The 72,089-nt window shown below is 38.4% G+C and overlaps 2 protein-coding genes, 1 non-coding gene and 1 pseudogene across 3 annotated transcripts; 2 read left to right on the top strand and 2 right to left on the bottom strand.

Moving 5' to 3' along the window:
- Positions 1-22,976: 22,976 nt before the first annotated feature.
- On the bottom strand, positions 22,977-25,427 carry LOC113113039 (hydroxycarboxylic acid receptor 2). Its single transcript, XM_026279150.1, has 2 exons — positions 25,310-25,427; positions 22,977-24,242 (listed from the first exon to the last, which is right to left on the bottom strand). Exon 2 carries the CDS (start codon positions 24,208-24,210, stop codon positions 23,233-23,235), a length of 978 nt encoding a protein of 325 aa, XP_026134935.1. The 5' UTR covers positions 24,211-24,242; positions 25,310-25,427; the 3' UTR covers positions 22,977-23,232.
- A 20,781-nt stretch (positions 25,428-46,208) lies between these two features.
- Positions 46,209-51,047, top strand: LOC113113038 (transmembrane protein 229B-like). The gene is made up of 2 exons (XM_026279149.1): positions 46,209-46,347; positions 49,617-51,047. The coding sequence occupies exons 1-2, from the start codon at positions 46,299-46,301 to the stop codon at positions 50,081-50,083; spliced, it is 516 nt and encodes a 171-aa protein (XP_026134934.1). The 5' UTR covers positions 46,209-46,298; the 3' UTR covers positions 50,084-51,047.
- A 1,833-nt stretch (positions 51,048-52,880) lies between these two features.
- LOC113113198 (3-hydroxyanthranilate 3,4-dioxygenase-like) lies at positions 52,881-57,539 on the bottom strand (annotated as a pseudogene).
- A 3,638-nt stretch (positions 57,540-61,177) lies between these two features.
- On the top strand, positions 61,178-61,271 carry trnai-uau (transfer RNA isoleucine (anticodon UAU)). Its single transcript has 2 exons — positions 61,178-61,215; positions 61,236-61,271. It is a non-coding gene; the product is annotated as a tRNA-Ile (tRNA).
- Positions 61,272-72,089: the final 10,818 nt, after the last annotated feature.

The raw sequence follows: 72,089 nt of genomic DNA, 5'->3' as shown, positions 1-72,089 counted from the left end.
CTTTTTATTTTTCACAAATGATATGTAAGTGGGTAATATTTCCATGTTCTTATTATGCTTTGTTTCTTTTGTATAGTATTCCCACTGCCGTATTGTACCGTGTAATACCGCATGTGAATTTAGTGTGGTAGTTTCTCTGTAGCATTTCACATTTTGTTGTTGTGGAATTCCTTTTGTATTTCATTATTTTGTATTTTTGTGTGGCGGCTGTTTACGACATTTTGTTTGTTGGGCCGTGTTTTTGATGGTTAAGAGTTTGTTTCTGCTTATAGCAGTTGGACTGTGAAACAATCTGTAGAACATTAGGAATAATTATACACTGAGAAATATAGAGCTGTGAGATTTAAATTTTATTCCCAGCTCTTTGTATCCTTCTCTGTTTTTTTTTTTTTTTTTTTCGTTGTTTCGCCTATTTTCAAAAATAGATATTTAACTCTTTTTCTTTGTTTCAGGTCTATTTTGTGGAAGCGGTGAGCCGGAACGGTTTCTTGTACACCCTTGTTAAACATTTCAGAACATATAATTCTTTTGAAAATACTAAATGAATAAACTACAAAGTAAGTGAACCCGCTAAAAGTGTTTCTGGTGGTCAATCAAATTCCCCGGTCACACTAGGCCTGAGGCGTCAGGACATTATAACAAAGGCTATCCAGTGAAAATGACTTCCACTAGAAGCCTTCAGCCTGGGAGTGCCATTCTGACTCTAGCGTCTGTGGAGTACAAAAGTGACACCCCAGGCACGAGGGGCTGGAACACGGTTGGGACTGCTCTGCCCAGCAGCCCCTGACCGCCTCAATCTCTTCAGAGGAAGAGAGGTGAACACGTGTTCTCACACAAGAAATTACATCCCAGGAGCCCCTTTACATCTAACTTCACATAGTCAGATAAATATGTCATTTTATTCCTCAGAATTAAATGTAGTCAACAACCAGATGACTCAACACGTTTTGGTGTAGAAAAACTCACATTAAAATGAAACAATGTAATAGACGCGTTGCCTCGGCAGCACGTATGTTTATTTTTATTTTTTTCTCCTCAGAGAAAGATGGACACTACAGCGAGCTGTCTCAGAGGGTGAAGAAACCGCAGCGCGGGTTTCCAAGCCTCGAGAATGAGCTCTAGATCTAGTGAACATGGGTGGAGATAGGACGAGACGTCTCCAACCCGTGCACCAGATCATGTGCGATTCCTGCTATCGCGGTTGCCGCTGTGCCTCAGCAGCAGCATGACCGCAATCACAAGATCGCATGCACGGACACACTCCTCTGAGCGTGGTTAGACTAGCAGTACATTGTCATTTTCTGTGAGACTTGTATTTGCAGTAACCACATTTCTGCAAGGACGTTCAGCATGTTTTCTACAAACACTGTCTGGTGTGTCTCCATTTTGTGGCATGAGGAAAAAAAAGCTTCACAAAATCTAGGGATGTAAAGATTAAATTTGAGAACTCATGATTTGATTCACGATTTTGATTTCACAATTCGATTTTCTCATAATTTTCTCAATTTTCTCAAGATTAAAACAAAGTACCACATTAACTTTTCTAAAGATAGTCAGTTCCCCTCAGAGATACACTCATATAAACTCCTACTCCAATTGTATCGCGATTTGTTTAGCGTCTCAACCAATTTGAATCATCACATATTTTAAACGATTTTAGACTGGCTCTCAGTTAATCATTACATCCCTAACAAAATCTGATCTGAGCAGTCAGACTGAAATAAATTTCCAGAAATTCAATTTGAATAGGATTTCAAACCACATATGAATGTAGCTCACAGCGCATTTGCAAAAATCTGATTTCATGTAGTTCATTGCCATTCTTTAATGAATACACACAGGAAATGAGTATTTTAATGGGGTAATCCAAAATCTAAATCCTAAAAACAGGCAAGAGGTCATAACCACAGAATCAGTCCAAAACAAGAAAAGCATAAGGGAACACGAGAAAGCTGGGTGACGGAAAACAAGGACTCCATCAAACAGATAGAAGCAGACTGATTTATACTGACAGGTGAAAACGATGAAAGTGGAGACAGCTGAGTGCAATTAACAGGTGTGCAATTAACAGTAATGAAGGGACAAGGCTTTGTGGGAAATGTAGTGCCTGCAGTGGGCTGACTATGAGGAAGTGAGACCACTAGTGGAGACCCTGGGAAACACAGACCAGACACTGTGACACATTCAGAATAACTAAATAAGATCAGATTTAAGTCTGATTTGCACAAAAATTGTATTTGGGCTGAAAGCATGAGCAAGGCTATATGCTCTGCATCTTGAGTTCAGTACTGTACTAGGTGAGCTACCAAGCAACTTTACCATTTCAGAAAATCCATACATATGGAGCTGGATGTATTAGTTTGCAAATAACAACATAGTATTACATAATGAACCACATGTAGGTTGTTGATGTTTTACTGCCAACAGTGTTTCAACATATATATAGGTAGGTTTTAAAAAGTTTTAAATAAATAAATAAATAAATAAATAAATGTAGGGGCATGTTTTTCCAATGAGCCTGGGTTGCTGTTCCCCTTGAATTGTGGGGTTTTTATGATGTCACCCATCACTCACATACTATTTAACATATATAAATGTAGGTGGTCCATTAGTTTTTATGCATGTTACCTAAATCTAAACAGAAAAAGAAATGTGCACATAGAAATGTCAGATCTAGTCTGTTTTTCCTTTCTTTGAAATATGCACAACTATATTATCTGTGTCTATATCATCTCTTGCATTCAGGGGTTTAGACTTCCACTCAACCCATCTTCACCTGCCTGGAGGTCTGCATGTGTTCAGGAGTCAGAGAGACAGATATAATAAAAGAGAGGGTCTGACCTCAGTTGCACTCTAATGGCATAACAAAGAACAATCTTTCTTTTTCTTTCTCTCTCTGCTCCACTGATCTAAAAGGAAATGTAATATAAAATCTAAAATGAAATCTCCTTCTGGCTGTTCTATTTTAATATTTAATCTTCAGCCCATATCTGTGTTAAAGGTTTTACACTGGATTTTTAAGCAATCTCATATCCATTTATTTTTTTATTTTATTTTTTTTGCATCATTGTGGGACATAATCTGGATGTACCCTTACAAAAATACAGCGGTGATACTACAGTGGTGTTTTAGATAGTAATACCATGGTTCTTAATGACTGCCATATTCTTACATCATGGTATTTACAGCAATCCCTAAACTACCTCATTCAATAACATGGTATTGTCATTATGTGTGCCTCTTTATTACTTAAAGGGATACTCCAACCCAAAATAAAATCTTTGTCATTAATCACTTACCCCCATGTTGTTCCAAATCCGTAAAAGCTTAGTTTGTCTTTGGAACACAATTTAAGATGTTTTGGATGAAAACTGGGAGGCTTGAGACTGTCCCATAGACTGCCAAGTAAATAACAGTGTCAAGGTCCAGAAAAGTATGAAAAACATCGTCAGAATAGTCCATCTGCCATCAGCGGTTCAATAATAATGTTATGAAGCGATGATAATACTTTTTGTAAGCAAATAAAACATAAATAATGAATTTATTCACCAATTCCTTTGTCAACAGTCTCCTCTGTGTCTCTCCATATCACTGTATTCTGTGTATGCTCTTCTGTATCAGCCATGCCACAAAGAAGGACCTTGACAGTGTTATTTATTTGGCAGTGGGACAGTCTCAAGCCTCCCAGTTTTCATCCAAAATATCTTAATTTGTGTTCTGAATACAAACTAAGCTTTTATGGGTTTGGAACAACATGAGGGTAAGTGATTAATTATTAAATGTTTATAAATGTTTAAAAAAAATAAATGTTTAGAACCTAAATCAGTATTACAATTGTCTTACAGCAGATGATCCAAAAAAAAAAAAAAAAAAGACCAGAAATTGCCCAGTATACATTGCACGACTGTAGGCTATCCCAGACAAAAGATGAGCAACGTGAAACAATCGTGCCGATTTCTGTGGTTGTGGCTACTAAAAGGTTGTCCTACTTCATACTGTGAAAGAAGTTCAAGGCGTTTGTATACCAGTATGTAGAACCCACAATTGCCAAAACGTGATTCATTTAGCTCTATTTGTTTACCACTAGTGCAGGCTGATGATGTTTTTTGTACTATACTAATTTACCTTGTAGCCTACGATGCAAAAGGTGTCTTCATCGTACAGTCTACATAAATGATGTACCCGAGTTTATGAGATTCATGTAACAGTGTGATTTGTAATAATCAGGGGTTTTCCAAAAGCATCGTTAGCCAACTATGGTCCCAAGTACCATAGTTACCCACATAGTTCAGCGTTTCTGTGTTTCCTGAAACAATAGTTCAAAAAAACATTCGCAAACAGCAACACAAATTTACATCGTTGGGACTACAGCTCTTGAGCTGTGGTTAGAAGCATAGTTTATTGTTAGCAAGGGATATATGCTTAAATAAATATGCTCTTGGGCACAATAAGGGAGAAAGCATGTAGTGCAATCTATATATTACATTATATCTTAATAAAAATACATTAATTCTAGGTATTTTTGAGCGTCAGCTAAAAGCACAGTTTTTGTAGAGTGCGCATGTGCACAAATAACTAAGGGAACTCCGGAGTTTGACATAAGAGTGAACCCGCGATGAATCAAACATCAAATAAAGCAAAATGTCAGGGAACAAAACATAGTAAATTATTCATCAGGTGCCATGTTCAATACAGCAACATATTTTGAGATGTGGGTTAATAATCGGTTAAATAGCAAAAGTTATTCCTCCTTCACATGCATGTGACATGGTTCAAACGACGGAGATGCAGCCATGGTCGGGAAACAGTTGTAACTAGCTAGTTTGTTTCAACAACAATGCATTGTACTATGGTGGTTAATCAGCGAGTTAGGTCATTGTATGGGAAATGCACCCCTGATTGTTTAAATTGCACAGTCTGTGAAAACATCAACGAAAACACTGACCGCATACAGTCATGGTCAAAAATATCAGCACCCTTGGTAAATGTAATCAAAGAAGGCTGTGAAATTAATCTGCATTGTTAATCCTTTTGATCTTTTGTTTAAAATTTCACAAAAATCTAACCTTTCATTGGATAATAATAATTTAAAATTGGGAGAAATATATTAGATAAATGTTTTTTTTTTTTTCTCTAAAACACATTGGCCACAATTAACAGCACTCTTTTATTCAATACTTTTTGAAACCTCAATTTGCCAGTTTAACGGGTCTAAATTTTCTCCTTTAAATTTCCTGATGAGGTTAGAGAACACCTGACATGAGATCAGAGACCATTCCTTCATCCAGAATCACTCCAGACCCTTCGGATTCCCAGCTCCATGTTGGTTATATTCCTATTCAGTTCACCACACTCATTTTCTGTAGGGTTCAGGTAAGAGGACTGGAATGGCCACAGCAGAAGCTTGGTTTTGTGCCCAGTGATCCATTTTTGTTGTTTTTTTAGGTTTGTGTTTGGATTATTGTATGGTTGGAAGATCTAAACATAGGCCATTATTAGATTTCTAAGAGTCAGGCACTTTTCGATTTTTTATCTGTTGGTATTTGATAGAATCAAATATGTCATTTGTCTGACGTCCAGGACCTCCAGCAGAAATATGGGCCCATGCATTTTACATGACATTTTTGTTTTCTTAGTGCGATATAATCTAAGTGCATAACTGCAGTGGTGTATTTAAATAAATTAGAGCATGTATGTTTGTTTAGAATTTTTTTTTTTTTAGTGTTTTATTGATTTTTAAAGGCAGTGAGGGCAGATCTGCTTAGGAGCTCATACTGCCACTTCTTTCTCTCAGAAGCGGATGATTTCTAAACCAAAGGCCATTAGCTAGGCCTCCCAATGCTGTTCCTGTCATGAGACATCACTGAGATTCCTCGCCGAGAACAGATAACAAAAGCTCTTTCACAGCTCATACTTCTCGTAACATTATCTAGAGATGGTGTCCTGAAGAAAAGGATATCAGGAGTTTGATGACATTCATGCTTTGTCTGGTTAATGCAGGATGCCAGCGTACACAAGAGTTTAGAAACAGCACTGGCAGGTATCTATGTGTGTGCGACAGATGATTTACTTTATTCTTCTGATATGCATGCTTATGCAATAGGTCTCTATTTATATCTCTGCTTCTGTCATTTAACTTGACAAACCATAAACAGACATTGTATCATGGCCCTGGTGTTCAGGTTCAGAGCTGCTCTGACAGTTTCATATGCCTCAGTGTTTTTGTTGCCAGTCCTGGCTGTGTCCCAAGTTGTGAACTGACAAGATTCTACTGGCTCCTTCTGAGTCTGATAGTGGGACAATGCATCACATATTGGAGAGTGTATGGATTTGATCTTGAGGTTATTTTTACACTGGTGCTGTGGCCACAACCAGAGGAGAGAATTGAGTGTAGCAATTCTGATTAATCTGCTGTGTCCAGAGCAAGGGGGAGATGTCGCCCCTAGGCAAATCCCTGTTAACACACGTCAATGAGGAACCACAAAAATGCACTTTCGTATTCCCAATTATCACTTCCCAAACTATCTGGGAGAGCATGGCAAATTAGACAGTCAAAATATCTGTTATTAACAAGCAAACACTGACATTGTGGTGACGACACAAACAGAATTGCCTGTTTCTGGCATGTTCACTTTCACATACATTCAGCAGAAAACAAACGCTTATGCTAAAAATGGCAGAGCAATTACCAATACAGCCTTTAAAGTCTTCAAAACTTCACTTCATGACCCTATTACCTGGACCTTAAAATGAACATGCACAAAAGTTATATATCAGCATTTATTAGTCTGACCTAGTGTGAGCCTGACATCTGTGTCAGCTTTTATTATCAAATCAGACATATGCTAAAGAGACGGGAATAAGGTTCTGTCTGGATTCATTTACATAAGCCCTTGTGAGATTAAATGCTGTCTGAATCTAGTAAAACTATGTTATAATGTAACTGACTAGTCTTTAAAGGTTTATTTATTTTTACCTGAGATGTGGTTAATCGAACAGTGCACATGAAGTGAAATGTTATTATACAGGCAACCTGAGTTTACAGGGTGTGCTTAGTTATGAACATATTTTCCCTTGCACATTGTACCTGTTCCAAACCACATAAATCTTAATAACTGTTGTTGATTTTGTATATTATCTCTTATAAGATGATATTTAATTGTTAATGAGGGCTGAATCACAAGCTGAAGTAGCCTATTGTGAAATACATGAAGACTGATTTAACCTTCTGGTTGTGTTCAGATTCATGTAACACCGGGGGTGTTCCCAGTCAAAACTGACCTGCCTCCAAAAAAAATTCTCTCTCAAAATTTTATATTATCACCAGATATTGGATTCAATATTTTTGTCAACTTTGGACCTGGTCTTAGACCTGTGCATGTGTGTGCACATGAGAGAGTTATAATGTCAGACTGATTAAATGATAAGATGCCATTTTGGGTCGGATGAAAATAGAGAGCATGTACGTAATACTCGCAATAGTGGGAATACATGAATGTGTGTGTGTGGTAGTGTGAGTATGCATAAACACATGCACAGGTCCAAGGCCTTTATGTTTGCAACGCACATGTATGTACAAATGTGAGCATAATCAACATTCTCCTGAACACTAGTTGTTTTTACTTTCATTCTTCCCCATTCACTTTCAATGGCTGTGGAACACCACAAGTGTGACTTTGTTTTTTTTTTTTTTTTTTTTTTTTTTATAAAAGCATTTTCAAGCAAACTTCCAGATTAAACATTAAAGCACACTAGTGTGATAAATAATGCAAATTTTCTTTCTTTCTTTTTTTTATCTCATATTGTGTAAATTATTCATAAATAATGCTTTTTTTTTTCACTCAAAAAAATTAGGTCTACGTTAAACCAGATCCAAATAGAAACATAAAACCAGTCTTAAATTAAAGAAAACAAGTTGACTAAAATATTGAATCCAATATTTGGTGATAATATAACATATATTATTTTTATAATATATATTATATTATATATTATATTATATTATTCGCAATTGATTGACACCACAAGGTGAAATAAGACCCACAAAAAAATTATGAAAATTCATCCAAAATTTCTGTGTTTGAAAAAGTGCTTATACCCTATGTAAACATGGTCAGTAAATTTGGTTCCAATGCGATACCATTAACTTGTATTTTCGGGAGAAAGAAAATCTTCTCCAGGTCAAATTGACCCGAACATAACCAGAGGGTTAAAAAAAAAAGTTTTATGGACGGAGAGTAACTCTTGAGGTACCAGCACCAGTTCAAGTCAGACAAAAGCAAGGTGACGAGGTCATCATAGTGTGAGCTGTTATACTTACAATGAGCTAGACAAACCTTTCAGGGTAGGAGAAGGACACAAAATGAGCTCCCAGAACTTCCTGCCAGGTTCTGGAAGATGAATACTTCAAACAGCGGTACAAGAGAATGTAGTGCTGGTCTCTCAAAAGACACTCTCAACCTATCGATCCATTCATGAATTTTACATCACTTCAGCATGTGTTTCTTACGAAATGTGGTCATGTTTTAGGATCCCTTGCCTTAGGCAATTTCTGAGAATATCTGAACTGGAGACTAAAGGGTTTCCTTATGGTTTAATTCTTGGTTTAATACATTCTTATTCACCTTACCTTCTGAGGTCTTTTTTCTGCTTCCCCAATGAGCATTTCTTGTCCAGTGGCCTTAATTTTGCCATATGCAGTAATGCATCGTGCTGCATGGGCATTTAACATTTTTTATATACAGTATTGTTCAAAATAATAGCAGTACAATGTGACTAACCAGAATAATCAAGGTTTTTAGTATATTTTTTATTGCTACGTGGCAAACAAGTTTCCAGTAGGTTCAGTAGATTCTCAGAAAACAAACAAGACCCAGCATTCATGATATGCACGCTCTTAAGGCTGTGCAATTGGGCAATTAGTTGAAAGGGGTGTGTTCAAAAAAATAGCAGTGTCTACCTTTGACTGTACAAACTCAAAACTATTTTGTACAAACATTTTTTTTTTCTGGGATTTAGCAATCCTGTGAATCACTAAACTAATATTTAGTTGTATGACCACAGTTTTTTTAAAACTGCTTGACATCTGTGTGGCATGGAGTCAACCAACTTGTGGCACCTCTCAGCTGTTATTCCACTCCATGATTCTTTAACAACATTCCACAATTCATTCACATTTCTTGGTTTTGCTTCAGAAACAGCATTTTTGATATCACCCCACAAGTTCTCAATTGGATTAAGGTCTGGAGATTGGGCTGGCCACTCCATAACATTAATTTTGTTGGTTTGGAACCAAGACTTTGCCCGTTTACTAGTGTGTTTTGGGTCATTGTCTTGTTGAAACAACCATTTCAAGGGCATGTCCTCTTCAGCATAGGGCAACATGACCTCTTCAAGTATTTTAACATATGCAAACTGATCCATGATCCCTGGTATGCGATAAATAGGCCCAACACCATAGTAGGAGAAACATGCCCATATCATGATGCTTGCACCTCCATGCTTCACTGTCTTCACTGTGTACTGTGGCTTGAATTCAGAGTTTGGGGGTCGTCTCACAAACTGCCTGTGGCCCTTGGACCCAAAAAGAACAATTTTACTCTCATCAGTCCACAAAATGTTCCTCCATTTCTCTTTAGGCCAGTTGATGTGTTCTTTGGCAAATTGTAACCTCTTCTGCACATGCCTTTTTTTTAACAGAGGGACTTTGCAGGGGATTCTTGAAAATAGATTAGCTTCACACAGACGTCTTCTAACTGTCACAGTACTTACAGGTAACTCCAGACTGTCTTTGATCATCCTGGAGGTGATCATTGGCTGAGCCTTTGCCATTCTGGTTATTCTTCTATCCATTTTGATGGTTGTCTTCCGTTTTCTTCCACGTCTCTCTGGTTTTGCTCTCCATTTTAAGGCATTGGAGATCATTTTAGCTGAACAGCCTATCATTTTTTGCACCTCTTTATAGGTTTTCCCCTCTCTAATCAACTTTTTAATCAAAGTACGCTGTTCTTCTGAACAATGTCTTGAACGACCCATTTTCCTCAGCTTTCAAATGCATGTTCAACAAGTGTTGGCTTCATCCTTAAATAGGGGCCACCTGATTCACACCTGTTTCTTCACAAAATTGATGACCTCAGTGATTGAATGCCACACTGCTATTTTTTTGAACACACCCCTTTCAACTAATTCAACTAATTGCCCAATTGCACAGCCTTAAGAGCGTGCATATCATGAATGCTGGGTCTCATTTGTTTTCTGAGAATCTACTGAACCTACTGGTAACTTGTTTGCCACGTAGCAATAAAAAAATATACGAAAAACATTGATTATTCTGGTTAGTCACATTGTACTGCTATTATTTTGAACAATACTGTATATATTTTTTCAATGTGTTATGTATTTTTATTTGTATATTTTATTTGTTATCCTTATAAGTATGCACATCTGAATCACTTATAGATGATTACATATAAAATTAAAAATTGTTATTAAGATTTATGTGGTTTGGAATTGGTAAAATGTAGTTTATGAATTCCCATTCTGGTCCAGAATGATTATGCTGGTTAGTGCTGGTTTGGTGCTTGTCTTGCTGGCGGACCAGGATAGATTTGCTTTTCTGCAGCAAAACTTAGCTAATTATGCTAGTTAACCAAGAAAATCTTGCTGGTTAAGCCAGTCCAGAATGTTCATTGTGGCACCATATATATATATATATATATATATATATATATATATATATACATATATATATATATATATATATATATTTATTTTTATTATTTTTTTTATTTTTTTTTATTTTTTCTCGAATTTTTATGTTACAAAGATCATAAGCATTTGCCACTTGAATTATGTTTTAGGTCAAACTCCTGTTTACAAACGTATTACATTAGTTTACTAATCATCAAAGTTCTATAAGGAAACTGAATAGGATTTTATTTTTATTTTATTTAATTTTTTAGCATTTTCATAAAGCTAGCTGCATGCAAATTAATTGTTTATATGGGTTTGTTGACACTAAAACATTCTGTGTCTGTGGAATGGTCATAGAAAATGTGTTATTATAGTATGCCTGGATTTTTAGATATTTACTCTTTGATGTTAATCATCTGAAACTGAGGCAAAGTGTAAATAAATGCTTTCTCATTTAAGGGAGCCTGCATTTGGCACAGTTTTATTCAAAGCAACTGCATTACATTGCATTCAAGGTATACATTTTTTCAGTTTATGCATTCCCTTTGAATCGAGCCCATGACATTGGTGTTGGTTGTGCCACTTGCTTCACTATTGCATAAATCACAAGTGCAATGACACATATAAGTAGATGTCAAATCCAAAATAGGAAACCCACTACAAGTGCAAATATATTGAATAAATAGAATAAATATACTTCTAACATTGTTGGCACTAAACTTATGAGCAGGGAATTACTGTAGAAATAATGACATTACATCATTGTTGTCATACAACTGTAATGTTGCCACTAGCAATATACTTTCTAAACCATCACAAGCAGTTACAGACTGATAACTTGGAAATGGTCAATAATTTTACCAGAAGTCTGCAAACATTATTAACCTTAACTTTAAAATGGAAGTACATATACTTTACAGAAAGGTGGAAGTTAAATGGCGTCATTAGCCGCGTTTCCACTGTTAGGCCAAAAGTGGGCATGCTAGTGCGTGCCAGGACCAGTCGCGTTTTACACTGTCACTTCCGTGCCTTTTCAGTGCTTCCCCGGGGCCTACAGCCAGGGTTTTTTGGCCTGATGAAATTCTTGGGCCAAAGCGGGCCAGCTAAGGCTAGAAAAGTGATTATGAACAAAGACAGAGTTTCTCCGCGTCTGTAGAGCGTCAGCACCGCGGATCATTTCATAAAGCTAACTGCTACAACACCAGCATTAAAAACTTTTAAAAAATAAGTTAAGCTCAAAACTCATTTTCAGTCATCAGCGAGTGTTTTGAAATAACTTGATCCGATGTGGATTATAATCACCATACAAGGCAGAAATATTTATAAGCGATGCAAAAGACTATGCACACTAGGCACTAACATTACCATAGTAAACATGGTAAATATGACTACTGGATAAATCAGACGTCAGCTTCTTATTTTCTATAACAATCGTGTATTTATTTAGCAACATTTTATCTCACATAATTATGGTATCAAAAGTTTAGCTTCGCGTAGCCTATGTTATAAAAATATAATAATGGTTCCTCTTCAGGAACTTGAGCTGCGTCAAAAATGCTACGGGAATGCATTTAGCATGAGCGACTGAATATTATGTGTAAATCTGTCTCATGGAAGATTTGTGTGTTCATGGTATTCTGTCTTGTCGGTCTTATTGTTGTTTGTCACTATAAACTCATCAAAGAGTAAGCAATAGTCAAAGCAAAGCTAAGACGAGATCTCTGGGTTCAGAAGTCCAAACTGCGGTTCCTTCCCCCTCTGACGGTGAACTCGCAGCTGCAGCTATTTATCTTCGAAGAGATTAATACTGTTTGTGTGACTTAAGCGGCTCGAGCGCTGTCGAGGCATGTTTTACATCATTTTCAGTTTTGATGTGAATCTTACCAAACCAGACCATGTTTGCTTGTCTGATGGTTAGCTGCATTTAATTCTGAGCAATTAAATTCAGTATTTATGTGACTATGAGAAGTTATATATGGATTGTATCACAAGCCAGACCGTGTTTATTGTCTGCTTGTTTGGCTCCATTTAATTCTGGGGAACTAAATTTAGTGTTTACCTGACTGTGAGATGTCAGATATATCACTTTCTATATGAATTGTATCACAAGCCAGACCGTGTTTACTCATCTGATTGTTTGATTGCATTAAATTCTGAGGAATAAAATGACATTTTAACTCACTTTGAGAAGTTATATATACTGTAGGGGCTGCTGGGCGGGAGAAGCCCTCTCGGTGTACCTGCTCCTCATATAAGGAGGCACAGAATCAGAGCAGCTCTGGACCAGGGTTTTCCAGAATAAGCCGGATCTGAGGGCTGTTCTTCAGGCTGGGAGGTCCTTGGCTAAGAAGTCCTGACTCATGTCGGTCACAACTGCAGAGGGCGGCCCCTACTGCGGTAGAGTGGGGTTTACACGCATTACATGGTGCCCATCTCTCCTTAGTGCCCTCAGTAAATCGATCTGCCAACCCTGCCAGAACTCCAGGTTGCAGCAGTTTCCACCGAGCGCTGCTCTCAGTTTCTTCTGCCAGTGAACGTAGCGGTGCTGAGAGGCTCGCTACTCCTTCGGGGGTTTCTAAAACAGTTCAACTGCTGGGAATGGTGTTCTACTTCAAGCACCGATGTAGCTGTCTCAGAGAGACTGATTCCCTTAGTACATTATTTAGCAGCATTGGAACGACTGCCAAATGTATCTCAATGAGTCCTGCATATGGCAATATGGCTATCGCATTCAGTTCGGCTCTTACCGCCGAAATTCAACGGGGTTATTCAGAGGCTTTGGTTATAGAACAAGAAGTGAATACCCTATTAAGCCCCTTTCACACTGCCATTCCGGCAAATACAGGGGTAAAGTGTTCCTGCAATTGTTCCCGGGTCACTAGATTTTGCACTTTCACACAGCCAGTGATGACCCGGTATATGTGCGTGCTTTCACACACAACCCTTGAAGATCCCATAAGACACGTGACATCAGCACGTGACGTGTAATGTATGAGTCGAAAACGCTAGGCACGTTATACTTTCACTGAAGCAAGCAAACGATCTCTGCATCAGTGAGGAACTAACTGATCTCTGCTTCATTACAGTTTGCACATATGTTTTCGCCGCGAACGTTGATCTTCCTTCAAAACACCCGGTAAAAGAGTTGCGCGATAACACGCGTCATCACTTCGACACGGAATTATATCTGGCTTTTGTTCACACAGCGCTCCTCCCGGGTCGAACCCCGCAATGTAACTAGGTCCCCGACCCAGGTTCAATGCGGTAATTGATCCTGGGACGTGGTTGCTTTCACACAGAAGGCGACCCGGCATTGTTCTGGAAATATTGCGGGTCCGACGTGCAGTGTGAAAGGGGCTTTATGGAAGGAGGCCACTGAGGTGGTCCCTCCTCAAGACAGGGATCCAGTTCTTAACAGCCGGTATTTCACAAGTTCCAAAGAAGGATGGGGGGGTTGCATCCGATCATAGATCTACATCATTTAAATCACTCAGTTATGAGACTGAAGTTCAAAATGCTCATTATAAAGCATGTTGTATCACAAATCAGGTCCGAGGACTGGTTTGTCACGACAGATCTCTTAGACGCATACTTCTATGTCTCCATCCTTCCACAACACCGGAAGTTTCTGAGGTTCGCTTTCAGGGGTGAAGCGTACCGATATCGAGTACTTCCTTTTGGCCTTGCACTCTCACCCCGCATACTAAATTATATCAATGATTGTTTGATTCTAGCTCAATCAGAGCACATGGCGGTTCACCATCGAGATGTTGTTCTCGCTCACCGCCTATCTAGGAATAGTGTGGGATTCGACCACGATGCAGGCAAGTCGGTTTCCTGCTCATATTGAGTCGATCCTCACATCAGTCAAGAGAGTCAAAGAAGGCCAGTCACTTACTGTCAAACAGTTTCAGAGACTGCAGGGTCTGATGGCAGCTGTGTCCAACGTGATAACGTTTGGCCTGCTGTACATAAGACCCCTACAGTGATGGCTCAAGGCCAAGGGATTTTACCCGAAGGGTAACCCACTTAGAAATATCAAGGTCACATGGTGATGCCTCCGTGCCTTAGACACGTGGAAGAAATCTTGGTTCTTGAATCAGGGCCCTGTTCTGGGAGCTCCTTGTCGCAGTGTAATACTAGTAATGCCAGCATGGCCAAAGCAATTCTATACCCTCAAGCGGGTTGTGTTGCTAAAGTTCCCTCCGTCACACCACAACTGATAGTACTGCAGGCCTTTTGTGCTCCTCCCTTCCGGGAGTCCGACCAGAAAGAGGTAATTGTATGTATCCAGCTCCAGCGCTGGACACATACGTCCACAGATCTGCCCTGTGGAGAAAATCGGACCAATTGCTAATGTGCTACGGTCCCCCCAAAAGAGGCATTCCTGCATTTAAGCAGATTTTTAGCCATTGGATAGTCGAGCCATTGGATTTTTGTAGTCTGGCAGCGTGGGCAGCTCGAGTTCCTGAAGAGGAATGTCTCTAGGCTATGCATGTAACCATGGTTCCTCGAGGGAACGAAACGCTGCATCTAGGCCCCCCTACTGGCACTTGCTGGTACTCGAAGCTGATGCCAGCTGCATGGCATGTGCTTTTATAGCTTCCTGGTCACTTACATCACCCTGCCTGTGACGTCACACTCTTCCATGAGACAGATTACACATGATATTCAGATGTGTTTAGCGTATAACTCATGCTAAACGCGTTCCCTGTAGCGTTTTCGATGCAGCGTCTCGTTCCCTCGAGGAACCATGGTTACATGTGTAACCTAGATATGTTTTTGTTCGGGAGATTTTATCAAAATATATAAATGATCATTCTTTCTGAATGTGATGTAGCTATATAGGCGATTGTGACTTCAAATAAACAGAAACAGACTTGACTGAATAGCAGACTTTTCATAACATTTTATTTCTGTTTTACTTATTTTGTATCCTGATAAATTAGTTCATTATGGTCAATGTATTACTTATAGTAAAACATTGATGATATTGGATTTAAATATTTAACAAATCATGCAAACAATGTTCATATTCTGATTGTGCTAGTTCCAGTGACTTATTTAGTTTTAGTTTTTTGATAACTTCTCTTTGTTTGTGAAATGATGGGGTTGTGTGACGTCGTTCCTGAGAGTCGTGTAAAGGGCAGGTTTTAGTGAAGCACAGCAGAGCTTCTGGCCTGATGGTGGAAACACAGTGTTTTTTTGGCCTTATGCTATAGGTCTGAGGCTATTAGGCCCGGCCGACCCTGGCTCGCACTGGCCTGACAGTGGAAGAGCGGCTATTGTGAAAAGGGCCTGGAATAGCAAACCTCCGTTAGAAAGTAAACCACTCTAAATCAACATGGGCCAGTGCAAAGCTGGAATTTTCAGTAGGTAAGCTAGTTTTTTTAAGAGTCAGGAGATAGTAAGGCCAACATTGGGTACTCACCCTTCGTGGGTCCCAATGGCCCAATATAGCAATGGATGCACCTCACTGTGAGAACACAGTGAGAAGTTGCCCGTTATGCTCCTAATAATTTCCATCTTTTAATTGACTAAATAACTCACTTTCCACTCCACATGTGCTAGGTATTATGGCTGTTGTCACATCTTCCAGGTGGATGATGCACACTATTGGCAGTTGAGAAGGTTCCCCCACTGGATTAAATATAATTATAATTTAAAAATACAATTTGCATTATATGTAAATGTTGCAAACATGTGTCTTGAGGATGTGGAGAGTTCATTCCAGTGTATGGTCTAGACCTTGTCAAGTGGAAATCCTTCAGGAAGGGTTGTGGTCGACTTAGTTCAAGACTGAAGGTATAACAAGAAGCCATTTGGCAGCATTTTAAGCCAAGAATAAACATTTTGGTTTGAGGAACTTTGTTTGAGGAACAAATACAGGAAGCTAAAGGATGCTATTCTGTTTCACCAAGATGTTATCACAATATATGTTTGTAAGATATTGCGCCTTTGTAATTTCATTTAAACCACATCCAAGAGCTAAATAAGAGGAAGTAGTTAAAGGATTGAACTCAAATATGAACATTTGGTTATAATTTAATCACCCTCATGTTGTTCCAGCACTTTTTTCCATATACTGATTTTTTTCTGGTTAACCTAAAAGAAGATATGGGACATCATTTTGTTTTTCTCCATAAAATGGAAGTTAGTGGTCTCCAAAACAGTTTGTTTACCAACATTATTTAAAATATCCATGGAAGAAAGGTTTGGAATTACATGAGGATGATATAAGATTACAAAGATATTAAAACAAATACTATTTAATCACAGTAGTCATAAAATCATGCTTTCAATATACATATAACAATATGTTCCTTTTCGGGAACTCGAGCTGCGTCGTAAAACGCTTTGGGGAACGTCCCTGACGAGACCGACTCTGAATATCGTGTGCAATCTGTCCAATGGACGAGCGTGACGTCACGGAGCGGGGTGACGTAGCGACCAGGAAGCTATATAAGCACGTGCCGTGCAGCTGGCTTCAGCTTCGCTCTGTCAGCAAGCGCTCTGTGTGTGCATGTTAAACAGTCTGTCCCGTTGGTCCTATTTATTGTTGTCTGTCTCTTAGCCATAAAAAGATCGCTAATACAGCTCAATAATGCCTAAATCTAAGCAAAAGACCAAGTATATGAAGGGCGATTCCAAGCCGCGTTACAGATTGTGTGTTCCTCCCTGCCCTCGCTATATCACGGGTGGGGATACACACAATTTGTGCGTGGCTTGCCTGGGATCGAAGCACGCTGAGTCGGCTCTCGAGGGGGCCGACTGCCCGCATTGCGAGCGATTGCCAATGCGGGCGCTTCGATCCCGGAGGGCTCTCTTCGAGGAGGGAGCCTTCACCAGCGTTCCTCGCGGTGCTGGCCCCGCTTCTGCCGAGGCAGAGCGGCTGCTGCACTCGTGGGGTTCGCAGGTGGATCTGTCAGAGGGAATGGAGACGGGCCAGTCCTTATCTCCTTCCTCATCTGCCAGATCAGGCGCCCAAACCCTGGGTTCGGAAGCACGCTCGTCGGTTTCTTCCCCCCAGGGCGAGGGATCAGCTCTTCGCCTCTCTTCCTCCGAGGAGGTTGACGTGGAGACTGTTGCTGGGGATTCGCCACCCCTGTCGCCCCAGTATGAGGAGCTGTTGGAGGTGGTTACGCGTGCAGTTGATAAATTAAAAATCGAGTGGCCTGCAGAAAAACACACTGAGCCGCAGAAAAGCAAGCTAGATGAACGCTTTCTGCGGCCGAGGCAACCACCTCCACGCCGGAGTCTACCATTTTTTCCCGATCTCCATGATGAGTTATCGAGATCGTGGAAACACCCGTATTCGACCCGCCTCTTTGGCCCCGATTCACTATATTATGGCAACGTGATGGGGCTGGGAGAGCGGGGTTATAGGACGTTGCCACGGGTTGAACAGACGCTCGCGGGCTATCTGTCACCCGGCTCGGCATCGTCCCTAAAGGCTCCGGCATTGCCCACTAAGCCGCTGCGAGTTACATCATCGCTTGTGGGCAAAGGTTATGTGGCAGCAGGTCAGGCTGGGGCTTGCCTTCACACCATGGCAGTCCTTCAAGCTTATCAGGCCGACCTGCTGAGAGATATCGATGAGGGGGAGGGGATTAAGTCTGAAGATATCGATGAACTCAGAAAGACCGCTGATCTCTCCCTCCGCGCCACTAAAGAGACCGCTCGCGCAATTGGGCGGTCTATGGCAGCCTTAGTGGCCGCGGAGAGGCATTTGTGGCTGACCCTGTCAGAAATAAAAGAACGAGACAGGGTCTGCCTTCTGGACGCCCCGCTCCAAGCCTCGGGCCTGTTTGGCGACACAGTCAATACTGTCGTCGACAGGTTCCAGGAGGCACACAAGCAGGCGGCGGCGTTCCAGAATTTCCTCCCTCGTCGCTCTCGTGGTGCATCTGGGCGGGAGATCACCACGCCACATACCGGCTCCTCATACCGGGAAGCGCAAAAACAGAGTGTCGCCGCTCGTGTTCCCCCACGTCGGGACCGAGGACCCCAGCGACGCTCTGAGTCAGGGACTTCCAGAGTTAAAAAGCCCGATTTGAGAACAGTTATCGAGGCCCGGAAGTCCTCGACGAAAAGGTCCTGACATCAGGGTCCAGAGGGTAGCCCCTACTGGGGTAGAGCGCGGTCCACCTCAGTATACGGTGCCCGCCTCACCTCAGTGCCCTCAGGAGGTCGGCCTGCCAACCCTGCCAGAGTTTCAGGGCGCAGCGGCCTCCAGCGAGTACTACTCCCAGCTATTTCCGCCCGTGAGCGCAGCGGAGCTGGGATGCTCGCCGCCCCTTCGGGGGCCTCTTACACCAGAGGTCAGTCTCGAGAGACTGATTCCCTTAGTAGATTATTTAGCAGCGTGGAAGCTACTGCCAAATGTATCTCATTGGGTCCTGCATACAATAGAAAAAGGCTATTGCATTCAGTTCGGTCATCCACCACCGAAATTCAACGGGGTTACACCGACTGTGGTCGGCCCCCGGCAGGCTCTGGTTATGGAACAAGAAGTGAAAGCCCTATTAAGGAAGGAGGCCATCGAGGTGGTCCCTCCTCTAGACAGGGAATCCGGATTTTACAGCCGGTATTTCATAGTTCCAAAGAAGGATGGGGGGTTGCGTCCGATCTTAGACTTACGTCTCCTGAACCGCTCAGTTATGTCACTGAAGTTCAAAATGCTCACTGTCAAGCAGGTTGTAGCTCAAATCAGATCCGAGGACTGGTTTGTCACCATAGATCTCAAAGACGCATACTTCCACATATCCATCCTTCCACAACACAGGAAGTTTCTGAGGTTCGCTTTCGGGGGCAAAGCTTATCAATATCGAGTACTTCCCTTCGGCCTTGCACTCTCACCCCGCACGTTCACGAAGTGTGTAGATGCGGCTCTGGTATCCCTCCGTATGCAGGGCATCCGCATTCTAAATTATATCGACGATTGGTTGATCCTAGCTCAATCAGAGCAGATGGCGGTTCGACATCGAGATGTCGTTCTCGCACATATGGGGGAGCTGGGTTTGAGACTAAATGCCAAGAAGAGTGTACTTTCTCCAGTTCAGAGAACCACCTATCTAGGCGTAGTGTGGGATTCGACCACGATGCAGGCACGTATGTCTCCTGCTCGGATCGAGTCGATCCTCACATCAGTCGAGAGAGTCAAAGAAGGCCAGTCACTCACTGTCAAACAATTCCAGAGATTGTTAGGGCTGATGGCAGCTGCGTCCAACGTGATACCTTTTGGCCTGCTGCACATGAGACCCCTACAGTGGTGGCTCAAGTCCAAGGGCTTTTCCCCGAGGGGAAATCCACTTCGATTTATCAAGGTCACGCGGCGATGCCTTCGTGCCTTAGACATGTGGAAGAAACCTTGGTTCTTGAATCAGGGCCCGGTGCTGGGAGCTCTTCGTCGCCGTGTAACGCTAGCGACAGACGCGTCCCTCACCGGTTGGGGTGCGGTCATGAGTGGCCACCCTGCCCGCGGTCTGTGGAGTGGTCGCCACCTGACGTGGCACATCAATTGCCTAGAGATGTTAGCAGTCTATCGAGCATTAAAATATTTCCTCCCAGACCTGAGAGGTCACCATGTGTTGGTGCGCACCGACAACACATCAGTGGTCTCTTATATCAATCACCAGGGGGGTCTGCGCTCACGCCCCTTGTACAAGCTGGCATACCAGATCCTTCTCTGGTCCCAGGGCAAACTCCTCTCGATCAGAGCAGTGTATATTCCTGTGAGATTGAATGTGGGAGCAGACATACTGTCGAGGCAGGGGCCGAGGCCCGGGGAATGGATGCTTCACCCCGAGGTGGTGAAGCAGATATGGAGAGTGTATGGCAAAGCTCAGGTGGACCTCTTCGCGACTCGAGAGACATCGCAATGTCCCCTCTGGTTCTCTCTAGTTCATCCAGCTCCTCTGGGACTGGACGCTATGGTACAGACCTGGCCGAGGCTTCGTCTGTACGCTTTTCCCCCTATCGCTCTGCTCCCGGGAGTTCTGGCGAGAGTACGCCAGGACGGGGTCCGTCTTCTATTAGTAGCCCCGTTCTGGCCGGGCCAAGTATGGTTCTCAGATCTAGTCTCGCTCCTCGACGGCTCTCCGTGGGAGATACCGATCAGGACAGACCTACTCTCACAGGCGCAGGGCACGATAATTCACCCTCGCCCGGAGTCGTTCAAGCTGTGGGTGTGGCCCCTGAGGGGGCACATCTGTTAGCAGCTGGTCTCTCAACTGAGGTTGTTGAGACCCTACTCCAATCCAGAGCTCCCTCTACGAGGAAACTGTACGCCCTGAAGTGGTCATTCTTTACTTCATGGTGCAGAGATCGCCTCCTTGACCCTGTTAACTGCCCAGTTGGTACAGTTCTGGAGTTCTTACAAGCTAGGCTCTCTGCGGGGTTATCCCACTCCACCTTAAAGGTGTACGTGGCGGCCATAGCTGCTTTCCATGTCCCTTTCAATGATCAGTCAGTGGGTAGACACCCCCTAGTTACACGTTTCCTCCGAGGTGCACTGAGGCTGAGACCTCCAGTACGGTCCCGTATTCCCCCATGGGATTTGGTTGTGGTTCTAGAGGCTCTTTGTAAAGCTCCATTCGAGCCAATACAAGATATCTCAGATAGACATCTGACACTTAAAACTGCCCTGTTACTGGCAATCACCTCACTAAAAAGAGTTGGAGATCTCCAGGCCCTCTCGGTGGCCCCTACTTATTTAGACTTTGCCCCTGGTATGGCCAAAGCATTCTTATACCCTCGAGCGGGTTATGTTCCAAAGGTTCCCTCTGTTACACCACAGCCTATCGTACTGCAGGCCTTCTGTCCTCCTCCCTTTCGGGAGCCAGACCAAGAGAAGCTAAATTGTATGTGTCCAGTGCGAGCACTGAACGCATACGTCCACAGAGCTGCCCTGTGGAGAAAGTCCGACCAATTGCTTGTATGCTACGGTCCTTCTAATAGGGGTTCTCCTGCCACCAAGCAGACCCTTAGTCGTTGGATAGTCGAGGCTATCAACATCTCTTATGAGTCCTCTGGTATTCCCCCCCCTTTGGGGGCCAAGGCTCACTCTACTCGGAGTATGGCGGCCTCCAAGGCCTTCTCAGCAGGTGTGTCCCTCTTGGACATCTGCAACGCTGCGGGGTGGTCCACGCCCTCTACATTTGTCAGATTCTACGATCTTGATATGCGAGCCACTCCGGGCTCTTCTGTTCTCTCGTCCTAAGCTGTGCTCTTCGGATACACACTAGGCAGGGCTTTGGTAGTCTGGCAGCGTTGGCATATCGTTCCCCAAAGCGTTTTACGACGCAGCTCGAGTTCCCGAAAAGGAACGTCCCAAGGTTACGCATGTAACCCTAGTTCCTTGAGGGAACGAGACGCTGCGTCTCGGAGCCATACTCCCGGCACCCCTGCCGGCGCTTGCTTCCCTACTCGAAGCTGAAGCCAGCTGCACGGCACGTGCTTATATAGCTTCCTGGTCGCTACGTCACCCCGCTCCGTGACGTCACGCTCGTCCATTGGACAGATTGCACACGATATTCAGAGTCGGTCTCGTCAGGGACGTTCCCCAAAGCGTTTTACGACGCAGCGTCTCGTTCCCTCAAGGAACTAGGGTTACATGCGTAACCTTGGGACGTTTTTTTTGATCCAATATTGAGAGAAAGTCAGTTTCTGTAGGCATGAATATTACTGATATTTTCCAAAAATAACTCAACCCTTGTGGTTTTCACAAAACCAAGTAGCTTTTCAGGGTTATAACTGGGGATAGAAGTGCAACCTGCCTGCTTGAGAATGCGTGGGAGCCTTTGAAGTGCAATCTTCCCCACTGACAGTTAAGAGACTCTCTTCTGCTTCCACTCTAGCTTTCTGTTCCAGTTATGTCAAGATGATTGTAGCCAAATTCCATCTGCATTTGTGTGAATGCAGCAATACAGCTATTAACAACAGATTATTGCTGTTGCAGCTCCAGCTGTTATGTAACCATCAGTAAACACACTTACAGAATCTGAATTATGCATAAACAACAAGAAAATGTCAGTTGTTGTTAGTATGCTACTTGATATTGATATGTCTAATTAATATAATTAATAACAAGGTAACATCTCTGTTTGTTTAGATTGCAAAGCTCTAGGGACATAATTAAGGGGAAATAGCCATGAGGTTTATTGTTACACCTTGAGCTTCTCCAATATTCAGCCAGTAATCCAACATATGTGAATTTGTCCAGCTAGAATTCATTCATTCATTCATTCAGTCAGTCAGTCAGTCAGTCAACTCTATATTTAGATGAAAATCAAATTTTTTGACATTTATTTTGCATTTGTCATTAATAATTACATTAATTACATTTAGACAAATAGTGTATATTACATTATTATATAAGGTCTATACGTTATGCATCAGTATAAACATATATGTACAAAAAATACAATATTATGCATATGTAGCGAAAAGAAAGCTTGACAAGTAAAACTGTAATGGTCTATATATATATATATAAGCAGTATGTACACACGCCAATGCTTATCAATCCCCAATCCACCCTCAGTCACATCCGCTGTGCGTACTGCCTCGTCGGCTCACCGTTAGCTCAATGATTCCAATTCGGTTAACAACGCTTTTCAGATAATTGCGGAAGACAGAGCTGGAGAAGCAGTAGATGAGTGGGTCCAGAGCACTGTTTAGGTAAGTGAAGGCTATGGACGTAGAAAACAACTGACTGGTGAACATGTAAGCCTTACAGTACTCAGTTCCAAGGATTTTCAAATAGAGTGCTGTCAATCCTGTGGCGATGCCAGGAAAGAAGCAGAAGACAAAAATCCCAACGATCACCCGGACAGTCCGAATAGCCCTTTTCCCTTTCTTTTTCTTGTCCATCTGACGTGTACGTAGGATACATGCAATTCTCACAGAGCAAAAGCTCAGGAGTAATAGTGGCAGAAAAAACTCTAACACAAACACAACATAGTGCAAGCGGAGACCTGGTGATGCTTTCTGATAGTTACTGAAGCTCCTACACAGATAGGTGTTGTTTTCTATGGTCAGAAGTTTCTCGGCCAGCAAAGGGATCTTCAGAGATATCACAGCAGCCCAGATGAAGCAGGCAACCCCGGCTGCTTGTTTTGAGCTTATGTAATTAATTTTGTGATGCGGATGGGCCACTTTCAAGTAGCGGTCTACAGCCACGGCAGTCATGAAGGCAATGCTAGCCGAACGATTGACTGACAGCATGAATAAGTTGATACGACACCAGGCGTCTCCAAATATCCAACTCTCCCTACGCACGAAGTTGTCGATGCGGAAAGGTAGGCTCACAAGAAGCAGAAAGTCAGACAAAACCAGGTTGAAGAGGAACATGACGTTGGCCCTCCAAGTCCTAAGGGTTCTGCTGAAGACTAACAGTGCCACGACATTGCCAGGCACGCCGAGTAACAGCTCAATGATGAGTATAGGAGGAAGGACGGATGCCACCAGGTCCTGAATTGAAGTACCACAGTGATGTGTAGTGTCATTGAGTGTCATGGTAGTCCAAAGTCAGAGCTACTGCGTTGTTTCTGAAAATGGAGTTCAAAGTTTTGCATTAACACAGCTCTACAACAGAAATACCACTGTGATGTCACTTCCGGAAGGTGGTCTTCATGTATAGCATAGATTTAACATCGGTGACATAATTTCTAATTGGATTAACAGAAATTAACTCATGTAGCAACACTCCCCACACCACTATAAGTTGGAAGAAGTAAAAATTTGTTGCAACAGTGTTTGCGGTATACAATGAAGCCTGTCTTCCTGTGTAGTGTAAAATGCTAAAGCAACAGTTTTTAGAGGAACAACGGTTTCATAAGCTAGTAGAAGCTGAAGTGCTGTCGCATGAGCATCTGCAAGTGTGAATAATTCTACACCAAAACAAGCAGGCATTTTAACCCTCTGAATCAACTAGAGGTCGAGTCAATTCTGACCATATTAGGAACATTTATAGTTTTGTTTATTATTTATATTTTCCTTTCCTATTTTATACGTTCAGAATTGATACATTAAAGGATAAGATCCAGTGGTAATCTGATAAATATTTACTAATACTGACCCATATCGGAATGATTCATGGGGTTCGAGAGTAATGAAACTTAAAATGTGGATACCCCAGTATAGTACGCAAATATTTACAGAAACCAAATCAGAAACTTATTTCTACTGAGAATTTTGAAATTGAAATCATGCTGTGTAAAGGTGTAATAGTGTTTAAACAATCAGATTCCTTGACATCTGAATGCTTAATTAAATTAATCTGAAATTAGCACTTTTATTAAAAACATTTCCGGTCACAAATAAATATGGTTTTTAGTCTATCATGCTGCAATTAAAGGGAATGTTTTGTCCTTTTTAAATCCAAACAATGCATGGGTTGTGTCTCCTTGCAGTTTAACAGTGAGTGATTTTGCTGTTTAACATAACTGTCTCATAGTCACCCAACCTGAAGCATTAACTTGCAAGACCAACTTCACAGTGGTTATTTAGCACTTGCAAATACAGTCCTGTTATCATGAGCTACAGCTTACAATTAAATAGTGTAGCTCTAAATTTAAATAAAATATTTCTGTAAGAAAAGTTTCTCATGACTTACCAGAGTTGGCAACTCACTATTTTGATGATTCTTTCTTGAGTGAAAGTGTGAAACAAGGTCTGGTCTGAGCAAAACTACCACTCATGCGTTGTCTCAAAGCAAGCTTCCTCTGTAAAAATGAGTCAGAATACATGATGTGAAGTCTTACTCAATTGTGGCACATCCTCAGATGTCTTCACATTGTCCTGTTTAAGCAAGCACCCATGCTGCTATGCAACAATGTTTTAAAGGACAAACTTTTGCAACCGTTTCACAAACTGGTTGCATGCAAATATGGCACTTGGCATAAATCTTTCTAATTTAAAAGGCATGTTCTAATCATAAGATCCATACGTTTTATTCCAACTAGTATTTCTAAGCAAAAAATGTAAAACCAAACTATTCAAGATAATGAGGAACTGTGCTTCCCTTGAAAAACTTGGTGCATAACCTAAAAACCTACAACCAATTGAATAGCAAAGTAGAAAAGGTTTCCAAGCTCTATCTTTAAAAAATTATACTGTAAGTACATTTGACACTTAAAATATTTTATTCATCAGATATTGTTTTGACTTAACAAAGTTGACTGCTGACTAATTTTCTGATAAAATCTCACTGAAGATGTAAGCAGATAAAGAAAGTTGTCTTAGCTTATGTTCAGTGTTTTTGTTTGAGAGCAATGACCACCAAGAGCTTGTCTTTTGATCTTCCTCTGCCTAGGTATGTCTTTGTGACATCAAAATGGGAAAGTTAAGTCCTAGCCAATACTATAGTGCTCTATTGAAAAAAAAGAAGCTTGCCGTGCATCATTTTTGCAATAAAGCTTCATGCCTTTAAGTCTATGCAGTCTGTGTTATTTCTCTAAATAAGTTATGATGCATGTTTTTTTATTTTTTATTTCCTGGTTGTGCAACATCTCTTACAAATTCTTCAAGATCACTCAAATTCTATGGAATTCTATTAGCATTGCAGTTTCCATAGGAGTAAAATGTTATGTATGTATGTTGAATTAATTATAAATTTAACCAACGTTTAAACCATTAACTACTTCAAAATGAATGTTGTTAACCATTCATTAACCAGTCATTGATTAAACGCAGTTAGCCAACTGTACTGATCAATAATGTTCAAAATGAGCACTTTGTCATTTGCAATATATATGTGGACTATCTAATCTGTAGGATGTCCGTCATGTTCATTGGATACTGTAATGCATATGAATGTTTTTATTAAACATTTTATTAACTTCCAGACATTATACAAATAATAATCTACATTCTTAGGATGTTTGTGTTAAGTGTGCAGGGATACTGCAGATATAAAAAACAACTCATTAGGTGGTTTTCTCATTAAAATCTAACAACTTCCTATTAATTCAATTGAATTTAAGGGAATACTAGGAAATACAAATATAGTGGCACAGTGGCTTTACTTTTATGACGGCATGAACAATCCAGTTCTCTATTATAGATCAGTGGTCTTTATATTTTTTACACTGGTGGAAGGCATGGCTGTGGTTAATTACACTTTTCAGAAAATGTACATGTTAAATAATTACTTTATGAGCAAATCTATGTGTGTGTGTGTGTGTGTGTACAAATTTGCAGTGGACTGTGTTCCCTACTAATCAGTCATTTGAGTTTTTTATTACACAGCAGAGAAAAGCAGACATGAGAGATATAGTAATGGTGCCATGACTGCTTTTGTTTGTCCTGGAGGAAAGTGCTTCCTGTGCATGAACTAGAGCTATTTATAGTGATGTGCTTGACTTCCTCTTAGTTTAGGTTAAAGCATCTTCTGTCATTAGTCCAGCTCACAGAATTGATTTAATCGAGTCATCTACGGCTCTGTTCCAAAACATAGTGAGCTGCCTTGCTGTCTAGCTTATAGGAAACTGCTTTCTAAAGCATCATCACTGAAAGCGTAGAGGAGCATGAAACTGTTAAGAGGAATATTGGCGACTTATGGGATGGCTTTATTTTACCACAGTTTACATTTTGACTGTGTATGCAAAAATTGTATGGTTTTAACAACTACTAGATCTGCTTAAATCCGCAGAATCTCTTCTCCATGAGTGGTAACATCTTTGCAATCTTTCTACATCAAGGCAATTATTATTATTTATTTTTGTCTTTAAAGAGAATTTAAGTGAACTGAAGCAAAAATCACTCATAGTCTAGTGAGCTCTTGGTATCATCAACTTATATACCCAGTTGACTGTAACAGTAACAAATCAAGGAAGTACAGTTACAATCAAAATTACTCAACCCCTCAAAGACTGCAGTACTTTACCAATACAAGCTTTTCTGAAGATCCAGGATAAAATAAAAATTGCATCTATAACAGTTCACTGGCATATTAAAAGGGATATTGTCAATATATAATGTAATACTTTTGAGTTATAAGATTTTTTAATAATACTGATATGTCATAATTATTCAACCCCTGTTCAACATTGCTGTTTTTAACCCTTGTGCATTGTTCAAATTCACTATCCTTTCGTTATGTTCGGGATGAAAACATCCACTCAATCAAAGAGCTGTAAAAATGTATCAGATTCATTTTATTTATTTTTTTTTGCATAAATCTGTTAATCAACTTCAGTCCTGATCAAAACTACCAAATGTAAAAAAAAAAAAAAAAACATCCAAGATTTTAACTATTTAATTACCAAGTTCATAAATGATGTCACTGATTTGGGGAAAAATACACATAAAATTACATATTTTCAATATAAAAAGTGATTGTGGACTGGATATTTTTTTTTTTACCTTTTATCACAGTCTTGGGCATGTCAAAGATTAGTAACAAGATTGGCTTTGATGCATTGTTAGTTTTTGTGCAGCTTTAGATTTTAATTTGTTCTCCCTCATTTGTTGTTGGTGGCTATTTTTGTCCCATTGACGTCCATTATAACTACATTTTATTATTCCTTTTTGGGAAGAGGTAAAATTTGTTATTTTTACAGTTGATTACTAGGTGGGACCATTAACCCTTTAGATAGGCCTGTGCAAAAAAAAAAAAAAAAAAAGGCTTAGCTTCTTGCTTGTATATGGCATTATATGGAGTATAACAGCAAATTATAGTGTTTGTGTGTGTGTGAGATTCTTGATTGTTGGTGGTTTTCCCTGTTGGGAAGAGGTAACATTTGTTATTTTTTACAGATGATCACTAGGTGGGACCATTAACCTTTTAGATAGGCCTGTGCAAAAAAAAAAAAAAAAAAAAAAAAAAGGTTTCTGGCTTGTATATGGAGTTATATGGAGTATAATATATAAAATATGTATCTGATACATTTTTACAGCAGTTTAATTTAGTGGATGTTTTCATCCACGAACATAACGAAAGGATAGTGAATTTGCCCACAGTGTACCATTGAGTTTTTAAAAAATGTCAAAGCCTTTTCCCAAAATATGGGTCAAAATAAGATTTGTCACCAAAAATCATTCCATTAGCTCAAACACAGAAAATTTTTTGGGCAAAATAAGATTCAACTTTACCTCCTAGTGGACGAAAACGTCCCGAACAACGCATAAGGGTTAAATCACTTATTTACATGGTGGGGAATAAAAACACAATTAAGCCTTTAGAAACTCTATAAAAAAAAAAAAAAAAAAAAAAAAAAAAAAATAAAAAAACAGAATTGGCTTGAGCTGTTACACATACAGTTAGCCCATGCATGTGTTACAGTTGAGTACCAAAAATGTCAACAGAGATCTTACAAAAGCTAAAGAGAATAAATATTTTATTACTTTAGAAAGGCTGAGGCTATATGAACATTTCCAAGACATTGAAAGTTATTAGACACACAGGTCTCAGCCTTATTCCTTAGCTTAAATTGTGTTTTAACCAGAAAACCTTTGAGGGTTTTGAAGAAAAATCATTAAAAAAAAAAAAAAAAAAAAAAAAAAAAAAGTTTAATTAGAGCAACTGAGAAAACCTGCAATGTAAAGCCAAAGACTTGCAAGATGACCGGATTAAAAGAGGAAAACCATTTCAACGCAGTGTGTTAGTAGAAAACTAGACAAATACGGCCTTCATGTTGAGACATCTTGCAGAATACCACTCTTGATCAAGAAGAACAAAGTTAAGTCCTAGCCAATACTATATTGCTCTATTGAAAAAAAAAGAAAGAAAAAAAAAATGTCGTGCATCATTTTGGCAATAAAGCTCATTCCTTTAAGTCTATGCAGTCTGTGTTATTTCTCTAAATAAGTTATGATGCATGTATTTTATTTCCTGATTGTGCAACATCTCTTTCAAATTCTTCAAGATCGCTCAAATTCTATGGAATTTTATTAGTATTGCAGTTTCCATAGGAGTAAAATGTTATGCATGTATGTTGAATTAATTATTAATTTAACCAATGTTTAAACCATTAATTGCTTCAAAATGAATGTTGTTAACCATTCATTAACCAGTCATTGATTAAACATTTGCAGGAACATTTGACGAATAAAAATCCTATAGCAAAATCACATAAACAGTGAATAACTGTTCAAGGCAAATTAAAGCATGAATCAGAATTCAGATTTCAAAATGAGCACTTTGTCATTTGCAATATATATTGACTATCTCATCTGTAGGATGTTCTTCATGTTCATTGGATAATGTAATGTTTATGAATGTGTTTATTAAACATTTTATTAACTTCCAGACATTATACAAATAATAATATATGTCATAGGCTGGGGTGGCCTCCCCCCGTGTCTCACACCACCCCTATTAAGTGTACCACCTTGAGGAGTTACCCAAAGACACCACGAGACCAGACAAGGTAATCAGTCTTAACCGTTGTATTTTATTGAATTAAAATAGGCTAAATTCTAAACTAAAAAGACACAGGCTGAGCTGACTCTCTTCTTAGTCAGGATGCGTAGAAACTTCACACAGCGGTTCCTCTTCGGTCAGCCAGAGGTAAGTAATGGGGGAGACACTGCTAAGGAATTCATACAGCGGTTCCTCTTCCGACAGCCAAGTAATGGAGCAGACACTGGTAAGGGGTTCACAAAGTGTGTGGCGGTGGAGGCGTGGTTCAGCGAGGTCTGCGACGGGAGAGAGAGCGAAGAGACGAGCAGTGGTAAGAGGTTCAAATGAGAAACAATTAACACCTGGTTCTCGTTATACTGATTGGCGTGAGGAACCGCTATTTAAGCCGCCCGAGGATTGGAAGAGAGAGAGAGACCTGAGGATTCGGGGAAGGAGGCAGCAGCAGCAGCAGCAGCAGCGCTGAAAGTGAAACCTTAGTGGCGAGTGAACGAATGTGAACGTGAATGTTTATGCGCATGTGGCGCGACTTTGTTTTCTGCTTTGTTTTCTGCTTTGTTTTCTTTTTGAAATAATAAAGTCTTCATCAAACCTCAGTACGCCGACCCTGATATCCTTCCTTCACCCACAAAGAGAACGTGAACTGTATTACACTGGTGCCGAAAACCCGGGAAGGAAGGAGAAACACACCGCCATGCAGCCCCCGTCAGGCCCATCGGGTTCGCCATTTGCGGACATAATCACGTTATGGCCTGCATCATGAGCAACATCAAGCCCTGCTGGACCAGGAGGACCGCGAGCTGTTCCGGAGCTTGCTGGACCAGGGGGTTCGGGTGAGCCCGGCTTCCCCTAGTGCTGCCCCAGCCGCTCCCATGCCTCTGATGAAGATGGGAGCCACGGATGATCCGGAGGCATTCCTAGACCTGTTCGAGAGGACGGCCGAGACATGTGGGTGGCCATTGGACAGCTTGCCAGTCCGCATCATCCCGCTGCTGTCAGGGGAGGCCCAGAAAGCAGCGCAACAACTGCGCGTCCCGAACCTCCTGGTTCTGAGACGAGCCATACTCCAGAGGGTCGGCCTCAGCCCCGAACAGCACCGTCAGCGCTTCCGGTCATTGACCGAAGCAGGCCGGCCCTTTGTCTTGGCCCAGCAGCTCCGGGACTCGTGCCGCAAATGGCTGTTAGCCGGAGGAAGTGACGCAGAGGACATCGTCAACAGGGTGGTACTGGAGCAGTTTATCTCCCGCCTGCCGAAGAAGACTGCCCAGTTGGTCCAGTGCCACCTGCCGGCGTCGCTGGATCTGGCCATCCAGCTGGCGGAGGATCAGCTGGTGGTGTGTTCCGGGGTCGGCGAACCCCTTCCATCTAGAGCTGCAACTAACGATTATTTTTTCTGTCGACTAATTTAACGATTATTTTTTTCGATTAGTCGACTAATCTAACGATTATTTTTATTACTATAAATAATTAATCTAATGTTGTTGTTTTTTAAATAGCTAATGAATCCTATGGAGAACTTTACAAAAAAAAATATAAGTACAACTTCTAATATAATATTTCAACCTTTATTCATTTTCAACCAATGTGGTTTAAGTTTTTACAGTATAAAATAATAAAAAGGGAAAGAAAATTATTTTACCATGGTAAATATGAGTTTATGATAGCATTTATAATTAAACCACATAGCCATAAATTTACAGTAGTCTGAGACGTCATGAAATGTTCTTTAGCATCACAAACCATAAAATGTAGTCAGGGTTCTGCTATGGTTTAGCTTGGTTTCCAGAGATCTGGAGCTGATTCGGGGTAGCTCGGTGGTTTGTGACTGTTGTCTCACGGCGCGCTATCTTTTAAGGGGCCGTTCACATATCATGTCATGTCCAATGTAGGCGCGCAATAAGCGCGCTCATAATGGAAGAATTTTTGTAGTCGACGTAATCGATGACGTTGACACTTTGTTGCAGCACTACTTCCATCTGTCGCGGGTTACGGCCAGGGGAATAGGCTCCCGCGCTGGGAGGGGGGCGAGGAACCTCACGGAATATCCCATAAAGGCCATAGCTATCAAATTTAGGGGTCAAAAACATTATGTAGAGGTGGCCGTCAGTCCGCGCCTCCAGCACCCGTTAATTTTGGGGGACCAATTGGCCAGGATTCGAACAATAACTGGGTGTTTAACAGTGGGTGCCTCTGGGAATAAGAATCGGCAGGACAGGGGAGCGTGTGCTCAGGTGGGAGAATCTGTGCCAGGACCCAGTGGAACAGTCTCAGGGGAACTGAGCGGCTTGGCGAGGCTGACCCTTTCCAGTTGCGATGACTTTCCCCTAGAACAGTCCCAGGATGAAACCCTCAAACATGCGTTTGAACAGGTCAGGGCCATCAATGGACAGGTCCTCCATCCTGGCCGCGCACTCTCTTATCCAAATTTTGCCATTATCAAAGACTGGTTTTATCGAGTGGCCCATGACACTCAAACAAAGGAGGATACAACCCAGTTGTTAGTACCTCGGAGCCGTCGGGAAATGCTTTTCCAGGGGGCGCATTGTAACCCTATGGCAGGTCATTTGGGAATGACAACGACGCTAAATCGCCTAATGACCCGTTTTTTTTGGCCGGGCATTCACGAGAACGTGCGTAGATGGTGCGCGTCGTGGTAAACCCACCGGCCACACCGGGTGGGGGGATCACCTCTCGACCTCGCAGCTCACTCACATCGGGCGGTTGCAGTCCAAATTTGCCGACATGTTTTCGCCTCTGCCGGGTCGTAGTAATCTGATTCAGCACCATATTGAGACAGAGCCGGGCGTGGCAGTTGCACCAAACTGTTGTATACAACGGGTACTGAAGGCATTAAGTTTCCTAATAAAAATTACAGATGACACTTAACTGCTTGACGAAGCAACATAGATCCACTGCCTCTCTTCCTCTGTTAGCATTATCTCCCTTTATGGATCCAGATCCATCAAAACCACCGATTTAAGGCTACTTCCTCCTAAGATGCAGTCTCTCCCCGCTCTGTGTCCTCCCTCTACACACAAAGGTGTCATTTTATAATCCCTCTCGAGAATACGAGTCTCTCTCACGGCTCAATCACCGCTCGTTGGACAGCTGATGCTCATTTTCCCATTTACTAAGCCCGGCCGGACTGTTTATACGGAAGAACCCAGAACCGGCCTGATGTTACATTGAGATCGCTCCGACAGGGAAACAACATTGGGCAAAAATAGTTCCGCTTCACATCACCCTGTGAACAATCCAATTATCTATTATAGATCAGTGGTCTTTATATTTTTTACACTGGTGGAAGGCATGGCTGTGGTTTTCAGAAAGTGTACATGCTAAATAATTACTTTATGAGCAAATCTATGTGTGTGTACAAATTTGCACTGGACTCTGTTCCCTACTAATCAGTCATTTTACTTTTTTTTTTTTTTACACGGCAGAGAAAAGCAAACATGAGAGATATAGAATGGTGCCATGACTGCTTTTGTGTGTCCTGGAGGAAAGTGCTACCTGTGCATGAACTAGAGCTATTGTTAACACTTTAGAATACGGTTTCTTACTTACTGCATAACTAATAAAGGAATTATTGAAAATATTGCGAACCCATTAGTAATTAATAAAGAATTATTATATAATTTCTCAAGAAGTACTAAGAATCTGAAATAGTATTCTAAAGTGAAAATATTGGGAACCCATTAGTAATTAATAATTAATTATTACCTTTACTAATAGATAATTAATAGTAGTTCTTCAGGAGGTTTGATAGAATATATTAGTTATTGATTAGCTAACTGTTACTTACCCCCTTAACTGTCACTCTCGTTTTTGAAGATAGACTTGAATGTGCATGATACAAACCTAAATTTTTATAATTCATGACTGAAAACATTTTGTAACATGATTTTGATGTGCCATTTACATGGTAATGCAATGTCTGATTTTAAAATGGGTTTTAAAGGATGAATTTTGAGATTTTATGTTTTCAAGTGATAAATAACTTCAGATGATTTCTAAAATGTGATAGAGAAAAAGGCAACGAGGAAGTATTTTTTTTAAACAAAGGTCAAAACTCATTTTGTAATGTAGATTTCTAAAGGGGGGACTCTTGTCATAAATTAATTGATTACTTTTCCTACATAATTTTTAACAAAAAATATTGGTAAACTATATATTTGGGAGTCTTAGACCTTTCCAACGATATATAGTTTGTCAAGATTAGATTAGATTTGATTGTAATATAGTCAACGTAGGAGTCCCATATTCGGGACGGGGTGACAGTTAACAGGTTAATACAATCCCAAAGTCATATTACATACTGATTAGTTAACACATCTTCCTTAGTAGTTAACAATAGTGAGTTAAGTGTTAATGAATATTCACCTGTTAGTTCTTCAATAATTCCTTATTAGTTATGTAGTAAGTAAGAAACAGTATTCTAAAGTGTTACCAAGCTATTTATAGTGATGTGCTTGACTTCCTCTTATTTTAGGTTAAAGCATCTTGTGTCATTAGTCCAGCTCACAGAATTGTTTTAATCGAGTCATCTACGGCTCTGTTCCAAAACATAGTGAGCTGCCTTGCTGTCTAGCTTATAGGAAACTGCTTTCTAAAGCATCATCACTGAAAGCGTAGAGGAGCATGAAACTGTTAAGAGGAATCTTGGCGACTTATGGGATGGCTTTATTTTACCACAGTTTACATTTTGACTGTGTATGCAAACATTATATGGTTTTAACAACTACTAGATCTGCTTAAATCCGCAGAATCTCTTCTCCATGAGTGGTAACATCTTTGCAATCTCTCTACATCTAGGCAATTATTATTATTATTATTATTTTCTTTAAAGAGAATTTAAGTGAACTGAAGCAAAAATCACTCGTAGTCTAGGAGCTCTTGGTATCATCAACTTATATACCCAGTAACAGTAACAAATCAAGGAAGTACAGTTGCAATCAAAATTACTCAACCCCTCAAAGACTGCAGTACTTTACAAATACAAGCTTTTCTGAAGATCCAGGATAAAATCTATAACAGTTCACTGGCATATTAAAAGGGATATTGTCAATATATAATACTGCTACAGTATGTCATAATTATTCAACCCCTATTCAACATTGCTGTTTTTCACCGTTGTGCATTGTTCAAATTCACTACCCTTTCGTTATGTTCGGAATGAAAACATCCACTCAATTAAACTGCTATAAAAATGTATCAGAATCCTTTTTTTTTTTTTTTTCATAAATCTGTTAACTTCAGTCATGATCAAAACTACCAAATGTTTTAAAAAAAATCCAAGATTTTAACTATTTAATTACCAAGTTCATAAATTATGTCACTGATTTGGGGAAAAAATACACACAAAATTTCATATTTTCAATATAAAAAAAAGTGATTGTGGACTGGATTTTTTTTTTTTTTTTTTACCTTTTATCACAGTCTTGGGCATGTCAAAGATTAGTAATAAGATTGGCTTTGATGCATTGTTAGTTTTGGTGCAGCATTAGATTTTTTTCTCCCTCATTTGTTGTTGGTGGCTGTTTTTGCCCCATTGACTTCCATTATAATATTTTTTTTTTATTGCAAAGCCATGGCACCATATAATCATGCATTCTTGATTGTTTGTGGTTTTCCCTTTTGGGAAGAGGTAAAATTTGTCTCCCCAGCGGTTTTCCAGGCACTCGTCAACGACATGCTCCGAGATATGACGACATATTGATTTTTTCTTCTTCTCTCCAGGAACATGTGCAGCACGTCCAACGAGTGCTTCAGAGGTTACTAGAGAATGGGCTTTTTGTCAAGGCGGAGAAATGCGAGTTTCATGCACAGTCAATTCCATTTCTGGGGTATATCGTGTCGACTGAGGGAATACGCATGGATCCCGAGAAAGTTAAGGCTGTGGTAGAGTGGCCAATTCCAGATTCCCGTAAGGCTCTACAGAGGTTTCTGGGGTTCGCTAACTTCTACCGGCGTTTTATTCGCAACTTCATCCAACTAGCCGCACCTCTGACCGCCTTGACCTCTGCCAAGACTGCGTTCAGGTGGTCAGACACAGCTGAGGTTGTGTTTGCCAAACTGAAGAGCCGTTTCATTTCAGCCCCTATTCTGATTACCCCTGACCCTACACGTCAGTTTGTGGTGGAGGTCAATGCGTCAGAGGTGGGGGTAGGAGCGGTGTTATCACAACGTTCTCCCAACTCTACTCCAAGTGGGGGCGCGCACCAAGGCCAAAGCCGATCGCCACCGGTCTAGGCCTCCCGTATATGTCGTGGGTCAAAAAGTGTGGCTTTCTACCAAAAATATTCCTCTCCATTCCTTATATAATAAGTTGGCTCCCAATTTTATTGGCCCGTTTACTGTCACCAAGATCAGTAGTCTGGTGGCAGTCCGCCTTAAACTCCCTCCTGCGTACAGGAGAATTCATCCCGCCTTTCACATATCCAAAATAAAGCCCGTATTTCCTTCTCCCATTAATCAGCCTACCCCGGATTTGAGGTTGTTTGAGGTCCTCCGTGTTTGATGTCTAATTCTCGTGTTCCTGCCTTGCTTTGTCTCCTGTTCGGTTTCCTCTGGATCATTCCCTTTGCACACGGATTATCGTCACCTCACCCGGATCTACCACCACCGTCATCTTTACCAGCGCACTCAATTCACCTACTCACCATTCTGTGCAGCCATCAAGGTTCCTGCGTCAGTCTCCAACCTTCTATCATGTCATCTATTACAATAAACTTTGTTTACTTGCTTTTGCCTCCTGTCTTCCATAACCCAGCATCACAATGGGACCATTAACCCTTTAGATAGGCCTGTGCAAAAAAAGGCTTAGTTTCTGACTGGAAAAATATGGAGTTATATGGAGTATAATATATAAAATATGTATCTGATACATTTTTACAGCAGTTTAATTTAGTGGATGTTTTCATCCACGAACATAATGAAAGGGTAGTGAATTTGCCCACAGTGTACCGTTGAATTTTTGAAACATTTCAAAGCCTTTTCCCAAAATATGGGTCAAAATAAGATTTGTCACCAAAAATCATTCCATTAGCTCAAACACAAAGAAAGTTGTGGACAAAATAAGACCCATCCTTTCCCCCTAGTGGACGAAAACGTCCCCAAATCACTTATTCACATGGTGGGGAATAAAACAGTCTCAAAACACAATTAAGCCTTTAGAAACTCTATTAAAAACAGAATTGGCTTGAGCTGTTACACATACAGTTAGCCCATGCATGTGTTGAAGTTGAGTACCAAAAATGTCAACAGAGATCTTAAAAAAGCTAAATATTTTAGAATAAATATTTTACTACTTTAGAAAGGCTAAGGCTATATGCAGATTTCCAAGACATTGAAAGTTCCAAGAGACACAGGTCTCAGCCTTATTCCTTAGCTTAAATTGTGTTTTACCAGAAAACCTTTGAGGGTGTTGAAGAAAAATCACAAAATCATAAAAAAAATAATAATAATCAGAGCAACGGAGAAAAACCTGCAATGTACAGCCAAAGACTTGCAAGATGACCCGATGAAAAGAGGAAAACCATTTCAGCGCAGTGTGTTAGAAGAAAACTAGAGAAGTACAGCCTTCATATTGAGACATCTTGCAGAATACCACTCTTGATCAAGAAGAACAAAGTTAAGTCCTAGCCAATACTATATTGCTCTATTGAAAATAAAAAGCTTGCCGTGCATCATTTTGGCAATAAAGCTTCATGCCTTTAAGTCTATGCAGTCTGTGTTATTTCTCTAAATAAGTTATGATGCATGTTTTTTTATTTCCTGATTGTGCAACATCTCTTTCAAATTCTTCAAGATCGCTCAAATTCTATGGAATTTGATCAGCATTGCAGTTTCCATAGGAGTTGAATTAATTATTAATTTAACCAATGTTTAAACCATTAACTGCTTCAAAATGAATGTTGTTAACCATTCATTAACCAGTCATTGATTAAACATTTCCAGTTAACCCACCGTACAAATAAAAATCCTATAGCAAAATCACATAAACAGTGAGTAACTGTTCAAGGCGAATTAAAGCATGAATCAGAATTGAGATTTCAAAATGAGCACTTTGTCATTTGTAATATATATGTTGACTATCTCATCTGTAGAATGCTTGTCATGTTCATTGGGTACTGTAATGTATATGAATGTTTTTATTAAACATTTTATTAACTTCCAGACATTATACAAATAATAATATACATTCTTAGGATGTTTGTGTTAAGTGTGCAGGGATACTGGAGATATAAAAAACATCTCGTTAGGTGGTTTTCTCATTAAAATCTTACAACTTCCTATTAATTCGACTGAATTTAAAGGAATACTAGGAAATACAACTATGGTGGTCCAGTGGCTTTACCTTTATGATGGCATGATAAAATCCAGTTCTCTATTATAGATCAGTGCTCTTTATATAGTTTACACTGGTGGAAGGCATGGCTGTGGTTACTTACACTTTTCAGAGAGTGTACATGCTAAATAATTACTTTATGAGCAAATCTATGTGTGTGTGTGTGTGTGTGTGTGTGTGTGTGTGTGCAAATTTGCAGTTGACTTTGTTCCCTACTAATCAGTCATTTTACTTTTTTTTTTTTCTTTTTTTTTCACGGCAGAGAAAAGCAAACATGAGAGATATAGTAATGGTGCCATGACTGCTTTTGTGTGTCCTGGAGGAAAGTGCAATTACAATAGGATTGTCTTAAGTAACAGTTAGCTAATCATTATCTATTCTGTCATACCTCCTGAAAAACTACTATTAATTATATGCTAGTTAAGGTTCAAGAAAAAAATATATGAAATAACTACTAATTAACAGTTTTACACAATTACATTGAATTGTGACCCTTTCATATAAATGTTATTAGCAGCAGTAGTAGTAGTAGTAGTAGTAGTAGTAGTATGAAAATGCAATATTAATAAATGCAATACATTTTATAGAGGTTTTGCCTATGTAGTAAATTGTTTTGTGAGTGTTTTGTAAGAAATCACCTTCCAATAGGAACCCCACCATGACTCAATTGCCTTGTGATAACTTACCTTAGTTTTTTATATTTTATATACAGTACTGTATGTGTGGCTCCTCAGCATATACCACATTACCATTAATTCAATTTCTGTATGTAAGGCAAAGCCTGAGGAAAAGTGCAGGTATCCTATTATTAATCAATAAAGAATTATCAAATAATTCTGCAGGACTTATTTTGAATCTGAAACATTAGGCATATTCTAAAGTGAAAATATTGGGAACTCATTAGTAATTAATAAAGAATTATTAGATAATTCCTCAAGGATTACTTAAAACCTGAAACACTATTCTAAAGTGAAAATATTGGGAACCCATTAGTAATTAATAATTAATTATCAAATAATTCTGCAGGACTTATTTTGAACCTGATACATTATGCCCATTCTAAAGTGAAAAAATTGCGAACCCATTAGTAATCAATAAAGAATTATTAGATCATTTCTCAAAAATTACTAAGAATCTGAAACAGTATTCTAAAGTGAAAATATTGGGAACCCATTAGTAATTAATAATTATTACCTTTACTAATAAATAATTAATAGTAGTTCTTCAGGAGGTGTGATAGAATATATTAGTTATTGATTAGCTAACTGTTACTTAACACAATCCTAAAATCCTATTATATACTGATTAGTTAGCACATCTTCCTTAGTAATTAACAATAGTGAGTTAAGTGTTAATGAATTATCACCTGTTAGTTTTTGAATAATTCCTGATTAGTTATGTAGTAAGTAAGAAACAGTATTCTAAAGTGTTACCTAGCTATTTATAGTAATGTGCTTGACTTCCTCTTATTTTAGGTTAAAGGTGCTATCTGTAATGTTTGGCAAAAAAAAATCAAGACATACTCCACATTCCATAACAGATGGGGGCAGTACGCCTCAATAAGGTGAATTGGTCTACTCTAGAGTAACAAACGAGAAACGGCATAGTCTCTATGCTCCGCCCCTACTTTCACAACAACACTACAGCCATAGCCGAAGCCTAACTGTGTGTTCACACCGCCGGCGTCTAGAGCGTCAAAAATCGCTCTTGCCGCTCTGCTCAAGACGCTGCAGAAAGATTTGTGAGCCCTCAGACGCTCTTACATTGATCGAATGCTTATTTTGTATTTAAAGCGGCCCGCAAAGCAAACAAGCTTGTTGGTCTCGTGTAGACTAACCACAAGGAGTTATAAGTTAACCTCATTAAATATTGTTGTGGACGAAATATTAGGATCCTTTACTTAGAATGAACAATCTCAGACACCTTGGTCCACGTATCACTTTTAATTTATTTTTTTATGTCCTTGTACGCAAACAGGGACACATCATAGATTAATACAAACGCTAAACAGCAATAATCAACCTGTCATTTATTCTGCTTCGGAATTAATGTGCCAACTCTCAAGCATTCACCGTGAGACACACGCAATTGACTCTTTTCACACGCTTTCATGCCACAAATCAATTTTTTCACACACAGAAAAACCACAAAGCAAACAGGACAAGGAGACCAACAGACTAGACAGAGCAGGTTAGTTATGAAATAGAACAACGGGTAAGTTACAGCTAGCTAATTATCAAATGCAGCTATGGTTAGCCATCGCTAACATTAGCACGTTTATCGAACAGCCTTCGATACATTGCTATGTTATAACTTCCCGAAAACAAATACACAAACATATAAAACAAACTTCTTAGCGAAATACTAACAGCATCTAACTTACTGTTAGAAATGTTGCAAGTTCGGAGTTGAGCCTCATTTCTTTATGGTCCATCAGTTGTCTCCAGCGAATGAAAGCAGTGCCGATGTTTACTCTGGTTCGGCTCCTTTTCTTATCGGATTTGATTTGTGATTCCGAGCGAGGTTGTTTCCCTGTAGCGGGTGGTGGTGGTAGGGGTCTCTTGCCAAGGACTTGAGTCATCATTTCTCTCTCTTCCCTGAACTGAAATTAAGTAGTGGGCTGTACTTTCCACACGATTGACATCAGGTTCAAGTACATGCCCACAAGCTGTGCAAGTTATTCGTTTATTGCAGGTTGGCTGGTGGTTATGTTGCCCGCATACCGCCTCCCATGGCCGAAGCTGGTATTACGACACCTGTCGGGCCGGGGCTAGTAATGCTAATACTAATTAAGGTTGATATCTCTGCAGCACTTTAACTTGACATTTTTTTTATGACATCATCTATTTCTTCTCATTCTTTTGATGCGTGTAGGTCATGTTATGGATATTTTTACCTCAATTTTTGCATATGGCACCTTTAACGCATCTTCTGTCATTAGTCCAGCTCACAGAATTGTTTTAATCGAGTCATCTACGGCTCTGTTCCAAAACATAGTGAGCTACCTTGCTGTCTAGCTTATAGGAAACTGCTTTCTAAAGCATCATCACTGAAAGCATAGAGGAGCATGAAACTGTTAAGAGGAATCTTGGCAACTTATGGGATGGCTTTATTTTACCACAGTTTACATTTTGACTGTGTATGCAAACATTGTATGGTTTTAACAACTACTAGATCTGCTTAAATCCGCAGAATCTCTTCTCCATGAGTGGTAACATCTTTGCAATCTTTCTACATCTAGGCAATTATTATTATTATTATTTTCTAGAGAATTTAAGTGAACTGAAGCAAGAATCACTCATAGTCTAGTGAGCTCTTGGTATCAACTTATATACCCAGTTGACTGTAACAGTAACAAATCAAGGAAGTACACTTACAATCAAAATTACTCAACCCCTCAAAGACTGCAGTACTTTAGAAATACAAGCTTTTCTGAAGATCGAGGATAAAATAAAAATTGCATCTATAACAGTTCACTGGCATATTAAAAGGGATATTCTCAATATATAATGTAATACTTTCGAGTTATAAGATTTTTTAATAATACTGCTACAGTATGTCATAATTATTCAACCCCTATTCAAAATTGCTGTTTTTAACCTTTGTGCATTGTTCAAATTCACTACCCTTTCATTATGTTCGGGATGAAAACATCCACTCAATTAAACTGCTGTAAAAATGTATCAGATTATTATTATTATTATTTTTTGCATAAATCTGTTAATCAACTTCATTCCTGATCAAAACTACCAAATGTTTAAAAAAAATCCAAGATTTTAACTATTTATTACCAAGTTCATAAATGATGTCACTGATTTGGGGAAAAAATACACACAAAATTACATATTTTCGATATAAAAAGTGATTGTGGACTGGATATATGTATTTTTTTACCTTTTATCACAGTCTTGGGCATGTCAAAGACTATTAACAAGATTGGCTTTGATGCATTGTTAGTTTTTGTGCAACATTAGATTTAAATTTTTTTCTCCCTCATTTGTTGTTGGTGGCTGTTTTTGCCCCGTTGACTTCCATTTTAACAAAATTTTTGATTGCAAAGCCATGGCACCATAATCATGCATTCTTGATTGTTTGTGGTCTTCCCTTTTGGGAAGAGGTCAAATTTGATATTTTTTACAGTTGATCACTAGATGGGACCATTAACCCTTTAGATAGGCCTGTGCAAAAAAAAAGGCTTAGTTTCTGGCTGGAAAAATATGGAGTTATATGGAGTATAATATGTAAAATATGTATCTGATACATTTTTACAGCAGTTTAATTTAGTGGATGTTTTCATCCACGAACATAACGAAAGGGTAGTGAATTTGCCCACAGTGTACCGTTGAATTTTTGAAAAATTGCAAAGCCTTTTCCCAAAATATGGGTCAAAATAAGATTTGTCACCAAACATCATTCCATTAGCTCAAACACAGAGAAAGTTGTGGACAAAATAAGACCCATCTTTACCCCCTAGTGGACGAAAACTTCCCCAAATCACTTATTCACATGGTGGGGAATAAAATAGTCTCAAAACACAATTAAGCCTTTAGAAACACTATTAAAAACAGTATTGGTTTGAGCTGTTACACATACAGTTAGCCCATGCATGTGTTGAAATTGAGTACCAAAAATGTCAACAGAGATCTTACAAAAGCTAAAGAGAATAAATATTTTATTACTTTAGAAAGGCTAAGGCTATATGAAGATTTCCAAGACATTGAAAGTTCCAAGAGACACAGGTCTCAGCCTTATTCCTTAGCTTAAATTGTGTTTTACCAGAAAACCTTTGCAGGTGTTGAAGAAAAATCACAAAATCATAAAAAAAATATTTAATCAGAGCAACTGAGAAAAAACCTGCAATGTACAGCCAAAGACTTGCAAGATGACTCGTTGAAAAGAGGAAAACCACTTCAACGCAGTGTGTTAGAAGAAAACTAGACAAATACGGCCTTCATGTTGAGACATCTTGCAGAATACTATGGACGTTCTAAGAGGCCGTGCATTATATTTTTTTTTCCTTTTTGGTTTTCTCTTTATAACGATTTAATTTTCTCGTTATCTCGACATAACGAAAGTTTGTTTTCTCGTTATAACGACATGACAGTTTTACTGTTGCTATAGTAACGAACTCAACTTTGACAAGCATCTGATGGACCATGCGGGCGCTCTTACTGTAGCCTATATTTCAGCAAATTTTGCTTCGCCTAGGTAATAACGTCTTACAATACTGTACATAAATAAAGGCTGATCAATCACTGTTGATTTTTCCAGAGACAGTACAATGAACGTTTTGTTTTTGTAATTAACATGTTTAAATGGCAACACCGCGCCATTAGAGCTGCTTGGATTAAACTCACGTTTCATTTTCCCTTTATTTGAAATAAAATTATATATAATTTGTAATTTGTAGTAGTCATTATATGATGTGGCAGATATCATGTGTGTTACAAGCTTCTGTTTGAAAAGAGCGTTCATGTGTACGTGTAGTGTATGTGTGTGTGTGGAAAAAAACCATTACAACATTACAAAACAAAACTGAATTAAATTAGTCTATGGATTTTACATATACATCACATTTCTCATCAATATGGTTAACAATAAAGATTAGTAATAAGGAAAAGAAGCACATCAGCCTACATCATTAAATCCCGTACTGTAGATGAACAGAATACAGTGATGTCAACCTTGGTTTTGATAAGCAGTTATTTTATGACACAGAATGCGTTGGTGAAACTCATGCATCTAGCAGGAACTTAATACACAAAATATTCATATTGATTCAAGCATTTAACATTTATGAATTAATTAAATGTCAGTAATGAACAAGACTGCACAAATTATAGCGATCATGAGGAAGGTCCGCGTACAGTAAAGTGGATAGTGTACATCACCCCATCAGTTATATTCAGGTCTATAGTGCCACCTGCTGGCGCAGTTTTGTAACTTCTTAGAGAAAACTAAGTCGTTATAACGAGAAAACGAACTTCGTTATGTCGAGAAAACGAGAAAATTAAGTCGTTACAACGAGAAAACGAACTTCGTTATGTTGAGATAACGAGAAAATTAAGTCTTTATAACGAGAAAACGACCTTTGTTATGTCGCGATAACGAGAAAATTAAGTCGTTATAACGAGAAAACCAGAAGAAAAAAAATTATAATGCATGGCCACTTAGAACTTCCGTAGAATACCACTCTTGATCAAGAAGAACAAAGTTAAGTCCTAGCCAATACTATATTGCTCTATTGAAAAAAAAAAAAAATTGCTGTGCATCATTTTGGCAATAAAGCTTCATGCCTTTAAGTCTATGCAGTCTGTGTTATTTCTCTAAATAAGTTATGATGCATGTATTTTATTTCGTGATTGTGCAACATCTCTTTCAAATTCTTCAAGATCGCTCAAATTCTGTGGAATTTGATCAGCATTGCAGTTTCCATAGGAGTGTAATTAATTATTAATTTAACCAACGTTTAAACCATTAACTGCTTCAAAATGAATGTTGTTAATCATTCATTAACCAGTTATTGATTAAACATTTGCAGTTAGCCAACTGGACGAATAAAAATCCTATAGCAAAATCACATAAACAGTAAATAACTGTTCAAGGCGAATTAAAGCATGAATCAGAATTCAGATTTCAAAATGAGCACTTTGTCATTTGTAATATATATGTTGACTATCTCATCTGTAGGATGTTTGTCATGTTCATTGGATACTGTAATGTAATGTATATGAATGTTTTTATTAAACATTTTATTAACTTCCAGACATTATACAAATAATAATATACATTCTTAGGATGTTTGTGTTAAGTGTGCAGGGATACTGCAGATATAAAAAACAACTCATTAGGTGGTTTTCTCATTAAAATATTACAACTTCCTATTAATTCAATTGAATTTAAGGGAATACTAGGAAATCCAAATATGGTGGCCCAGTGGCTTTACTTTTATGATGGCATGAACAATCCAGTTCTCTATTATAGATCAGTGGTCTTTATATTTTTTACACTGGTGGAAGGCATGGCTGTGGTTACTTACACTATTCAGAGAGTGTACATCCTAAATAATTACTTTATGAGCAAGTCTATGTGTGTGTACAAATTTGGACTCTGTAAAGTGGACTCTGTTCCCTACTAATCGGTCATTTGACTTTTTTTTATTACACAGCAGAGAAAAGCAAACATGAGAGATATAGAATGGTGCCATGACTGCTTTTGTGTGTCCTGGAGGAAAGTGCTTCCTGTGCATGAACTAGAGCTATTTATAGTGATGTGCTTGACTTCCTCTTATTTTAGGTTAAAGCATCTTGTGTCATTAGTCCAGCTCACAGAATTGTTTTAATCGAGTCATCTACGGCTCTGTTCCAAAACATAGTGAGCTGCCTTGCTGTCTAGCTTATAGGAAACAGCTTTCTAAAGCATCATCACTGAAAGCGTAGAGGAGCATGAAACTGTTAAGAGGAATCTTGGCAACTTATGGGATGGCTTTATTTGACCACAGTTTTCATTTTGACTGTGTATGCAAACATTGTATGGTTTTAACAACTACTAGATCTGCTTAAATCCGCAGAATCTCTTCTCCATGAGTGGTAACTTCTTTGCAATCTTTGCAAAACTTTTGCTAAAATGAACAGTGATGAGCAGGCCTATCACAGCTTCCCAAATCATCCTAATGCCAGTCTATATGTTTACATCACTTGATCCCATATGAGAGGTAGTTGCTTAGGGTTCCCGCCCTTTAGACTGTTTATTTATGTACAGCCCAAGTGGGGATGTCACTGATAGCGCTGGCTTAATATTTAGCCATTGTGCTCTCAGGACTACAGAACTTGGGCAGTATCAGGAAATGGTATAGACTCAGAAGGTGTTGTGTGCTGTGCTGACGAACTGAAAATGGTGTCTAGAAATGTACTGATGAGAAGGCAGGGCCCTAAGAGTGATGGTGAGTTTAGGTGGTTTATCGTTTGCAATAAACAAATATTTTTGTTGTTGTTGTGTATAGTGGGAAATATGGCTGAAAACCGAATGGATGATTATTAATAACTGATGGCAGATCTGATGGCGGAGTAAGCTTCTGAATTTAACTGGGCCTAGATCCCATTCAATACATCCACATAATAAGTTTGAAACATTTGAATATCGATAGACCCATCTAGAAATATCACTGGGTTAGCTGGAAGTAAAATACGATTGGATAGCCTAAGGGTCTATTCACACCAAGTGTGAAATTAAATGCAATGAAAACAACAAGAAAAAAAGTAAATGCTTTACATTTTTGTTTAGCTTAGTGCATATCATTACATTTATAATTATGCATTTAGCAGAGGCAACTTACAAAAGAGGAAGAAAGCGATTCATCAAAGAGCCAACTTATACAATATGTAAATATTTAAGTATGTTCTATTTGATTTTTTAAAGACTGGTCAGAAATAACCAAATTTGTTCATGTAGCGATAATGCTTCTGTATATCAGTAAAAAGAAAAAAAAAAGGGTTGTTACTTCTATTTTATACATTATACTGTGATAGAGCCATATATGTTTGAGCCCGAGTAACATCCCGAGGCAGAAGAAATTGAAACAATGCAAAGCAACATAATCTTAACGAAATATCTATGCACATACTATTATTGACAAATTTCCTATAAGTCGATGACAGTAAAACAGTACTCCAAAAAAAGTATCTCTCTCTCACTCTATACAGTAGGTAGATTACAATGTATATATATAACTCACATAATAAAAATATTAAACTCAAGCAAGCAGATATTTCTTGTTTCATTATGTACTGGTTTCATTAGCAACACTCAAACAATGATACGCTTGGTATCTTAGTGTAAAAAGCTGGTTACTTGGCACTGCCATATCTTTCAACAAAACATGATTTGAAAACCTGGATACATGTTTAGTGTAATTCACAAAACAGTCCATTGTGAAATGTGAAGAACAAACAAAGATTTTCTATTCAGTCACTCGGGCACATCGCTCATGTTTCTTTACACTTTACTTGATGGTCATACTCATCATCTTTAAGAGTAACCTCTTACAAGTGTAAATATCAAGAACATTTTGATTCTTCATTGTGATCAGGTCTTAATGTGGTTGATTTGGTCAATCTGTTTCAATTAGTTTGGGGAAGTTTTTTTTTTTTTTTTTATCATTAAATGAAAGGTTTTTTTTTCAGCAAGGAGGTGAACCTAACATAACATCAGAAGGCACACTGACACATAAAGTACTTTGTTTATTTCAAGCTTCATACTCAGAATGAAAGCTGAAAGATTTTTATCTGCCTTCCCTGTGACATTTTGATGATCAGATGTATCTGCAGCTGAGAATATTTGTGTGCATCGTATCTCATTATGTGCACAGTACTTCTTTAATTTTTACTTCATATCAGAAAAGCTTTCCTCTTAACAAGTGTTTTTTTTGCTCCTCAACTATGGTGAGCTGTTGATCTTAGAGTTTAATTTATATCATTAAGATGATGGCTGATTCTAGATGACTAATTTATGTAAATTTGTTCGATGAAAAGGTTGCCAGAAATAGCATTTAAAAAAAAAACAATAGAATACAAAAGTAAATCAGGGCAATTATTATTATTATTATTATTTTTTTCTTTAAAGAGCATTTAAGTGAACTGAAGCAAAAATCACTCGTAGTCTAGTGAGCACTTGGTATCATCAACTTATAAACCCAGTTGACCGTAACTGTAACAAATCAAGGGAGTAAACCAGAAAACTGAATTGGCATACTTGTTATTTAATAGTTTAATTGATATATTGCAAATTTAAATATGTAAATTTGCTCAAACACTCTGAATGCTACAAGAAAAGCATTGCACTTGGCACATTTTTACATTAGCATGATGTTACGCTTAAAAGAATACTAGAAATGCATGGAATGAACAAATATTACACTTTTAATTAGATTGAAGTTTTTTGTATTAATTGTTTTCAGTATTCACTTTATTATAATTGACCTTTTCTCACTTCATTTTCACAGTACATTATGGGCTTGTCTTCACTTTAAATATACAGTACATACAGTGCTGATTTATAATATGGCCAAAACTAAGAGTGGGAGAAAATGCTGAATCTCAGATGCAATGTTATTCTCTCTTTGACAATTCAGAATCGATTTTGAGCTTAGCTAGAGGCAGCTGTATTCTGCTTGCAGAACAAACACACACAAAAGCATCAAACAAGTATATACATTTGCATAAGGTTTCATGGTTGAAGCAAGATACAAGGGCATTCATGGGCTTTATTGCACAGAATATGGCAGTGAGAAATGCTTTACTTGGCAATGTGCAGTTGCATCTGCCAGTAATTCAGTGTTTTCCCTTCCAAATCCTCTGCACAGGAATTATTTGTTACCTGTTTGGAATGCAGTAAAACATGTATACACTAAATGTATTTACTGACAGACATCTGCTTTCAAATGGAGTCTATTGGACCATCATCAATCATAAATAAACAGCAATGATGCTCAGAAATATTAAAAAATCCTGCCCATGCCTGGAAAACATTCAGATACTTAAAAGCACTCTCAGATCCTTAATGCACTTTTAATGTTTCTTTGTTCCTCTTTATATTTGCTTGTATTTTTGAAGCTATATTTTATTAGTTATTATATATTATGATTATTATTATTATTTAATTTATAATTAATTTGTTAATTTTGAATTACCGTTTGATTATAATTATTGTTATTTATCCTTTGGTGGAAATATACAAATAATTTTATAAAAATGCAGAAATAAATGTGATTTTTAAAGTCAAAATACTCATAAATTAATAAACATATTATTATTAATAAAAATGCAGGTGCCTAAAGATTTCCACCCTTAGCCAAAATGAATTATATATAACTTACTTTTTAGTGTTGAGAGCACAGATAGGATGTCTTAAAATGCTGCCTAGGCTGCAGTATGTTTTGAAACGGATTGCTGTTACAGTGTAAGATAAATTAACATTGTTTAGTGATTGTGCGTAAATATTAATTAAGATTACAGATCTAGTGTGCATCACTAATGTCTTTTACATCCAGCTAATAAAGATGGTTTTGCACATCCTCCAAACCCTTATCAAATCAAACATTTACTTGAAGTTAATCATACAAAGTATAATCAATTAAAAAAAAGGAAAAAAAAAAAAAAAAACTCTAAAGGCAAGTATGAAAACCTATGCTTACAAAACCTTCTGTTGTTGCAGGTACTGGTGCCACCACTGACGTCTCTGGGCAGAACACACCCCTCTCACCTCTCGCCCGACTGTACATTTACGCCCTGCATGGGTGCCTCTGTGAGGTGGGGTTCACAGCAGCCTTTGATTGGTACTACACCCGTGACCACAGACTTGCGGGCCACACAAGCCTTTGGGCGCTGCTTATTTACAGCTCTGCCATCTTCTTCATGGAGGGTCTAGGTGCGAGGCTGCAGCAGAAACACTGCCTCCTACCAGTCAGGCTGACTGTCTACACTCTCTTCATCTATCTGTGGGAGTTTAGCTGGGGGTTTCTGCTCAGGCTGTTCGGGGCCTGCCCTTGGGACTATTCAGAGTTCAGGTATAACTTCATAGGTCTGGTAACGCTTGAATATGCCGTTCCTTGGGCATTGGCGGCACTTATCGCTGAAAAACACGTTATCAGGAACACTTTGAAGATACGGCTAGATAAGTAGTCAATATAAACAGAAAACAATAAACTGCTTAACAGAACATGTTAAAAAATCTTTGACTTTGTATTGGGATAGAGTGTTAAGTAGGCCTGATAAATGCTACGATGCTAACAGAGTCCAACAGTCAGGTTTCAGAAAAAAAAATAAAAAAAATAAAAAAAACATTCCTTTTCTCCATAGAAAAATTGATTGTTAATGATCATTTATTAACTTGTAACGACAGACTAACTGTGATGTACAAGGTTGTTAATCAGTTAAATAATCTTTTGTTGAAGCCAGCAATCTTCATTATTCCATTGTTGTTTATTTTTTTTATTTTTTTTTATATTCCTGTTTAAGGGGCTGTTCACACAGAATACATATTTGCCTTTAAAAACATGAGACACAGCACTCAGTAATGTAAAAAAAAAAAAGAAAGAAAAAAAAAAACATAGCACTAATGCTCCCTCCGCTATGTTGCCGTAAAATAAAACAGTTGCGATGCCAACTTGCTACTGTAAACAAAAGCTCACAAAGCTTGCCCCTGCTCTGGGGTCTTCTGATTGGTCCACTGTTGTGGAATTGACATTGATGTGCGCTGCGAAAATGTTAAAATTATTTTAACTTGACACAGTCTTCTAAACATGGTGCTCATGTGCACAACGCTGCAAGTAGACGCAGAGCGCAGTGATCATACACAACTGTCTAGCACATTTACATAGAAAAACTATTGAAAAGTAGTGCATTGTAATGGAAAAAAAACGGTTTCTGTGTGAACAGCGTGAATACTGCCCATGATTCTGCAAATAAATCTCCACCATTCAGAGAACTGAGACAAGCAAAACCAACCCACTCCTGTGAAACACTGTGTAAGAAACTACCTACACTCTCAAACTACTTACATTTTTGTATATATTATACATATATTGAAATAAGCAAATATATGTTGTTACAAAATATGTTGTTTCTAATACCCAATAAACATTCTTAAAAGAATGGTCTCATATTTATTCGCTTTTTTTGAAGCTTTGATTGTGTTTACAGTGTGCAGTATAACATGTGTTCATGTTTTGTGTGTAAAAAAAACAATGTATACCGCTGTCATAAAAACGGGCTGATGACTTCCTTGTTCTATGAAGTCCCTCCTTCAGAAATATGTAACAAGTTCAGTTTGTGCCAGCGGTTCCTGTGCTGAGTGCGCGCTGCCCTCCTGAAAATGCGATTGGGCTAGTTTTGGACTAGTTTTGAGAATCAAGCGGGCAATAGCATGTGCTGGAGATGTACTTATAGTCACAGGAGCGTTTTTACTGACGAGATGCGCATGAAAATGGCATTCGTTTTTTTGCACAGCCCTAACATCTAGTTAACAAAGCTAAACAGCATTGCCCTTTGTGTAATAAGTTACAGAAACTGTTAAACGCACCAACTTAAATAATAAAATAGACTTACTGGTTGTGGTCCATAAACAAACTGCTCCATCTTTCAGGAATAATCTTTGTGCGAATCCGGCATTAAACTGATTGAGGAAGCTCGCTGTCCTCAGCAAAATGTGCTGCACATAGTTTTACATGTGGATTATAATTTTCGGGTACAGAGTTAAACATAAATTGTAACCATTAATCTCCAAGTAAACTCCAAACTCCAAACGCAACTCTTAGTCCTTCTCCGTCGGAGCGCAACAAGGCCACGCCCCCCTGTTTGTGAATTCATGTGGGCGGAGGTTAGTCAAAAAATGGTTTTAATGATGTCATTACTGCAGGAACTAGAGGGATGTAGTCCAAGCGGGTCAATTTTTGTAGGCGAATTCTGTTAAATAAAATATCTCACTTGGCATTGAACTTTGAGCTTTAGAATTTTACAGATATTATTTATACTCTAACAACAACATTACACACTAACTAAAGTTTAAAACATGGAATCACGAAGAACGGGATCTTTAAATCATTTTCAGGACTTCACAGGATTGTTTCTCTCTTGTGAAGTTGTGATTCACCTCGTAGCTGGTTGCTTTGGTTTATTGCTTACAACTCTTCAAATATATGCTTTAAAAGTCCCTATGGGAAAAACTGAATGGGCAAAATCCAAAACCAAGGGTGATGAAAACATGGATGCCACTGTTGCACTAGATTGAAAAGCAAAAATAAAGCCCAATTTGAATGTCAGGAAAACATTTGGGTAGAATGCACAAAAACTAAAATAATAGAAAAAAAAAAAAAAAATGTTTATTTGTATAGTAACTGCCACTACAGGAAAAAACTGTTAGCACAATACTGGCTTTGGTATGAAACCAGCTCTGGTATCTTAGCATTGTAACCTTAGCATTGAAATAAATGGTCAGATCTACAGCTTCACATTTTCTGCTTGCTCGGTTTTTGTGCTGTATTTTCCTGCTTTTAAATGAATTGAGGGCAGTGAACTGCATTTCACATGTTTACCTCCATTTCTATCACAGTGTGGCCAAGTGCACTGGATAGCAGCCAGATCTACTAGCTAGCATTAACCACACATTACCTAAAATGATCTTCTTGTTATGCTCTATAAAAGACCACCGGATACCAGCACATTGTTGTCAGGTACCAAAATGTAATATATATATATATATATATATATATATATATATATATATATATATATATATATATATATATATATATATATATATATATATATATATATATATGTACACTCTAGGTGCAAATAAATTACATTAAATTAAGAAATACTGCTGATTATGATGACTTTTATGGACTTGCACTTTGTCATGCATAGAGTGTTTAAAGATAATTAAGAACTTAGTTTATCTTTATTATTTAAGGCCTAATACATGTAGCATATGTTTTGTCTACTAATGTGTGAATACTGTGATTATTGTGGACATGATACTGTGGATACTGTGGGTACATAAGTATTACAATAAAAACTGCATTAGAAAGAATGTTGTTATTAAAAACCATTAAAACATTTGGCCCTAAACCAGTGTTTCTTGTGTGTAGATGGGTGTCAATAGAGTCTCTTCCTGTCTGGGTCTTGGGCAACATACAAAGTGATACAATCAATTGTTCGTTTCCATCGATACCTAAAGAAGACCACACACAAAAACAATAGTGTTAACAAGCAGTTAATATCATTCACACCGACATGCATGCCTCCTCAGTTGTTTTATTAATTTACTTATTATTTTGTCACTGAGATTTCTGATCTCTTGCAAACAGTTCTGTCACCTAGCACTTATTAAACAATTAGCATAAAAATGATCATTGAAGTACAAATGAATACCACACTCACTCTGTCTCTCCAAAAATAAGAAGGCAATCCCCTATAGAAAGGTTGAAATAAAAATAAAGGACAGAGGGAACATAAAAAAGATAACTGAACTAAGAAATAGTGTAACTGGATGAAGGACAGATGAATGTGTTGCCAGTTGCCAGATCTAGCCATCAGTTTTTCTTCTAGAGGTTTCGGATGTACCCGGACCAAAGAGAAACGTCTAACAGGCAGAAGATCTCAGTCAGCATTGTGACACTTAACAATAAGGTTCTCTCTCTCTCTCTCTCTCTCTCTCTCTCTCTCTCTCTCTCTCTCTCTCTCTCTCTCTCTCTCTCTCTCTCTCTCTCTCTCTCTCTCTCTCTCTCTATCTGTTTTGCTCGCAGTCAGACCTCTGATTAAAGACTAGGATCTCATCTGACTGACTCAAGCAGGAAGTAGGTCTGATTGGTTCAGCTAGGCTTCTTCTCCTCACCTCAGTCTCAAACTGTTCTCCAAACATATCCACGGACTGACCACTGGCCAGGGCAGGCTTCTGCTTTTCCACCCTCTCTTTGAAGCAGTACAGTTCCATCACCTTCATGGTGTTGAGTGGGTATGGGGTTGGCTTGATGGGTTCAGCTGCAAAAATTAAACAGTTACTGGATGAACAGAATTATTAGCACAGCATACAATGTGCACTTAATATGGTGTTCAAGGGAATATAATGACATCGGTTTGGTGATCTTGCTTAAAGGAATAGTTCACCTGAAAATGAAAATTTGCTGAAAATAGGCCATCCTAGATGTAGATGATTTTTTTTATTTTTTTGTTTAATCAAATTTGGAGATATTTAGCAGTACATCACTTGCTCACCAATGGATCCTCTGCAGTGAATGCATTCCGTCAGAATGAGAGTCCAAACAGCTGACAAAAAATATCACGATAATCTACGTTTCAAGTTTGATGTCTCATTCTGACGGCACCCATTCACTGCATTGATGTAATGCTAAATATCTAAAGTTTTGATGAAGAGAATACATTTGACAGACATTTTCATTTTGGGTGAATGGTGCCTTTAAGGTGCCATGGGAGTGAGGCCTGATGCTGACATTACTTGTACTTTTCACTATAGGGAAGAACAAATCATTTACACGGAAGACCCCTGAACAACAGCACTCTGCAGTAATGGCATGTTAAATGAAAGGGCTTTTAACCTTGTTTCATCATGCATGAATCACAATAAACAGCAACATCAGAGTCAACAACTGTATTTACCTGGATAAGGCTTTCCTGTTTTATTCTGTTTGGGATCCATAAACCTGATGTATACAAATGCAATTCATTAATTATACATACATGCATATGCACACAAAATTGACAGGTCTGAGATACCCCTACATTATAGTGACTGCATCTAATAAATTATTATTTTTTTGCTTTTATACGTTAGAATTCATTATACATGTTTAAGTCATTATAAGGTATTCAGCTTTTGGCACATCCTTATAAAAATGCATATTTGATATATGTAAACTATGAAGGGACCAGAATTACATGTAAATTGCATTTCCCCTCGTATTACGTTTCATCCGAATACAGATACAGATATAAACCATTTTGATATTGCTACAGATACAGTGTAAAATAGTGGCTTCGCTGTACACCTATAGTGTGTGTGTGTGTGTGTGTGTGTACCATTTATATATATATTTATATATATATATACATTTATATATATATAAATGTAACACTTTTTTTATATAACTTTATTTTTTATTTTTATCATTTTATTCCACAATCTAGTCGTGTCTAATAGCATTGTTGTCAGGTAAAGGTACAGAAACATTAACAGGCAAGTGTATGATCTTGAGGTCACAAGTAATTACCAATGCATGTTGGAGTTGACTTGAGAGTACGGTTAGAGAAAAGGCAGGCGTAATGTGTCTGGGAGAGATATCCCATGGTACCTGAGGCAATCTGTCTCTGAGCGAAGCCTCCTCCTCTCCACGACCAGCCCTACTGTGTCTGCGTATCTCTGAGGAGAATGGGGAATCCGCGCTGGAAGCAGGAACATCTGAGAATAGCAGCAAAACAAGGCTTTTGAGAATATAAAACGTCTTTATAGACTAAAATGGCTCGACATCAATAAGGTATTTCAGAGGCAGCACACGCTGAGACAAATCTAGAGGATGCTTGCTTACTTCTCCTTCTCGAATGTGTATGTCTTTATGCTTGCCGTTCTCTATCACTTTCAAAACCATGTCCCCCCCGTCCCCTCACCTGGTAAAAGAGCTGCAACACAAAGGCAATGAAACAGGAAGTCAGTGGGAAGAATATTATTGTTCTGTGAACGGTGGATAACAAATATTTTCCTTGTTTCCCTTTGTTTGAAATCATCGGCCTTATTACAAATGTAGTACTATTGTGTCAGAAACTCTTTTTCTGGAAATTGATTTCAGTTATAGCCTTGGAATGAAGATGCATGCTAGATGGGGCACGAGGGCTTTTTTTTTTCTTCCAGAGAAAATGTATTCCATTCAATCCTGTGAATTGTATCTGATTTAACAGCTTTACTGTCAAACCTTCACAAAGCTTAAATGACACTCAACATAAGACTTATGTAACATATTGTGTCTTTAAAATAAACTCTCATCTTGTGTGGAAAATCTAGAGCAAATATAGCCATGACTAGGATAGGTTTGCACTGACCTCTAGTGACCAAGATGAAAACATTAACCAATGAACAGAGTCCTGACTGACCCAATTTAAAGTAGGTAAAGAAAATAATTACCCCCCCCCACCCCCCTTTAAAATAATCACAGTATGTTGCTTTGCAGCATGAAATAAAGATGGACATTTTTTTTGTTTAATGCAATTATATTTGCTCAGTGCAACGTATAACAACCAAGTGAAAGATTTAACACAAAAACAAATACAAAACCTGAATCACAAAATGTGATTACCACCAATTCTCAATTTGCTCACCAATTGTCAGTTCTATTAAATTCCTGCTGCCGTTTGATTTGGAAATTTGTCACACTAAAAGTGCTGTAAAAAACAAAAGTACAGACAAGAGGAGAGATAAAAGTGAGGGGGTAAATGCCCTTTTAGCCACATAAACTAGCCAATCAGAAAAAAATTGTGCTTGTAAATAGTTTTGTGTGCTGAAAACGGGTTGGCTGACATGTCTTTGTAGGGCGGGGCTTTGAAGAAATCTTGTGTGGGTAAAGCAAAACGAATGAAAATGCTTACAGCACCTTTAATTAACATAATGGTAAACATAGTGATATAATAATCAGTTTCCTTATGCTGATATTGTGCAGGATATGTATTTTACTTTATTGGTGGTGCTTTCGATCAGGTTGTCACATTTGGTTTTCTTGGCAAATATGCAGTCAAAATCATGTAGATTAGGCTGTAAAGGTATTCTAAAACTTTAATGCAACTAAATGATACTTGCAGTTCACGAGCCAAACATTATAAAATCATGAAAGACAATAAAGTGTGAGCGACTCTTAAATACAAACGTGCTCTCAGAAGCAACAGGGAATTGCATCATCACAAAGACTTTGTCCCCATTAAAAAATGCAAAGTGTATTTGGAATACTATTGCAGTCCATGTACTGTAATGTAGTAAGCCATTCGGTTGTGGTGTAAATCCTACGCGATAGTTTACAAGTGGAGAGCTTCAAAGCAGTTAAACATTACGCTGTCAGTATCATCTTTAATTAATAGTTTTGCCTTCTGGTCCTTTTCCTCTGTATCAAATCCCACGGCTGCTGAGTCTCAGGCACTAACCTTTTGTGAATAGCATGGATAAACTGTTATCACCTGTTAGCCTTCGTCAGTCTGATTCCCAGAATACAGTGCAGTTAATCAAAATAAAAAAGGAAGTCAGCTAAACCTAAATGAACATGTCTTGTTAATTTGTAGCATTTTTCATTTGGTACATGAATAGCACCACACCTCTTCCCCTTCTTCAATGTGATAATCCTTCCTCACATTTGGACCACCAACATACATAATATTCAGTTGACAAAAGAACCTAAAACACAATGTAAAAACAAAGCTTATTTATGTATGCATACAATGTGAATATATAATGACATATTTTTGCTTGTTTATGACAGATAGTTTTAACTCACATTAAGTTATTGCATACAGGAGGTAGGAATGAACTCTCATTCTCAGCAATCCACTTGTCAATGTTCACATGAAGAGACCGGTTGGTCATTTTTCTTTAATTTGAGAATACAGCAAGATGCTTGCAACAATCTGTAACAGCAACAACTTTCTGAGCGGTGGTTTATTCCATCAGTGTATTTGTGACAAACTACCTTTGAGTTATTTATATAATATTATGGGTGGTGCTTATGCATCTATGTGACTGGGAGGTTGAAATTAGTATACGCAGCAGTAACCTATCAGTGCTGACACCACAACATAAACCTGCATTTCACTATAAAGACCATTGATTTATAAGGATTGTGTGGAATAAGTTCTGCATTTGCATCTAAATGACTCAGTTCTGATGGTCCAGATGTACCCGCTTCACCGATCCTCTGAAACCATATTAGGTTAAATACACTGAAGCACTGAGATAAACTTAATAGTAAAATCAAGTTTTGATTCTGGGCCTAAGATGCCCATTACCACCATCCAGTAAACCAAAATTAAATTCATATTTAATGACATTTAGAAAGCAAAACTAATTCATTTATTGTGTAAAACATACATCATCTTTTCGGCGAGACATATTTAAATACCAGCATGCAAACATATTAGATATTAAGTGATTTTTAAAGGTTGTACGTCCAATCAAACAAAATGTTGGTGCAAATTCATTTTGTCCCTTTGTAAAAGCTGGCTAACTTAATGCAGGATAAATGAAATGCTTTCAAAACCATGAACAAAGCTAACGAATTAATGAATTAATGAATAAGTAAGTAGTAAGTAAGTTAATTAATTAAATGTTAGAGGTTCTGCAGAAAGAATGCAGAAGTTTTTGTACTTTTTGTTTGGAGCATCAGAGCAAAAAACATGGACATGTGTGAGAATGTTACAAGCAATTGAGTGTACGGGTGCAGTAACTCCTGAATTATTTCATCCCATAACTTGTCCTGGTGAAGTTTAATGGGCTGTTTAAAACTATTTCCTTACTATCAAAAATATAATTAAAAAAATAAATAAAACAATGGCCCATAAAGCAGGAGACACATTCAAAATGGAAAGGTGAAATTGATACTAACTGTCTTCCTCAGCAACCTTAACCTCTTGTATAAATAATATGTTGAATTGTCCAGACTCTAACGGGTTAAATCAATTAAATGAACTGTGGTAGCATTTGTGATAACCATGTATTATTGTTTTAATGCATTATTCTTTATTTAGAGTTGACACATCTTTCATTCTTTTCTTTCTGTGTTAAACGTTATAATTCGCTTCCTACACTAGTTATGTAAACTTCCACTGAAATACATCATTTCATTCATAAGAAAACCTTATATAGAAATATAGAAATGTGTTGTTCAGGTATTGCAAATGTGAGCACAATGTCAAAATTACATGTTTGAAATGTAAAATCTTACCAGACTGAGAGCTAAATTTATAGTGCGAATACAAAAAGGAAGTGAAAGTTATGTGGCCAAGTATGCAAACCTATACTCCAAATTTGTGCTCTGCATTTAACCCATCCAGTGAGTAGTGAACACACACACACACACACATCCAGTGAATAGTGAACACACATTATATTAAACCACACATTTTCTTTGCAAGGAGAAAACAGGTTAAACTAGAAATGCTAAGTTCAGATCTTAGATAAAAAATTTTAAGCTGGAAGTGCACACATAGAGTAACATAAGAGTGACTTCTGCCAAGAGCAAAACAAACAGATGAAGCTTCACAGCATGATTATTTTTTTATTTATATACTTTGTTTCATTATCTGCTAAATATATTAGCATTCAGCACAAGCAGTCTGAAAGACACATTTGTAATTTTCATGTATAAGTAATCTGAGCACTTGTGGTTGCAGATTAGCTGTTGAACAGATTTGACGGCCTTGTCACTATGAATTTTCTGTAAATTGAGAGGATAACTCCTTCTTCTTGTGCCACAAGTGGGCATCTCTTTAGCTTCCCTGGGATCTCTAAATGGCTGGATATTGAGCCTATTAGAAAAGTGAGAGGTTTCAAACCGAAGTAGGTTATGCAAAGTCAGATTAAGTGAGTTTTTAACTATTTTTTAAAGAAATAGTTTGCTCTTTGACCAACACATAATACTTTTAACACTAAAACAGGAAGAGAGCATTTTTTATTTTTATTTTTATTTGTGTATTTTTTTTTAAGAAAGGCTACAAAAATCAGTAGGCAAGCTAAATGAGACATTAATTCAGAGCTCTGAACAATAGCTGCAGTTTCAGAATGCAGGGTGTCTGGTGGAAGAGGAGAAGGAGTGTGTCAGTACATGTCAAGGAGTCAAAACTGAAAAGCATTCTGAAAAATAGCTTAAACTGAAATGAACCCACAGCCCACCAGAGTTATTTCTGTTGTCACGTTATTTCATCACTTCAGCTTATTTGCAATGCACCATCACCCTGACTGCTCCTCTGCCCCATTATTTACTGACTGTCTCTCGCTTTTACATATAAAACACTATCATACCTTCCTTCACTGATTTTAAAAGCAAAACTAGAGAGATGGGTTTCAGAAAAAAAACAAAAAACAAAAAAAAAAATATATATATATATTAATTTTAAATTGGTCAACAGTTTTGTGAATATCACTTTCTCTGGGGAAATTGTGCTGTTTTTGTCAATGCATATATTTGAGCCATTCTGTAAATCTAGAACAATGTAATCTACATTGCTAAAAAAAAAAAAAAAAAAAAAAAAAAAAAAAAAGACTTCTGGTATGTACAAGCTACCTGAAGACATTTTCCAGACAGTGAGTGTAGACATGTCACATGAACACTGCAATTGTTGGGTTTGACAGCCTATTCAAAAAGTAAACAGTTCTGTATTTAAATGTAAGGCATGGATGTGTCCTGATGGACAGTGCATACTTTCTTTTGTGACACTTATGTGTCACAGTTTCACAGGAAGAACATTACCTAGAGAGGGAGCTGTAGAGTATTATATTATTCATACAGCCTACTAAACGTAAGTGTCTAGGACAGTAGGATACCATACAACACACACATGGGTCAAAAACATTTTTGCAAAAAATGTCCACGAGTTACAAGCCAAATTATATATATAAGTAGTATATGGCAAGTGAGCAAATTTGCCTTTTTAATTGTTGGGAAATGGTAAGGTGCTAAAAACCCATTCATGGTTGTTTACTTGTTCGTAACAGACACATTTTTTGTCACTGAACTATACACATATTTGTTACAACTGTGAGATTGAGGAAATGCAGTTTGTTTCTTATCATAATAGTGTTTTTACAAGAATATTCTCGTATGTCGTTGACAGTCTGTAGTAAGCTCTCTAGTCAGTAACGTTAGCATGAAACAGCACGGTATGCTAATATATCCTGATAGCACATGATGCATTATTGGCATTTCAATACGTATCATTGAATGCATATAACACCAGCAAAATCGAAGAAAATAATTTTAACTAACGTTACCCTATTAAATTGATATAGCGTACGTTAACGTTTCTACTGCATATGTGCAACGTTAGCGAAAACAAGTGATATATAAACAACAGGCTGTAAGAAATTGCAACGATCAGTAGCACCATCAGAATATAATTTTCGTCCTTTAACTAACAAATACCCAAGTCGCAGTGAAAACGTATTTAGAAACACAGAGCAAAATGACAGAGTTTGAGATTATATATCTGATTACAGCCAATGTGAGCGAAGCTCCAGTGGCGCAATCGGTTAGCGCGCGGTACTTATACAGCAGTACATTGCAGAGCCATGCCGAGGTTGTGAGTTCGAGCCTCACCTGGAGCAGTGTTTTTGTCATGTTGCAAAAATAAAAAAAGGTACTTGTAAATGCAACATTGTCATAGCAGTTGAATAATAGGCATGTCTATTAGTGTAAATAGTCTGTGATATGGGGAGTCAAACGATCAATGTGATATAGCCTTTACGGACTTAAAATGTCATAAAGAAAGTATTTGAATTTGCATTTTTTTGTATTTTTTACCTACATGACTTTTTTTTTTACTTATATATGATAAATAAAGTGTTCAGAGGTTTTATCTGTGTAACCCAGTAATTTGATATTTTAATTTATTAACGTCTTTATACGTTTCATAGCTTGCTTTCTGTGTACAGGATTTCAGTCGAATTGATTGTAGTACCTCCGTCTGAACAACAGGTAGCAGTCTAAGATCATCTAAAAGACATCTTGTGGACATCTTGTTAACACTTAACACTTAGACACATCAGCTGGAGGGTTCTTCATGTCTCTCTCGCTCGCTCGATTTATCACTTCATATAGTTCCTTTCTGTTCACTTTAACAATTAATCTTGGAAATCCACTGTTTGCACTTTTTTACTAAACGCATTATTTTAACTTTTTACTAAACGCATTAATTAAACTTTTTACTAAACGCATTATTTTAACTTTCAGTAAGTTCACCAAAAAATAAAGAACAACAAAATACAATAAAAAACGTTTAGATTTGAGATCTAACCTTTGTTATTATTATTATTATTATTATTATTATTATTATTATTATTATTATTATTATTATTATTATTATTATTTTCTTTCTTATGAAAGGTAAATTCCGTGACAATGTCCAAACATATGGATTGGTAAACCTCATCAAAACTAAGTTTTATAATCTCATCTCCTCATCTTTAGGCCCTGTTTGCACGTGGTACTAACATCTCAGGTGATCCGATCAAAGTTGGTCAGGACTAAATGCTAGTGTGAATGGTCAGTCACATTCACGAAATGGTTAAAAACCACTTCACATTTTTGGTATAGACATTAAACAAAAACATATGCTTTTATAAAGACATCAGGTGTAAATGGAGACTATGCTGCTAGTCAAAATTACTGCCCTCATATCTGTTTCTTTACTTTTATCTACGCATCACAGTTCAAATGAGACGGCCCTTCAGGGTAAGATGTTTCTAAGAAAAATCCAAACATCAGATGTGTCAGGCTGGCTTCATTCCACACTTGATCTTGATGGTACAGATACGGTCTTTGGCCTGACTTTTAACATTTATGTTGGAAGAATCAACATGTTATTATATACCAAAATCTGGGATCCAAGCCAAATCTGATGCTTTCTGTGGGAAGATTCTTACTCACAGTTGGCTGGTCTCATACGCTGAAATCTGATTAGTTAATTTTTGATAACAGGAATAGATAATGTGATTCAAACACAAAGCCAAGAGCCTGGCGGGTTTACCGTTATGAATCTGATAAGACACCCTGTGGGAGAATGTGTCAGCAGATCTGGCCTGGAGAGACAGCCGAGGACAATTGACCATCAGCCTGCGATCCTCAACTAACCCCTATCACCCATGTACACTCACTCGCTTCAAATTTGTTATCACTGTGAATTAAGTGAGTACAATTCATAGAATTGACTTGGAAAGGACAGACCCTTGCTGATACATAATGACCTGTAGCCTGCTGAGGGATTTCGCCTCCCTTTGTTGAGCGGCCCGCTAAGCAGCACTGGAGGCCAAGGGGCAATTATCATGAGATCAGCTGAAAACAAGGTCAAGTTGGAGAAAGAAGCAGCCTTTCGGGGAGACACAACATCAGGACGGGGCATTGACCTTCCTCTCTGGAATGAGCCGTGACCGCAATTCACTAGTTTCCATGAATTTCCATGAGAAGTGCTGTAACATTTTACACAAGAAAGAAAGATCATTCATCGCTGAAGGTCATTCAGCTGAATTTTTAGCAGCTGTTAGTCTTAACAGAGTTACATTTAATGTCATCATAAAGCACAGATAATTTGATCTCAAAGACACTCATGTCCATGATAAATTGCATCTTCGGTTATTTTCAGCAACATTCAAAAACTGAAGTTCATTGAGGAAAAAGAAGAGTTACCACAGTTATCTAGGTCATGTACACACTAGAATAGGACACTTGAGGCGTTTTTGTCAGAAACGGTTCTTTGCTCATACTTGCCCTCTGTCAGTGGAACCTCAACTGAATCTGTCATTGACATGCTCTGTCTACACTCGTGGTGTTTTTTTTTTTTTTTTTCATGGAAGTGTACACCAACTATAGTTTTAGAAACAGTGAGCAGGCCAAACACACAATCATCACCACAATGCTTTCGACTGTCCAAACATTGCCAGTGATATTTTTCTTAATTTCTTTCTTTGACCTCAAATTTCATTCGTCAAACACCTGCCTACCATGGCTGCTTGAACAGGGCTAAGGGCAGATTAATGTATTTTGGGGTAAAACACACATATGTCTCTGGTTAAAACAAAAAAGCTGTGCATTGTGACACATCATTGGCTCAGTGCTATGTACTGTGAGCCTTAGGCAATGCTCATTATAGTAGAAGACATAATTATTGTCATTACTGTGGCTGTTCTCTCTCTCTCTCTCTCTCTCTCTCTCTCTCTCTCTCTCTCTCTCTCTCTCCCTGTCTTTTTTTTCACACACCATTTTCCTCCAGGCAGGTTGATGATTAAGGGTTTGTAAGCCTGGCAAGGGGAAGTGATGTCACCTTATTTGGCATGTTAGACAACAGATCAAGTTACATTACTTTTCTCATGAAGATTGCAGTGGTTTGACAGGATTTATAACCATAATTATTTAACCATCATCAGCGTTTAAAAAAAAAAAAAAAAAAAAAAAACGCTCTTTTTCTTCACCCTTCAGTTTCTTTACATCTAAATGCTTCACTACTTTTCTAACTATTTTAGAAAATACCAGGACTGTGACTTCTTGAATGCTCACATCAATATGCTTTCTACAGTCTTGAAGTGTGCTTGATTGCAGGTCTGAAAAGTACTACAGGAGATTCGAGTATGAAACTGGGGTGGAGTGCGTGAAGAATTGATTTCTTTCACAGAATGACGATGATGGCTGTCCACAGATCTTGAGCAGTAACTAAATATTTGGTGAAGATGGATGAGCCAAGTGAGCTCTCGTGGGTGGGGGTAAGGGTCTGGTCTGGTATCAGCCCCTGTCCCCCTACATCTCTTTAGCCTTATGTCTCCAACAGACTGTTCTTCTGCTAGGTCCGTTTAGCCTTTTCTGAAATTTACAGCTAATCTTCATATTCCTATGAACAAAGTCCATTGCAGAAATAGCATAGCTTCTGTGTTAGTGTCATTAAAAAAATATGCTAATGATCCTGTCTGTATATTCCCCATGCCTATAAGCTGTATTTTTTGTATAATAGTTTTTTTTTTTTTTTCTTTGGGGGTGGGGTTGTTTATGACTGTCTCATATGTGCCTAGATTCAGGTCCATTTAACAATAAATCTGTTTGTGCAATTTCCATTGTTTTATCAGCCAGACCAAAGATTGTATCCTCCTTCCTTTTCTACCCTATCCCGTGTCAGCTTACAAAAACGAATGCTTCCTGACCACATCCACTGGACCCACTGCCCATCCAGATACATGGGTATGAATAATGAGGTCTCACTGGAGGTGCTGTTTGACTTATGGAAATTCAGGGCACACAACATTTGAGAAGTGTCCATGTGGTGGTCCAAAACATTATACTTCTCTTTTTATCTAAATCAAAATGTGAGCATTTGTAATGGCTTATTTATTTTATTTTTCTAATAACCTTTGGTGCTTAATGTAACCAAACTGTTGGTCATTCATTCATATCAAAATATCACTAATATACAAATTTACCTATTGTATATCTTAGCATTGCATTAGTTCAGACAGGCCACATCAGTCAAGCTCGCATCAGCTGATAGTCAGCTGTTCCTGACATGTACCAATCAAGTTTTGACACTTATCACATCGGTCCATTTAAATTCCATTCTCCAGCCTCTATACCATTGCTGCTTGCAAATCAACTCCCTCCTCCAACTCCAATTTCACCTAACCAAACGGGAAATCTAATCCTATTTATTTTCTTCTTCTCTCTTTCTTCTTTGTAAATAGTTCACTATATTGCAAGCTTTCTCTATCATGTATTTTGTGTTTTCTATAACTCATGTAAATTGTGAACTGTAGTCATTTATGCATATATACTGGTCTGCTCTCTCTGCTTGGTCCAAACATGACTTCATATCAATCCAGGCGTGGGGAGTTTTGCCCGAAACAGAACTATACTAACTTTATGCTACTGTAAATACAGGTGCATCTAAAAAAATTGAAAATTTTATTAAATTGTAATTTAATAAAAAAAAAAAAAAAACTTTCTTATATTCTAGATTCATTGCACACTAACTGAAATATTTAAAGAGTTGTTTTTGTTTTAATTCTGATAGTTATGACTTACAGCTTAGGAAGATTAAAAATTCAGTATCTCAAAAAAAAAAAAAACCCAGTGTTTATACTCGAAATCTAATCAAGCTCAAAATGGAATATTCTTTTTTTTTTTTTGAGATACTGAATTTAAAATTTTCCTAAGCTGTAAGTTGTAACCATCAGGATTTAAAATAATTAAAAAAATCTTGAAATATTTCAGTTTGCGTGCAATGCATCTAGAATATAAGAACGTTTTTTTTTATTTTTTATTATTATTATTATTATTAAATTACAAAAAATAAAGACCTTTTCCATGATATTCTATTTTTTTTTTTAGATGCACCTGTAATTGTATTAAACATACTTTGACGAAGTGGACTTGACTGAACTGTCATTTTTGCAAGTGTACCACAACATCCTGTAGCATTTGATAATAAGTGATTTAATACTGGAAGAACCTGCGTGGATGACTTATAGCATTGTGTACTGTGCCCTCAGAGAAAGCAGTGGTGTAGACATGGCGTGGGAGTAGACAGTGGTCTACAGCAAATGTATGCCTCTGATACTACTTAAAGTTAGGCCGCCAGGGGGTTGCTTTATGGGCTAAGCAGGTTGGATCTTTCAAAGTCCTGGTTATCTTGCCCCGTGGATATGTCAAGGCCAGTATGCCTGATCTCCTAGGAGGTGATGACAGTGCCTCTCAGTTCAAATGCGTCTTTAGGGAGATCCTGGCAATGAAAGATTTTCAGAGCAAACTCCAATTTTAGACAAAACACTTTAGAATATGTTCCTTTGCTTCTTCAACTTGAAGTCTGTATTATATCTTGTAATCCACTGAATAAAAACTTCAGAATAAGTTATTGGTGGACGTGGTGTTTATTTTTCCACTAGTTATGAGCTACTACTAGTTAAACATTTTGCCGTTTTGCTTTTGATTGGTTGTCTGCAATGTCATGTTGCATATGTCAGTGCATGCAAATCTGTGTTAGTACTCTCATCACTGTCAAAATCTAGTAATACAACTGTACATCATTTCCTCTGAATGTTATGAAACCCTTCATATTAGCTTGCATGTAGCTCTCTTCAGCCTGCTGTATTTCCATCTGTGTCTATTTTTCAAACGTAAACCATGCTGGGTTTTAATGGTGTACTAAAGGGAAAAGGCATGAATGGCCCATTCAGTCAGTTCTCGTATGCTGTAACACTGCAGGAGAGTAAGCCAACTGTATGTAATCTTGACAGAGGGTGAGGCTGCCCCCCTCCCCATAGTGCCAAAATCCATGCCAGACTCTGATCCAGAACTAGGGGGTTGACATCATTCCCTCAAGACATCCAGACATGTTATTGCTGCCATTCCAGAACTCTTTGCTTGGGCTGAGCAAACAACTTGGACGACTTCACAAGGGCCCTGTCATTCAGACAGCAAAGTACTCCAATAGGGCTACACTAGCAAGGCGTTGAGTAAGGGGACTTGTGGCTTTTGAAGTTTGGCTGTTAAACTATCGCATTTTATCTCCATGAGAAGCTATTAATTATAGGCACTGTAAGAGCTCTAAACCTGTACATCCCAAATTGAATGGTTGCATTGGCAAAATGGGGAAAAAGACTTGAAAAGTATAAAGATTATCCATATAATTTATACAAACACAGAAAATTGAGACTTTGTTACAGTAAATGTTGGTTCAGGTGCAACCTCCCCAATGGAGCTTTCATTTTGTGAGTTAAGGCCAAGTTTGCTTTGAGGCTCTCAAATATTAATATTCAAAATATCTGTATTACTTTTTTTATTATTGGTCTCATTGTGCATGATGCTGATACACTGTAAAAAAAAAAAAAAAAAAAAAAAAAAAAAAAAAGGTACATGAGGCATCATAGATCAGTGTTTCATAACCCTGTCTCTGAGGTGCATTCCAACACTACATATTTTCAAACTCTTTCTTATCAAATTCAGCTTATCAGTTCATTAATAGTGACACCAATACCTAAAATTAAGGGGGGTAGATAAAGTATACATCAAAAATGTGTACCGTAAGCTTGCCTTTAGGAACAAAGTTTGCTAGGTACTCTTTGGAGAACCTCAAGGTACCATTCTGAAGGTTTCTCAAATATATGTACTCATCGCAATGATGAAGTTTCTGTAGGAGATCACTTTTAAAATTCAAAAGACCATTTGCTCTTCCATTACCCATGATTTACGGTTTAGAGCACTAAATTATACTGAAGTATTTCTTTTTTCATTCTTTCTGGCCTACCAGTGGAAAGGTAGATGGATCAGTTAAAAGCAGAAGGGATTACTGAAAACCACTGTAACGTGTACACATTGCTTAGTGATGCAGGAATGATGCATCAATGTGTGCCCAGATCTCTTCAAACTGCTCCAGCGTTGTCTGTCTCGAGCTCTGTGTACTCTGTACTCGCGGCCAAGATTAGCAGAGAGCTTTATAGAGGCTGCTCGCACCTCTGGCCCCATCTCACACATTCCTTTGTCCATGAACAAACGCAACTCAGTCTATTAACACAAGCTAGTCTTTGAGTTCTTCTGTAGCCACATCTTTGTAAGGGAAGCCATGATGGTAACCTTTGCACCTGAAAGCTTAATGTGTCTGGGCTTGATTTGTATTCATTTTTTTGTAGCTGAAGGTCCCTGAAGGAACCACTACCCATGTGTTATTTTCAGAGCAGCAAAACCAACACAAGCTGATAACCAGTGTGCTACAGCTTGGGTTCAAGGTCGACTCTTGCCCAGGCCCAAATGGCTGGTTTGTACTGCATTTGATCCTGTTTAATCCAGGCAAGCAAGGCTCATTTGAGCTCATTTGGCTTTCTTTGCCGGAGCCCCTCTCAACACATGGATCTACACTTGCCAATACACGGATAGTCACACACACAAACTATATGAACACTCAACACTGTAAAATCAAACTGATCAGAGTGGTTTGAGAATCAGCCACAACTTAATAAGGAGTGACATTTCTTCAGTGTCCCAGGTTCGGCTTCTTTCGTGGGTTGCTTCAATCACACAATGACCTTGTTTAACTTATTCCATGTCAAGTAGCTTTCCCATTTGACAGCATGTTGTACCTGACTCACTGTTATACTTAAGAACAGTCTCCAACAGAGCCACAGAACTTCGGGTTTCTGTGAAGTGGTCAGTGGATGCAGTTTAAATGTATTCAAAGATTTGTGGAAATGAAGAGGTAACAAAACCGTAACCCACTAGGCTGTTTTGATTTTTGCAAATGGAGCCACATTTGAAATTCATTTCCGAAACCATGTTCAGTCTTTTATGTGAGTCAGTCTTTCACAGCAGAGAGAGAGAGAGAGAGAGAGAGAGAGAGAGAGAGAGATAGAGAGAAATGGCCTGCTTTGTCGTCTTTTGGTGGGAAAAGACTTATGAAACATAAAAACTGTTTATGGATTATTTTAGTAGATTTGTAGGCATTTTAGTAAATGATATTAAGACTGAGTTGGGTTCAGTTGAATTAAATATTCAGATGTCTCATAACAACAAACATAAAGATCGATTTCTGTATTCATTTTGTTTCCTGTCAATGTTGAGACATGCAACAAATTGTGTCGTAGTATAATGAGAATAATTCTAGACAGTTTTCTTTAATGATAAATGTATGTGGAGTGGTGTAGTCAGACTGGATCTGATTACTAGTAGGGATGGCTGGGAGGCTTTGGCGGTGAAACGCTGTCTCAATCGTGCATTCCATGTTGAAACAAAGCACAACTGCTCTGCTTGCTGGGACTGGCTGAGTTCTCTCATGTTTGTGTGTGTGTGTTAGGTGAATTGAGCAAGTATGCATGTGGGAGATGTGCTGCATGTAAGGCTTAGTCATTCCTGGCTGGGCTGTTCAATCTGAGGCATTGCATGGCTACCTCAAGGCACAAGACATCTGCACCATAGCTTTCTTTTAAAAATAGTTTTGTTAAAGAAAAAGCACAAAGGGCTACAAAAAAGAAAAAGAAAAAAATAATAATTTAATGCTAGAATAAATGGGAAAGACACACATCTCCTTAAAATCATGATGAAGACATGAGGGATGTGATCCACCTGGTTCAAGAGAACTTTATTATGCTTATTAAAAGTAATTCCAGGCAAGATCCAGGATTCTTGCTCTCTAAAATGTGCTTGAACAGTGCAAATAAAGACTGTGCCAACATGCAACAGTACATAACCTGCTTTCCCATAGGAAAGAAAACAATTCAGAGGTTAAATGGAGAGCAAAGTGAAGTATTGCATCTCAATTGTTTCTCATAGGAAAAGACCACAGTAATGTCATGCATGTCTCCTCTAGAGTTTAAGAGTTTACATCTTAACCATAACTCAGCTCGAATTGACCAAGATACCAAAGTATGCAGTCAAAAGTCTGAAATCTCATTATGAACTCGAAACATTTGTCATCAAATTCTCCCAAGAGTTGCATCATAGTATGAATTAAAAAGTGTTTTATTCATTTGAGCATCCAGACAAGCTCAACACCATCACTGGCTCAATGAATGGTATGAGTTTGGGGTGTGACTATCTATTTGTCTGACCAATTGCAGTGTTTGTAAATTGATTTATACTTAATTTTAGTTCTTAATCTTAATCTTATTTTTATTTTTATTTTATTTATTTATTTTTGTTTGTTAAATGACACCATACATGCAGCATTTAATTATTTTGCTTAGAAGATTTCAAGGAGTTGTCAGGCTGAGAAATATGGAGGTCATAGTGTATATCTATGAAGCTGCCAGCATGCCATCAGGAAATCGGATACAATTGTAAAATGCAGCTCTTTAAGAACAAACAGCTGTGTGCCCTTCCAGCTTCCTCCATCAGCTACGCTGCGGTGGAAAATTCCACTCCCATCCTTATCGGTCCACACATCTGCCATGTCCTCAGCCGCAGCTAGGTTCAGCTTAACACCTCACAGACATTCACAGTGGCCCTGTCACTCACCCTTGGCTCCTGGTTCACACACACCTGCATAAGGGCCTTGGCTTGTGTGTTTTTCCAAGGCCTCTCTGATCCAAACTACAGAATTCCCATGCTGAAAAATATGTAATGTTATGTTGTGTGAATATTTCCTTACAGTGTTTGTGCCAAGTAGGATTTCCTAGATCACTATTCGTTCTGCAGCCAGTTGGTTTTAGGGTGACGTTTTGAGTAAGGCTAAGCTAGTTCTTTAAATAACCTTTTGTTAGGAAGTTGTGGCCTAATGGTTAGAGAGTTGGACTTGTAATCCAAAGGTTGTGAGTTTGAGTCTTGGGCTGGCAGGAATTGTAAGTGGAGGGAGTGAATATACAGTGGTCCCTCCGCCCTCAATATGATGACTGAGTTGCCCTTGAACAAGGCATTGAACTGCTCCCTGGGTGCTGCAGCATAAATGGCTGCCCACTGCTGTGTTTGTGCACTTTGAATGAGTTAAATGCAGAGCATGAATTCTGTGTATGGGTCACCATACTTGGCTGTATGTCACTTATGTCACTTATGTCAAAAACTGATTTTTGATTTTGCTGCACCCTCTCTGTCGATCTGACTGTCTTGGGGTGGCAATAAAAAACTCTGGAAGTTTGATCTGTAGTTTTAAGAAAAACCTGGGTGCTGTCAAAAGTGTGCCAGATAATGAAAAATTAGTTTTGCATGATCCTTTGGAACAATTAAAAGAAAATCTGGGTCCAAGTAGTACATAGCACATATATTGAAAATGTACATACACTACTGACATGAAAATTGAAACTTCAAAAGATTTTCCTACACATCAGGATGAAAAGCTGTTTTTAGAAGCTTTGTTTTGAATTGTGCATCATCTCCTTTTTTCTCCTCTGTGCTTTAACCGGTAAATAGCTTTCAGACTTGCACAGAATATCTACCTCACCCACTTTGATTTACTATGGAAAGGAAATAACATTAACCGGCAGGGTTTGTTTACTATACTTTGTATGGAAAATCTTTCAGGGATGTTAAGGAAGTGGGTGTAGCTCCATGGAGATTGTATTTTATGAGGCTGCAAATGTAGGGGAGTGGGGTTTCAAGCTTCAGGTGAGGTTTGAGCTCTGTGGGTGGGGCAGAATTCTCTTGTAGTTGAGAGGCAATGCTTTTTGAAGATGCTTATCCCTGTATCAAAACCTCAATTACATGAAAGTAGGCAATAATATACCTACTTTAATTAATGCTTTCTTACCACAGGAAAATTCCCCAGCAGGATGAATTTCTAGTGGCTTGCTATCTGATTTAGGGCTTCTGTCTCTGGTTTTCCCCCTGTAATTCTGCACATAACTCCAACCAACATCCTCTGCATTACGACATGCATTGGATGCATTGGATCGTAAATGCAAATTAACTGCCATAGAGTTCTCAGTATTGTCCCAAGGTAGTGCTTATTCTCTCCGAAATATCACACA

Source organism: Carassius auratus, chromosome 13 (assembly GCF_003368295.1).
Source record: "Carassius auratus strain Wakin chromosome 13, ASM336829v1, whole genome shotgun sequence".
In the NCBI taxonomy this organism is placed as follows: Eukaryota; Metazoa; Chordata; class Actinopteri; order Cypriniformes; family Cyprinidae; genus Carassius; species Carassius auratus.
This window is presented reverse-complemented; position numbering and strand designations above follow the sequence as displayed.

Excerpts from the sequence above, each read along its gene's own strand:
- LOC113113039 (XM_026279150.1), bottom strand. The coding sequence starts at position 24,210 with ATGACACTCAATGACACTACACATCACTGTGGTACTTCAATTCAGGAC.
- LOC113113038 (XM_026279149.1), top strand. The coding sequence starts at position 46,299 with ATGGTGTCTAGAAATGTACTGATGAGAAGGCAGGGCCCTAAGAGTGAT. Across the intron at positions 46,348-49,616 it reads GCAGGGCCCTAAGAGTGATG|GTACTGGTGCCACCACTGAC; the intron begins GTGAGTTTAGGT and ends CTGTTGTTGCAG.